Genomic DNA, 72,089 nt, shown 5'->3' on the forward strand with positions numbered 1-72,089 from the left:
GGGAGGGACAGGCAGCTTTACAGGTTGCAACAAACTCCAAAGCCTTGCCCAGAGCTCTCTGGTTGCCCTGGAAGGGAGGTGTAAGCTCAACTGCCAGTCCGGGGTGTCTGGATCTTTCTGTTCAAGGCAGATTTGCCACTACTTGATGCTAGTTGTCAGAGGACTTGACCAGGGTTAAGCAGTGTTAAGGGCAGGGCAGGGGTGGGAGGCAGGCTGGTCCTAAATTTCCAGCTCTGGCAAGCTCTCCCTGCTTGCCTGGGTAGGACGCACACTTTCGAACCAAGTGTTCCTGTGACATCCAGGTGAGCTCCTCTCCTTCTTGGCGACCTTCTCTGGGGATACACTGGTCCCAGGTCTGATACCTGGGAGCACACACACACCTCGGCTCAGTGAGCGGCCATCGTCCAATTAGGAGGATGTTCAGCCTCGCTGGTATCTCATTCTCCAGATCCAGACAATACTCCTGGCTGCAGATCCTGGAAAACTTGGGTTTGATCAAGCTGGAGACTCAACCTGTTAGCACAAGCGGGAAGTCAGGATTCCTGCTGGCTTCCCTGTGCCTCCACGTTCCTGGCCAACGCGTGCACCAGCCCGTTCTCTGCAGACACTGCCAAAGCATTTCCCTTCTGTGCCGCATCTTTGACTCCCATTTAGCTGAGGGTCACAGACAAACTGATATATCGCTTTGGCCTCAATTTCCTCGTCTGTAAAGTGGGTGGCACTTCATCCATCCTTCAGCTTCAAACTAGCACATCCCCTCCTTAAGCTTATGATGCTATAGATTAGATATGGAGTTAGAATCTCTCTCTCTCTTTTTTTTTGATTTTATTTATTTGTTTATTTATTTATTTTTGGCTCTTTTGGGTCTTCGTTGCTGCGTGCGGGCTATCTCTAGTTGCGGTGAGCAGGGGCTACTCTTCGTTGCGGTGCGCGGGCTGCTCATTGCGGTGGTTTCTCTTGTTGCGGAGCATGGGCTCTAGGCACACGGGCTTCAGTAGTTGTGGCACGTGGGCTCAGTAGTTGTGGCTCGTGGGCTCTAGAGCGCAGGCTCAGTAGTTGTGGCACACGGGCTTAGTTGCTCTGCGGCATGTGGGATCTTCCTGGACCAGGGCTTGAACCCGTGTCCCCTGCATTGGCAGGCAGATTCTTAACCACTGTGCCACCAGGGAAGCCCAGATCTTTATTTTAAATACATTTTTTCTCTTTTCTTTTTTTTAAAAATTGAAGTATAGTTGATGTACAATACTATGTAAGTTAGAGGTGTACAACCTAGTGATTCACAATTTTTAAAGCTTATACTCCATTTATAGTTTTAGAAAATATGCGCTATATTCCCTGTGTTGTACAACATATCCTTGTAGCTTATTTTATACATAATAATTTGTACCTCTTAATTCCCTACCCCTATTCTTCCCCTTCCCCTCTTCCCTCTCCCCACTGGTAACCACTAGTTTGTTCTCTATATCTGTGAGTTTGCTTCTCTTTTCTTATATTCACTAGTTTGTTGTGTTTTTTAGATTCCACATATAAGTGATATTATATGGTATTTGTCTTTTTCTGACATATTTCAATAAGCATAATACCCTCCAAGTCCATCCATATTGTTGCAAATGGCAAAATTGCATTCTTTTTTATGGCTGAGTAGTATTCCATTATATATATATATATATATATATATATATATATATATATATATATATATATATATATATATACCACATCTTCTTTACCCAGTCATCTGTTGATGGACACTTAGGTTGCTTCCATGGAGTTATAATCTCTTTGTAAATCCCCTAGAGGTTGGTTGCCCGTAACATTTCCACTTTCTTAACTTTGGAGATTCATGAAGATCTTGAGATACAATCCTTGGGAATGTCAAGGATTTACTGTACATCAAAATATTGATAGTGTGTTATCTCTGGTTGTTGGGATAATGGATGATCTCAAGTGTCTTCTTTGTACCTTTTGTGTGAGTATGCATTACTTGTACACGGAGAAATTATTACCTTTAAATGCTGTCTTGAGAAGGAGAAGTCCAGGCTGTTTGTTAACCTTTTTCTGGAAGATGCTGACGGGGGAGCAGTGATTTTGTGTAGATGCTGGGATCTGATTCTGTGACCTCGGGAAGTTCCTTCCAACACCTGAGTCTGTGCTCAGTGGGCCCAGCCAGCTCCTACCTACCTGCAGGAACCTGTTGCCAGGAATCAGAGACAGAGGAAGCGAGGGAGAAAGAATGGAGAAGGGAGATGAGGAGGAGAAAGAGAGGAGAGTAAAAAGAGAAAACTGCACTGTCACGAAAAGCTCAAAACTTCCCTTTCAACCTTTCCCTTGTAATTAGTTGGTGCAGCTGGAGGGGAAGAGCTCTCGGTGAGTTAGAACTTGTTGGGCCCCAGTCCTCAGGACGTTTAAGACTTGCTCAAGTGTTTGGGGAGAGGTTAATTCTCAGATGGCTCCTCCTCCTTCTCTATCTTTTTATTTTAATTCCCTGCCTGGAGGGGGTTTGTGAATGGTTGGAAACTTTCTAGTGTCCTGGCCAAGAAGCCTTTTCCTCAGGGCTGGCCTGGAGATGCTGGCAAGAACTTGGTTGAAGCAGGTTTCTCTCCACAGTGATTTGCGGGCTGACTTTGCAAAGGTCTTGAGGGGGAGCAGTGGAGGAGGAGGGAGGGTGGCCAGGGTCCAAGAGGGGCAAGTGCAGTCTGCCTCTTTTAAGGACTCTTGTGATTGCATCATTGGGTCCTCTCAGATAAGCCAGGACAATCTCCCCATCTCAAGATTATTGGCTTCCATCTATAAAATCCCTTTTGCCATATAAGGGAATGTACTCACAGGATGCAGGGATAAGGACATGGACATCCTTGGGGGGGTGGGGCATTATTCAGTCTACCACATGGATGGTTTGTGCTTCTAGAACAGTCCTCCTACCTGCCTGTGCATTATACCAGTAAACAAAACTCCCACTTACCAAACACGGACTCTGGGCTTGGAGCTGGACCGAAAGCTCTGTGAGGAGCACCTTGCTAGCTCCTCATAACCCTTTCTGATGCTGGTGCTATTATTTTTATTCTCATTTTATAGTGATGAAACTAAAGCCTGAGATTTCAATGACTTGCACGAGGTCACACAGGGAGTAAGTCAAGGACCTGAGATTTGAACTCAGGTCTGTTTGGTTCCAAGATCATTCTCTTCCACATCCCACTCTCCTGGGTATGATAGCCAGCCCCCTAAGAAAGCCCCCATTGGTCCTTGCTCATTCCCTTATGTAGACACCTCCCACATTGTACCGGGATGAAAGAGACCACCATGAAAGTGAGAGTGTCTGTCTTCTGAGGTTAGGGCATCAAAGTCATTGTAGCCATGCTCTCTCTTGGACACTCGTGCTGGGGAACTAGACGTCATGCCACGAGTGCTCTCAAGCAGCCTCGTGAAGAGGTCCGTATGGTGAGTAACTGAGGCCCCCCGCCACCAGCCTGCACCAAGTTGGCTGCCACATGCCTGAGCCACCTTGGAAGTGGAACCCCCAGCCCCTATCAGGCCCTCAGATGACTGCAGCCCCAGCTGACATCTTGACTGCAACTTCATGAGAGACCCAGAGTTCAAACCTCCCAGCTAGGATACTCTCAGAAACTATGAGAAAATAAATTTTTTTTTTAGCCACTACTTCTTGAAGAAATTTGTTACACAGCTATTTATGACTAATACAAGGCCCAAGTTCTAGAAAGGTGGGCAGGTTTTGCTCTGAGCTCTAGCTATGCAAAGGAGGTGCTGGTCAGACCTTGACCCTCTGAAGCCTATGTTCCATTCCAGCTGGTTAGCGCCTAGCCCTGGAGTGAAGAACCCAACAATTCCAGGATATTCTCCATTCCTGAGCCACTTCCCAAAAAGAACAGAAAGAGTGTTCATCTATTATCCTTCTACTCTAAAACCACCCATGGCTCCCTAGTGCCCATAAATGGTTCTCTCAAGCCTAAACTCCTTAGTCCGGCATTTCACCTCCCAATCTCCCTTATATCACAGCCCTTCTGGTCTCATTTTTCACTGTCCTCAGGCTGCCCCTTCAGGCCTGGCTGGACCAAGGTGTTCACTGCTACAATCTCTTCTTGGTTGCTGGCTTGTATTGCTCTCCCCGCATCAGTTGCAAAGGAATGAACAAATCCAGACTGAGGATCTGTGAGGTACTAGGAGCCAATGAGGGATGCTCTTTATGTGCAGTGTCTCTGTTTGCACAACAAGCCATTTTTACAGAGAAGGAAACTGAGGTGAAATGAACTGCCCAAAGTCCCAGGGGAAGTAAGTGATAGAATCAGTACTGACAGAGTCAGGCCCACTCAGCCCTGTGGCTGTAAGTTCAGTGTTTTTCCACTATACAGTATTGCATCTGACTCACATTTCTACGGAATTTTACAGTTTATAAAGCCCCTGCCTATGATAATCTTTATTGAGTTCCACAACAACCCAGGGTGATAGAGAGAGCAGAAGCTGCTCACCCCATTTCACAGATGATAAACTTCACAGGGGGAAGAGGATTTGTCCTCATGGGGACAAGTATCAGAGCTGTGATTCCAATTTAATCTCTGTCTCCAGACCCACTGCTCTTTCCTCTGCCTTCCCTTTGTGCCTTTCCCTAAACCTACCAGAGATTTTTGCGTATCATTGATACTCAATGCATATTTGTTGGCTGATTGATTAATTTTGTAATGTATTCTTTAGTCAATGGTGCAAAAAGCGGTCGGGTGTCTGGAGAATCATCTGTGATGACTGAGACTGACTTTAAAACAAGAACTTAAAAAGCTCTGGCAGAAAGGTATGAGGGCAGATTCCAGAAGAAGCTTTATGATGGAAAGGTTGAGAGTAGTTACACAATGTTGAACAAAGGAGGTGTGGGATTAATTCTGCTGGGGAATCTCTAAGAATGACCCATCCTTGCCTGGGTCTAAGAAAGTACTGTTTATTTTTAGGGGCAGGGGGATGGACAAAATGAGCCATGGAGGGTCCAGATAGTCCAGCATCCATGAATCTGGTGTGGATGTCATTGTCATCTGAGTCACTGAACCAGAGCGAAGAGGAGGAAGATGGTGTCAAGTTCTTTGTTGGGGACTTCTCATCCTCTGAGCTGTTCTACAAAGAGACTCTTTGAGGACAACTCATACAGGATCAGGTTCCGTGGGCTTGTGAGGACTCACAGGTTGTCCCACCCATGCAGAGTCCTTAGATATCCTGAGATACTGCAGTGGGCTCTCAGTGAGTATCTGCTGAATGATTGCATGAATGTCACATAAATGGATAAATGGATAGCTGTGGCTTTCTCCTGTCTCTCCAGGGTTCTCACAATGTTTCACCCTGTCCTGGACATCCATTCTGGTTCCAACTGTTCTTCCTCTGGCTTCCTTCTGCCCTCTAACCACACTCTAACCAAACCCAGTGGACTCTTGTCTTACCTTCTGTGGACATAATCCAGGACTGGTCACCCCCAGCCTGTAATCATCAGGACCTGGTTTTTTTTTTTTTTTTTTTTTTTAAATAGTAGGGTCGTCTTTCTTTCTTTGCTTTTCTTTTCTTTTTTTATAATATTTATTTATTTAGTTTGGCTGAGCCGGGTCTTAGTTGTGGCACATGGGATCTTCATTGCGGCATGTGGGATCTTTTAGTTGCAGCATGTGGACTTCTTAGTTGTGGCATGCATGTGGGATCTAGTTCCCCGACCAGGGATCGAACCTGGGCATTGGGAACACGTAGTCTTACCCAGTGGACCACCAGGGAAGTCCCTTGACCTGGTTTTTTTAAGCACCTTTGAGTCAGAACCTACTTAGAGTAAGAGATGTGAAGAGACTCAAGTGCAGCCAGAAAGCAACCTTGAGCACCGGGCTGTCTGGGGCTAAGTCTCCCTTTCAGAGTCCACTCTGGGGGGGTGCATGAGTGAGGGGGCCATTCCCCAGATCACAGTGGCCTCCATCTGGGGGCCAGGAGACATGGCTGACTCAGGATCTGCCACACACGAGCCAGCACATATGACCTTGAACAAGTTCTTCCTGCTCTGGGCCCTGGGTTCCTCACTGTGAATAAGGTGGTTGGAATACTTCATTCTGTCATCCACTCAACAGCTGTTTCCTGAGCACCTATTACATGCCAGACTTTGATGACATGGTGGTAAACACAATACAGTTTCTGCAGTCATGGAGCATATATACAGGGGGAGTCAGACAAAAGCCAAAGGAAGCAGCAAGTGACTGGGGAGCAGATGTAATGTTAGATAGATGGGTGTGGGGAAGGTAAGTGCAGCGGGGCGAGTGGGAGGTGACTGATGCGGGCCTGCCTTAGGTAAGGTGGTCATGGGAGGCATTTCCTAAGAGGTGACATTTGAGCAGAGACATGAAGAAAGGAGGGGAAAGGCCAGGCATGTCTCTGAAGGAGTGGATCCTCAGAAAAGGAACAGCAAGTGCAGAGACCTTTGGAGGGAATCTGTTTGGTGTATTTAAGAAGCAGCAAGGACAGGTGGGGACAGAGTGCAAAGAAGTAGGCAGGGGCCAGGCCACATGGTAAGGACCTTGGGTTGTCTCTTGAGTGATTGGGGCAGCCATGGGGCCCTGGGAGCAAGGGACTGACATGCTCTGACGTGGGTGTTAAAATAATAAGTTGATCCCGAGTTATCCAACCTCGGGCTTCTCCCAGTCCCAGGCTAAGTGGATCTGGCTTGGTATGAGAGGAGGAAGGATAGACCCAAAGCGAGGTCCTGCCTGAGAGGCAGACTTCATGAGCTGTGCCAGGACAGACCGAGGGAACCTGCCTGCCCATGCCTCATCCCGTTCTTTCTCCCCAGCTGCAGCCCAGGCCTCGCTGGTGTGCAGGAACACAGAGCTGGCTGACAGATGAACCTGCACCCCGCAAACCATACGCCATGGCGGCTGCTGGGTTGGGGTGTGGGATACTAACTTAAGGATTAGATGTTTAGGGTCTCAACCACTCCCAAATGACGTGTTCTTCCCTCTTTAGAAAAATCCTTCCTCTTCTCCCCCTTCTTCCCTCTAGTTTCCCCCATCTCCATCTTTATTCTTCCAGTCAGTTCCCTTTTCTTCTTTATTTATAACCACCCCCCAAGGACTGAATAGCATCTCCTAGAAGCCGAGGGCTTATTAAGTAAAACCTAATAAGATGGGCTCCCTGACCCATCAAAAAGCTAAGACACTTGCCTTCGGTCTCAAAACTAGAAAGTTGTAGAGTCTGTACTTGAAGTCAGGGAGTATGATTCTGGAATCCTCTAAAACCTCCTAGTAGGTCCCAGGGAATCCCATGTTGTGATAAGACCAAGGATGCGGGTACACCCAAGGCACTCTTGGAAGACAGGGAAGGGAGCGCTGGTCCAGCAGCAGACGGGGGCGGGGCGATCAGGGAAGTCTTCACAGAGAAGCGGGTGTTTGAAATAGGGTTTGAAAGATGAATCGGATTTCGCCAGACAGAGAAAAGATGTATGTGGGAGAACGTGAGGAAAGGCCAAAAGCAAGGAGGCTGGGAAAATCCATGGTGTGTTTGGGGAGTGACTAGTCAATTATCTACATTAAACACCAAAAGAGATTACCTTAGTGGAAAAATCAGACACACTGTTTGTTTGAACAAATCTGGTAGTTTTTGTTTTGTTTTCAAGTAACTGTCACTAAATAAACAGAATAAATACAGATAATTTTCAGGTAATAAATGAGATTAAATATTTATATTATGTTCAGGTCAAAGGGTCAATATAATGAGGGGAGAAGGGAGGAGAAGATTGAGCTCAGGGATAGGGAATTTCCTGTTTAGACAGAATAGTGTCTGGTCAGTTGGTGACATTTGATCCTGAGAGGAAAAAAAAAGAAGTCTGGGAAAACTGGTTGAAAGGATCCGAAACACTCCACTCAACTGGAAAACCATTTCTCAAGTCTCTTACTCCCTTTTCCTAGAAATGGTTCATTTTGTTTAGAGTATTAAGTGAAGAAGGGATTTAAAGAGAAGAAATTCTGATTCATAATAATAATACCACAACTTTCTCCCAAGGAGCTCAGGTTGCTGGAGGGAAATTACATCATTAATTCCTCAGCTCATTCCCACCTCTTTTGCCCCCAAACTATTCCCCCAGCACAGCCTGGAGAGAAAGAGGTAGCCCTGGCACAGCTTCTGTGGCTGGCGTGGTGCTCCAGTGGGATCTGCCGGGATGTGTAAGCCTTGACTTCTAGGACTTGGGTCCCAAGGCTCTGCTGTCTTTGCTCTGTCCACCCCAAGCCTTCAAAAGAACACTTAGATATCTGTCTACTTAACCCCAGTGGGACCTCACCCAACCATGCTAGAAATCAAGCAGTATCCACCTTCTCTAAAAATCTTCAGAGAAGAAAATACCACGACCTTCTTTGAAAGTGTATCTAAGCCCCAGTAGAGCGAGGAAGTGCTTGATACCTAACTCAAATCTCTTCAGCTGTAGTGAGCCCCATTCTTTTGGGTCTTGTTTCCAACTGGCACAGAGAACAGCTATTTTGTCTCCATCACGTCAAAGAACCCCGGAACCTTCCCTTAACTGGTCAATTTTTAAAGTTAATTTGTTAGATCCTCCATCTTGCAAAAGAGAAAGCTAGACTTTTCTAAAGCTGACAGAAGAGAAATTCTTGCATCCCATCTGCTGGTGGAGGTGGATCCACTGAGTCAGCAATTCTTTGGTGAGTAGTCACTGAATGCAGAGTCCTGTCCTGGGTATCACAGAAGATAGCAATCAATTATGACAGCTCTCTGTCGTGAAGGAGCTTTTGGGAGAGGATAAAGCATGTATCCACAAAAAGCTAAACATCAACTTAAGAGTTAAATGTCAATACAAGATAACCATGGACAGTATCGTGAAGGAGAGTATTATTATATTAATTCAAATAATAATAGCTAATATTTATTGACCACTTGTTATGTGCAAGGCCTGTCCTGAGTGTCTTGTATTCATTAACTGATTTCATCCTTACTACTCCCTTCTGAGGTAAGAAGAATTACCTTGTTTTAGAAAGGACAAAACTGAATCATAGAAATTTTGAAAGACTTGCCTAACATCACAGAGTTAGTAAATGGAAGAATCCACATTGTGAACCCAGATTATTTAATAGCAGAGTATGAATGATTAAATTCCAACAGGGAGAAAAAACAATTTTTATCACGATGGGACACTGGGCAGATTCTGATACATGTCTGAGGGAGTCTATGGAGAAGGTGGAAGGGGTTTTGCACATCAAACTCTCTGTGACTGGCAGGGCTACTGTGCTTTCTCCAACTACAGTAGGACCAAAGATTCAATTGTCAATGTATCGTAGTGATACCTGGATGGTTCCCGAGGCAGAGTAGGTGGAGAGAGCTGGGGGTCAGGGGACAGAGGTAGAGGCCTGGATCAGCCTGACTTGTTATGTGTCCTTGGACAAGTCACTTTCCCTGTGGGCTTTGTTCCCATCTGGAAAATGAAAGGGTGTTGGACTCAATCTCTTAGGTCCTGTCTAGCTCTAAATGCTAGCTCTTATGCTTCTTATAGAAACAGATACTATCCGGAACATAAATGGTTCAGCCCAGTCCAGCGCTGGGTACATCTTATGCCAAGTGTTCAAGAAATGGGTGTCAATTTGATTGAGTTTCTTCGGGAGTGTTGGGGGGGGGCACCCCTTGGGGCTGGAGTGAATGGGCAAGACAGATGTCATGGAGAAGATGGAACTGGGGTGCAGAATACGTGGGAGAGGTAGCTGAGGTCACCCTTTCCTGCCCTAGAGATGTGGCTCTATGTGTTTAAGTTATTGCATTGACAATTGTCTTTAATCATTGCATCAGATACGATGTGCTCAGTTGCAAATAACAGAGAATTTCCCTGAAATCTGCTTTACCATGAAGGGGGTGTTTTAGCTTGCATAATCAAAAAGCCTAACTGAGTGGTGGACTTCAAGCATGACTCAGTCAGGGTGCCAGCTCTCTATGGTTCTCTCAGTTCTGCCCTCTAAGTGTTGGCTTTGTCTTCAGGTTACCTTTCTCATGGTTGCAAGATGGCAGCGTACAGCAGCCGTGGCTACGTACTCCTTGTTCTTGTCACCCTCAACCAATAAAGTAGAGTCCTGTGCAGGACTGGTGACATCATTTGTGGGGCCCAGTGTGGAGGAAAATGTGGGCATCTTGCTCAACAATTATTGAGAATTTCAAGAAGGCAAAACCAGAATATTAAACCAATTATGGAACCTTAGTAAGTGCAGAGCACTGTGTGACTGTATAGGTCACATGCACATGAGGTTGGTCTTGGTCCTGTGCTTAGTCTTATTGGGCCAACTTGAACTAATCACTATGATTCCCAGAAGGATCCCATGAGCCAATTGGCTTATTTGGGTTATTGCTCATTCATGGACCAATTCTTTCTCTTTTAATTTAATTTTTGTTTTATATTGGAGTATAGTTGATTTACAATGTTGTGTTAGTTTCAGGTGTACAGCAAAGTGATTCAGCTATACATATACATATATCCATTCTTTTTCAGATTCTTTTTCCATATAGGTTATTACAGAATATTGAGTGGAGTTTCCTGTGCTATACAGTAGGTCCTTGTTGATTATCTATTTTACATATTGTAGTGTGTATCTGCTAATCCCAAACTCTGAATTTATCCCTCCCCTTTTTCCCCTTTGGTAACCATAATTTTGTTTGCTATGTCTGTGGGTCTATTTCTCTTTTGTAAATAAGTTTATTTGTGTCATATTTTAGATTCCACATAAAAGTGATATCATATGGTATTTTCTTTCTCTGTCTGACTTACTTCACTTAGTATGATAATCTCTAGATTATCCATCCATGTTGCTGCAAATGGCATTATTTCATTCTTTTTTATGACTGAGTAATATTCCATTGTATATATGTACCACATCTTCTTTATCCATTCATCTGTCGATGAACATTTAGGTTGCTTCCATGTCTTGGCTATTGTAAATAGTGCTCCAATGAACATTGGGGTGCATGTATCTTTTAAAATTATGGGTTTTTCTCCAGATATATGCCCAGGAGTGGGATTGCTGGATCATATGGTAACTCTATTTTTAGTGTTTTAAGGAACCTCCATACTGTTCTCCATAGTGACTGTATCAATTTACATTCCCACCAACAGTGCAAGAGGGTTCCCTTTTCTCCACACCCTCTCCAGCAATTATTGTTTGTAGACTTTTTGATGATGGCCATTCTGACTGGTGTGAGGTAATACCCCATTGCAGTGTTGTTGTTTTTTTAAAAATTAAATTAAATTAATTTTATTTTTTAGGTAAGAAGTAGATTTTTTAGAGAGAAACACACTCCGCAGACAGAGTGTGGGCCATCTCAGAAGGCGGGCCCAAAATATGGCATGGTTAGTTTTTAACCTCATTGTAGTTTTGATTTGCATTTCTCTAATAATTAGCAATGTTGAGTATCTTTTCATGTGCTTTATGGCCATCTGTTTGTCTTATTTGGAGAAATGTCTATTTAGATCTTTTGCCCATTTTTTGATTGGGTTGTTTGTTTTTTTGATATTGAGCGGCATGAACTGCTTGTATATTTTGGAAATTAATCCCTTGTTGGTCCCTTTGTTTACAAATGTTTCCTCCCATTCTGTAGGTTGTCTTTTCCTTTTGTTTATCATTTCCTTTGCTGTGCAATGTGGACCAATTCTTATGATAATTTGGATGGAATTATCTGATTGGCTTAGACCAATCAGGGCTCATTTTTGGAGTTCAGGTTGGGTCATGCTCCACCCAAACTACAAGTGCTACAAAACAAAGGAGAGGCAGCCACAAATCAACACAGTTATGTATCAGTGGCTCTGTGCATGGTTTCAGAATGGGTGGATCACATAGTATCTTCCCACCAGACAAGCATCTGAAATGAGCTCCCATCTCAAGAAGTAGCCTTGCTGTTTTCTCCTCCCTCCCTCTTGTCCAGAGCAAATCATCCATCCCTCTGGTGAGTGGAGAAGAACATGGATTTCAGGCAGTGTGGAATTAGGGAAAGAACTCTGAATTCGCACTTCTAGGTATCTATCAAAAGGAATGAAATCAGTATCTTGAAGGGATATCCGCACTCCCATGTTCACTGCGGCGTTGTTCACAATAGCCAAGGTATGGAAACAACAACAAGTGTCTGTCAAGAGATGAATGGATAAAGAAAATGAGTATATTTACAATGGAATATTATTCAGCTTTAAAAAAGAAGGAACTTCTGCCATTTGCAATAATGTGGATGAACTTAGAGAACATTATGCTAAATGAAATAAGCCAGACACAGAAAGACAAAGCGTGCATAGTATCACTTATATGTGGAATCTAAAAATGTAGACCTAGAGAAATAGAGAGTAGAATGGTGGTTTCCAGGGGCTGGGGGGTGGGGGAAATGGGGAGATATTGGTCAAGGGGCATGAACTTTCAGTTATGAATAAGTTCTGGGGATCTAATGTATAGCATGGTGACTATAGTTAATAATATTGCATTGTATATTTGAAATTTGCTAAAAGAATAGATCTTAAGTATTCTCACCACACACACACACACACACACACACGCACAAATGCTAACATGTGAAGGGATGGATATGTTAAATAGCTTGATTGTGGTAATCATTACAAAATGTCTACTTACATCAAAACACCACATTGTATACCTTAAATTTTTTTGTTAATCATACCTCAGTAAAATTGGGGAAAAAATGATGATTCTATGTGAGCTACTTGCACGCAGATTTAAGATCAGTGTTATTTCAGTGAATGAATGTGACCACCACACTGTGAAAGTTGTAAATAGTGTTTAAACATACATGTATGAAAGCTGTTTCTAATACTAAGAAAAAAAAGATTGGGATTAACCTCTCCACTTGATTCCTTACTAGGTACGTCATCTTGAACCCATAACCTTATTTCGCTATCACTGTTTTTTTTTTTTCCCCACACCGGGCAGCATATGGAATCTTAGTTCCCTGACCAGGGATCGAACCCGTAGCCCTTCAGTGGAAGCGTGAAGTCTTAACCGCTGGACTGCCAGGGAAGTCCCACTATCACTATTTTCTTGGCTTTGAAGAAAAATAATGCCAGCCTTACCTTCTTCACAGGGCTGTTGTGACAATTGAATGAGAGTGCATAAGTGAAAATGCTTTTCAATCTGGTCAGGATGATATGTATGAAAAGGATTGCTGCTATTTATTCTAAAGTCTGTGGGCTTTAACATCTTGAAGGCTTAACATGCAAGTCTCTTCCAGATTTTAAATAGGAAATAGAAGAATGGCTAGTAGAAAGAAAGATAAATTGGGGAGGGCAATTTGGGAAGGTCATGAAAAGACTCTTGAGCTTTAAAAATTAGGAGAAAGGTGATTGGTATTAGAGCTAGAGAATAGAATTTCTTGTCCAAAACAATAATTTCAGAGGCAAATCATCCTAGTTTCTTACTGATATGTAAAATCACCTCTTGGTCTCCGCCACTGGGTCTCTGCCCCATCATCTCCCCCTCCCATTACCATTTTGCTTTCCTCACCCTCTAGCCTCCGCTCCCCACAAATAATTCTTAAGCTTTTCCTACTACCTCTCCAAACACTCTTCTGGTGCCTTGGCTCCGATATCTTCCAGGCAACTTGGAAGGGATCACCAATCATGGGTCATCAGTCCTTGATAGTTGAGGGTAAAGAGAATGGAATTAAGTTGCAACAGGTTCCCAGGGCCCAGGCCTCTGGTTCATGCCTTCCTCCAACCTGAGATTTCAGCATCCATCATTCTTGACAGTTGCTTGCACGGGGAGGCCTCTTCCAAATCTGTAAATCCCAGGTGCTCCAACAGGGAGGGCAACTTGCCTGCAGCCTATCAACACATCTAGATGTCTATCTTGACATAAACACCTGCAACACTGAAGGCGCATCTGCACATAAATTAGACGTTACCCATCCAACCTAAAGTTGGTTATTCCAGCAGCTCACCCCATTGTGTCCCCCTCTGCCCCACCCCAGCACACCAAAAATGAAACAGCATGATTTCATACTTTCTCACATAAAATGGACAATATCAACGCTTCCACGTTCCCTTGGTTGTCCTGAAACTTTGATTCTTGTAGATGTGGAAACAACTAAAGATGTTGCTTTGCTCATTCTCCTATTTCTAGACAATGTTCCATTCAAATAATCTCAGGAACAGGTTTGTGTGTGATTTTCTTTTGAAATTACCATAGAAGGAGACGTCATAGTGTCCTTTAGTTGCCCATTCCAGTGCTTTGCATTCTGACAGTTTGGTAAAACTTAGTGACTGTGAGGACATATGTATTGGCTGCTCGGCATCCATTTTCTCTTTTTTTCTTTTTTTTTTCTGAAAACACCACCCTAATTTCAAATGGTGGAATTACCCATGGGTGCAGTCTTTGTCTCAGTAAAGTCCTGTCCTGGTCTAACCAAGAGGTGGGTCCATGCCCCAAGCTATGCAGTGGATTTTCTCTCCTGGGACTTAGTTGAGATGAGTGAGCAGGGTAAGCCACACTGGTGGAGCCCATTCCAGAGGGGCTCCTGGCATGCTGGGCTTCTTTCCTGCCCCACACGTGCCCTGACCTACTCTGGACCCAGCCTTTCTAAACCTGGCCGCCAGCTTTTCCTCTGATCTTGTGAGCCACCTATGTTGGCCCCCAAAGTAATCCCTGATCCCCAGGTGAGTTGTTTTTTGTTTGTGTGATTCAGCTTGTTTTTTGTTTGCTTTTTTGTTTTTCTTTGAGTCTGCCGGTGTGAATTCTGTTTTCTCCTAACCAAAGAAACTTACCTAACTTCATAATGCATATACTTTCCCTGGACAAGAATATTCACACTCCTGGCTCCAATATACAATCAATATACTAGAATTAAAAAATCTGATTTTAAGTCCCTGATCCTTTCCCCATTTCCAGATCGATAAATTCACTTTGACTAGGCTTCTCCACCAGGGTGTACATAGCCATGCCTCATATATAAAACCTATAAGTTTCTTCAACAGAGCTTTTCTTTTTTTTTTTGCATGTACCAGATACCAATCACCACGCTAAGTACTATGGACTTAATAGCAGGCCCTTTCCTTAAGGACCCATGGTTTAGTGTGTGGCTTAGAGAAGTAAACACTTCATTCCATATGGTATGCTCAATGCTGTGCAGAGAGAACAAGGGAGGGTCCTAACGCCAGCTAAAGGCTTCAGGAAAGGCTTGCTCAAGGGGATAATATCCGGGTAGAATCTAAAGGTGAATTGGAGTTAGCCAGGTAACTATGGGAATGGGAGTTCGATCTGACTGTCACTGGTTCTCATGGCCTTGTTTACTTGTTTACCCTCCGAAATGCCCTCACTTCCTGCTGGAATGTAAGTAACACCATGAGAGCGGTGAGCTCGTCTGTCGGTTCACTTTCTGTATCCCAGGAAAAGAGCCTGGCACATTGTAGATGCTAAAATAGTTCTACATAAACATGTTCTGAATATGAGGCATCTCCTGAGGTGGGTGCCCGGCCCCTGCTTTCCTCACCTCGTGCTGCACTGGGTGACACTGGGGGACACTTGGGGACACTGGATGCCACCAGTTGTTAGAACATGCTGTGCTGTTCCAGGCTCTGGGCCTTTGCACACGAGGCCTGCGGTGCTGTCTTCCCTCTGCCTGACCGGTCTCTGTCCTTTCACAGCCAAGCATGGCGTTCTCCATCACCTCCCCCTGTACCCTTGTCCTGACCCCACTCTTCCACCTCCCCTCCCCGGCCCCCGCAGGACCCTCTCCAGCCTGCTGTCATGGTGCTTCCTGCCAAGGCTGCTAGATTTAACAAATACAAACACAGGCTGTCTAGTTAAGTTTGAATTTTAGATAAACAACAGTTTTTTTTTTTTAAGTATAAGTATGCCCCACGTAGTATTTGGACATACTTGTACTATAAAATTATTCCTTGTTTATCTGAAATTCAGCTTTCACTGGGCGTCCTGTACTTTATCTGACAACCAGACATTCCGAACTGGGTTTTGGCCACTGATTTTCCTGTTTCTCCCTGTTCGCATCATTGTAAGACATTTCTTCTCCCATCTCTCCACTGAGTCCTGTGACCCACTTGCTGTCCCTCAGGGCCCAGACTGCTACCTGTGAGGTCAGCCTCTTGACCACTCGGTAGAACCGGACAGGGGTCCATGTCACCTGTGGGACATGGACTGCCTCTCTGCAGACCCCCTGCCAGGAGCCCTGGGGCACAGCTGTGTGTGGAGGGCAGATGTAAAAAGGGCCCTTTCTTCTGGTGCATCACTGGGGATGATTTTTCCTTCCTGCTTCCTCCCTTCCGTCACCTCCTCCAAACTCAAGAACTTCAGGAATGAGCAGTAGCTCTGCTGTTGGGATGGGGCTGGTCTAATGACAAGATAACAATGACTGCTGATACTACTAACAGTATTGGGTGTGTCATAGGTTCTGGACACTTTACTGAACGCTTCCTAAAATCATCTCCCCTAATACGCATGAGAACCTTAGGAGGTGGGTTACTTGTATCCCCATTATACAGATTATTATCATCCCCATCATGCAGATGAGGAAACTGAGCTTAGAGAGGTTACTTACGGGATCCAAGTAGTACAGCTGTGAATCAGGGGGTGGGACGGGGGCCAGGCACTCTCAGCCAGAGCCCACGCTTGCCCCGGCTCTACCCTGTCTGCCCCGGCGCTGTGCTAGGACCCGGCTGAGGAATACGGTGGGGCACCTTTGTGCCACCCCCATCCTGCCCATACAGTGGGTTAGCGTTCTCAGGACTATGACTGGATATATATAAATTCTTATTTTTGCCTGATTTCTCTGCTAGCTCACTCTTTATATACCCCATTCTTCCTCCCTCAGTAATGACCTGCCCGGTGCTTTCCCAAGCCCTGCTAAGAAATTTGGGAAGCCTCGCCTGGAATAGACCCTGCCTCCCCAAGCCCCTTGCGGGCCCAGAGCTGTGCTAGGTAGGTGTGCCTTCTGAAGGTGCAGCTTGAGTGGGAGCTCTGGGTACCCTCTCCCTTAGCCCGTCAGCTGTTGGGCAGCTGGGGCCATTCCATCCAGGTGGCTTGAGCTCCTGACCTCACTCTGTGTACCTGGAGCCTTGGGCAGCCATCCAGCTCTCCAGTGCGAATACACCCACTTTTCATGTTTTCGGCCTTTGCTCATTGCCAAGGCCGTTTCTACCTGGAGCTCAGGTGTGACTCTCACATAAATCCTGAGTCCCCTCTCTCCTCCCACCTGCCACTTTACCAGCAAGAGTAATCACAGGATCGCAGTGTTAGCCTTAGATCAGATTTCAGTGAGAGATCATCTGATCTGATTTTCTCATTTTCCAGATGAGGAATTGGAGGCCTAAGAAAGATTAGACAGTTAGTCAAGTTCAGAGTTAGCAGTGATTTGTCTTTTTTGAAAACTGAAGACATGAACCGAGTATCCTGGAGAGCATCGGCGGGTGGGTTTGGGTTATTCCATTGAGAGGCTGTAGCCCCAGTGGATGTGAGCAATGGTAGAGTGGAGTCTCATGGATGTTATGGCTTGGTTATCAACCAGGCTTTGTGTCCTAGGATAATTCAGGACATCTGTCCCTCATGGGATGGACATTTCCAGAGGCGTTTGTTTAGTATCTTTCCAAGGGTCCGTTAATAGAAGAGGATCTTTGGGGAACCAGGGAGATGTGGTCAGATGGAGGTTGGACGGTTGCCAGATGCCAAGAAGGTGGGAAGGATTTGCCCTTGGACAGGGGAGGGGGGTGAGAAAATCCCTGAAGTCCCAACGAAAACCCAGATTCTACAAACTCTGTAAGCTGGGACTCAAACCCAGGCCTGGAGGTGTTTTGTTATTTGCTTATTATTTGTTTTTCAGTTAGGGCATGCTGCCTCTGCCTAGGCCATTAGGGCCATCAAAGGTCACAGTGGCCATCCTTCGACCTCTTCACCCCTGCGAAGCTGACGGAAGTCTATCACGATGAGAAATATTTCCAGGTAGGTAAATTCGTTCTCTCTGGACCCCATGCTTTGGTTTCACATGCTTAAGAGTTAGGAAGTCCTCCCAAATGTTCTCCCTCGGGGTGGCTTTCATTCTTCCCTTCTTTGTAGGTCATTGGTGAAAATGAAAATCATATTAATTAATTTGTTAAACATTTACTGAGCCTTACCGTGTAACACCGTGCTAAACTAAGGGGTTATCGAGATGGACAAGTCAGAGGTCACATGTTCTTTCAGCTGCAACTGTCCACAGGCTGCCAGGCCCGGATGCCAAGTTTCTGATTCAGGGCCCTTGGCACCCCCCTCCTCTCTCACCCAAATACAAGATTCAGTTACAGCCATGGCCCCCTGACAGGGTTTGCTTACATTTGGGGATTACCATCCCCCCAATTCCCTTTTCTCTGGGAACTATTCTTTGGAGCATAGTTACATCCAGGTGTTGGTGGGCAGTGAGGTGACTTCAGAGTCCGAGAGGTTTTCCCCTCCCTCCTCACAATTCCCAGCCGGCTTGCTGATGAGAGATCTCTCTCCTTCCTTTTAGGAATTTGCTGCTCATTAAAATGTAAATCCTTCTAAAGAGAGGTGTCACTTATGCTCTGATCAGTTGCAACTGATGTTTATGTAATTGGTGATGAAATAAGATCTTTTTCTTATTTTCATATAATTATAAAAGTTATTCCTGATCACTGAAGAAAAATGGAAATATATAGAAAATGTGTAAATAAGGAAACAAAAATCACCCATGTTCTTATAACCCAGAGACAACTGTGGTTGAGGTTTTGTTCTAGTTTCTAGCAGGCATATTGCTTAGTTTACTGAGAGGCTAAAAGCAAAATCTCTGAGCAAGGGGCTAAGCCAGTTATTAGCTTTGTGTTCTTAGCACAAATGCTTAGCAAATGACTAAGCTTTTTCTGCCTCAGTTGCCTCATCTGTAAAATAGGGATAATTGTGGTGGCTACTCTATAAGGCTGTTGTGAAGATTTAGTAAGTTGATACGTATAAAGTGCTTAGAGCACTGCCTGGTATATAGTAAGTGCTCAAGAAATGATAATTGTTAGTATTATTATTATGATTGTTGTTATTGTTTTGTAACACACACATAACTAAGCCTCCCTGGGCTGTCTCCGTGGTTCTTGTTCTGTGCTATCTGGAGGCCAATCCCTGTAGTCCTTGGACTCATCCAATTCCAATTCCTAAATCATTACTGAGTGATGTAGATTTTTCTAGAATTTCTTGGGAGATGATGGAGAGGTTTACATCACACTATGCAGGAAATTCTCCCTCTCCCCATGCCCTTTAAACATCTGTGAGCTTTCTCCAAAGTTTTAATCCTGGTGGAAATTGTCCCATCCTCTCTTCTCTGTCTTTCCCAAGAAACTCATCCTCAGCTTCTCCAGCCATCTGGCACTTAAATCCTCCCACCACCGCCTCAAAATCTCATCAGCTTACAAAGCTAGCAGCTGCACTCAGTAGAACCAAAGAGCCAAATCCTGACCAAGCACACCCCCAGGGCTTCATTTTATCTAGCCACGTGTGGGTCAATTTACACACATGTACACACTCAGAGCAATGTGCCTAGGTAGACCCCCGAAACAGGAATCTTTCTTCTTACACCGATTGGTGTCTTGCTTTTTTTTTTTTTTTTTCACTTGCTAATATATTGTGAGCACTTCCTATTACATGATGGCACATCCATGGGGCAAAATATTATATGGTCATTAAAAATATTTTTAGAGGTTCTTTTATGCAGGTTTCTTGTTTTTTTGTTTTTTCTTTTTAATAGGGAGGAGGCTGGAGGCTGCAGGCACTGGAGGTAATAAGAGGCTAACCATGAAGGCTGCCAGAAAGTCAGCTTCTGTGCCCACGCTCACAGCCCTCTAGAAGCTGGCTTATACACACCGGCTTTGCCATCATTATTCCCTTCCTGAATGCTCTCAAGACCATGGATTGTAACATGTTTTTGTAGCTTTCTAGCAACTCCTCTTCCTTCTCCTCTGCTTGTCTTACCTCTTCTACCCACCCTTAAAGATGGGGGCTCCACAGGGTTTTCCCTGGGTCATCTCTCACCTCCTGTCTGTATGTTCCCACAGGCACCTCGCCTATTACAGAGCCTTCAGTCATCATTCACTTACCTAATATCTTTTCCCTCAGCCCCAGATCTCTGCATTGAGTCCTGACCTCTCTGCTTGGCTTTCTCCCAGTCCCCAGTCAACATGTTCAAAGTGGAATTCATCATTTCTGCCCCATGCTTGCTCCCCGTCTGGTTCTCTGTTTCAGTCAATGGCATCCTCTTCACCTACTCCTCAAGCTGGAGGCCATCTGTATGTTGTCTTTCCCCTTTCCTTCCACGTCCAATCATTTTAGTCAGTATTTCATAAAATTTTATGCATTCAATCAAAATTACTATCCTCTATTTCAAAATTGTGTTCATCCCATGTCTTTGATATCAAAATGCTTAGAAAAAAATGAGATGTAGGGGATGGTAGATGGCAGCGGTTTCTGTCTGTTTGTATGTTTTCAGTATCAGTGATGGAGATACTGCTGATTGCTACTGAAACCCAGACTCCTTCCTTTTTCCCAACAGAATCCAGTTTTGTTCAGATTTCCACTCTGTCCCCTGCTTCAGAGGGCAATTCTGATCAGTCTAAGGCAGCATTTCTCAGTGTGTCCATGAGACCCTTCCAGGGGGTCTGGGAGGTCAAAACTATTTTTATTCTAAGCCATTATTTGCCTTTTTCACTCTCATTCTTTTATGAGTATACACTGGATTTTTCCAGAGGCTGTCATGTGATATTGCAACAGATTGAATGCAGAAGCAGATATGAGAACCCAGCTGTCTTCTATTAAACTAGAAATTAAAGAGATTTGCAAAAATGTGGAACACTGCCACACTTCTCACTAAACTTTAACAAGAATGGTTATTTTTTATAACAAGTTATGTTAACATGTAGTGTGTTTATTATTGTTACTTTAAAATAAATTGACAAATAAATATTTTAAAAAATTTCCTGTATTAATTTATAACACAATACACATCAATAGCTATGATCCACCTAAATGAAAGCTCTCTGGTGTCCATTTTTAGAATATTAAAGGGGTCTCAAGTAGAAAAATTTGAAAACCAATGGTCTAATCTGGTGATAGCTATTGCTTATGTAAGTGACCCAAATTAGCCCAATCAGATTATATCATGGAAAGATTTATATTCCATGTCTGGAGCAGAGATTTCTCTGCTTTCTCCTGTTGGATGTGAAAGCTTTTTGTCTCCATTGCCACTGGTAGGATGTCACAATGCTGCTGATGTGACCTTGTATGAAGCCACTCTCTGCTCTTCCAGTGACATAAGAAGATAAATCTCTATACTGCTGGATCCAGTTTGAGTTGGATTCTTCATTATTCACCTCTGAAAGCCCCTTAACTGATATAGCACTTACCAATAATACCAATATCAGTCTACACCCAGTTCTGGTGTGTGTGTGTGTTTTCCAATACTACCAATTAACCAAATTCTGATACTACCTGGAGATGGCGTCACATCCCACAGGTTAAGGGCTCAATCCCACAAAGCCGTCCTCCTTCGCCCACTCCCTGCTCCCACTTCAGATGCCAGTGCGCCTGTGCTTCTGACTGATGGGCTATGGATTGGAGGTTCCAGTGGCTCCTCCTTAGGTTCAACTAATTTGCTAGAGCAGCTCACAGAACTCAGAGAAACATCTTACTTACTAAATCACTGGTTGATTATAAAAAGATATCAGGAGCAGACAAATGGAAAAGATGCACAAGGCAAGGTATGGGGAAATGTCTTGGAGCTTCCATGCCCTTTCCATGGGATCCTCTCCCTGCAGCAATACGTTTTCACCAACCTCAAAGCTCTTTGAACTCTGTCCTTTTGGGTTTATATGGAGGCTTCTTTATGTAGGCATGATTGATTACATCATTGTCCATTGGTGATTGATTCAACTTCCAGCCTCTCTCAATTCCCCTGAGGCCAAGGGGGCGGGACTAAAAGTTCCAACCCTCTAATCATGTGGTTGGTTCTCCAGGCAACCGGTCCCCATCCGTAGGTGCTTTCCAAAAGTCACCTCATTAAGATAACAAAAGACATCTTTATGGCTCTTAACCCTTAGGAAATTTCAAGGGTTTTAGGAGCTCTGTGCCAGAAACATGGACAAAGACCAAATATATATTTCTTATTATAAATCACAGTGTCACAGTTAGAAAATGAGGAGTTGGCATCCCCCCTGTTGGCCCTCAACCTTGGAGGACATTTTACTGTTCTGTATAATCTATAAACCACCATATTAGATGATCCTCAGATCTTTCTCCAAGCCCGAGGAACCACCTAGAAGGAAGAATGGGGCTGAGAAGGATGGGGTAGCAGAGAACTGAAGCTGTGCCACATTGAAGGTTCACCACATATAGATGTTCTAGTTCAGAGTGAGAGACATTAGAAATAGGGTTGCCATGGAAATCATAGACCTGGTGTGTCCTCTGAGAGCCAGACTCCTTGAAGCTACATCCCTTTCCCTTCCATATTCCCTAGCCCCCACTCCTCCCTCCTCTAGCTCTCTTCTTTGTAAACCGAACTGTCAACATCTGCTTGGGTGAACTGACTCATGGTGACAGCTGGGAAAGTTTGCTCCACTGCCTGACGAGGGGTAGATTAAACTTCACAGCCCTGGGACAGAAGAGCATTTTCTACCCTGGATATCCATACCACCAAATTGAGAACAAAGAAGGATGGATGGGGCTAGAGGCACCTGAGGCATTTGTGGCACCTGGGTGACTGTCCCCAGTACTTTCTCCTTCTGTTGGCAGTTGTACTAGTCTCTATTTTGTCACTTTATTCAGGACTTTCAAAGGATCTTGCAGATAAGTTTGGGAGAAATGGGTGGGATGAAAACATGGTAGAGAAATTAGTTCCCATACCTTTGAAAAGAGCATTCTTGCCTGTTTAAAATTAGCTTGGTGTCAAGGGGCAATAATTGATACCTTTCTTAATAGGACGCTCTCTAGCCACAGCAGATATTTCCTGGGAGTGTGGGAATGACTATATGCAAATTTACAGGTACTTCAAAGTGAGTTTGTAGAAAAGCTGGAAAACATTTGTCTGATTTTTATTTTCTTTTTGGTGGGCAGCAAAGTGGGAAAAAAAGCAGGAAAAGAGCTTGCTGGCTTAAAAGGACAAATTGGACTTTTCTCTAATAAACTGCAAGTAGGATACTCAAGGTCTTTCTTGTTAGAAAGAGATCAAAGCTGGATAGAAGCTCCTTGCACTTTTTTGTTAAAATATAAAAAACTGCTACGAAGACACAAAGCACACTAGACTTGGGATAAGCCCTGGGGAGACTTTATGTCCAAGTTAGGATAATCAAAAAGAGTTTAATTTACTCAATTCTGGAATAAAACCAAGGTTGCATTCAGCAATATTTGAAACCAGATAAAGGTCAGCGAATGAGATGCCCAGTTGTGTTTAAATGTTTGCTTCTATTTATTCATGTCTTACGTTGTACTCTAAATCACTCACCTTCCTTTTTTAACTAAAAAAAAGATAATCGTCATGCCTAATCATTTTATCATAGCTCTTAACTTTTAAAAAAGCATAAGGAATGAAAAAAGCATTTCCTAATCTTCAGTATTCTCTTTTTTACTCTCAGGGGTCCTTAAAGCCAAAGAGAGTGTCTGTTAGTGAATTAGAGTAAAACCACAGGATAATTACTTTCTGGGCTACCAACGCAACATGAGTTGATTTCTGTTGTGAGAATGCTGAAAAGTTGCCACAAAATTAAACCAATTAAGATAATAAGGGGAGAAGGAGAAGATTAAATTTATTTCCATCTGATTTAACTTATTAATTTCTCAGGGGAGAAGGATTCCCTGCTGTTGACCTCCAGGTTTTAACCCATGAACCACTTTTGTTCTCAAGATGTACTTGGGATTTAATTCATACCCCAAAGGCTGGGCCTTTTTAGTTGACTCAAATGCCTCTGACCTTTAGGAAGTAGGTTTGAGGAATGAGAGTCAGGGAACAAGTTAGTCAGTCAACAAATTTGTTTGGAGCCCCTACTGGGTGCCAAGCATGTTCTATAGTCTGGCGATTCAGTGTGAACAAGTCAGAACTCCTGACCTCCAAAAGCTTATGCTCTAATGGGGGGAAACAGATATAAACACACAAACAAATAAAGCAATAAAATAATTGATAAGTGTTACAAAGAAGACAGAAGAGGGAAATGTGATAGAAAGTCACTTCCCAGCAGATAGGACAGCAAGTGCAAAGGCCCTAGGGCAGGGTTACACTTGGTGTGTTTGAGAGAAAGAAGTCTTGCATGACTGAGGGCTAGGGGAAGAAAGAATGTAGTGTTATACCCATCTCTTCCTTTACTACTTCATCATGGCCTATGCAGCTAAAACCTTTCAAACTGTTCTCTACCTGGTAAGTGGGGAAGCTTACTATAAAGACAAATGCCTGGGAAGGATTTGTTGAATTTTATGCCAGGTCCTACTGCTGGTGCTAGCCAAAGGGTAGGGAAACTGGTGTCTTCCTTCTCAACAGCTTAGGGAATATAGTTTTCTCACTAGGTTTAGGCCTTCGTTCAACCATAATTACATTGTTAGGGATGGTCAGTTCTAAATAGGTTCTCCCACTTCTAGTTGCCGAAAGTGGAATCCACTCCAGCTAGTACAGGCTGGAAAGGATTTATTAAGAAGTATAGATATAACATGGACCAAGTGGGAGGGCTGAAGAAAAAGATTCTAGGCTGAGCTTCCAGGAATGACTCTCCAAACCACACTGCAGAATTGCACCCCCATGGAAACTGCTGCCTCTTCTGTGGTCAGAAAGCCAGCATAGCCACAGCTGGCTGCTCTTGCCCCCCTGCCTTTGCTCCAGTCTGCTCCAGTTAAATATACATCCCATACTTGTCCTCTCTTTCTTCATAATTTGTTTCCAAATCAAAGTCTTGAACGAGTGTATATGATTAATAAGTCCCAAGTTACATCCCAAACCTTAACTGCTTGGGCAGGAAGGTCAGCTAGAAGCTGGAATGGGAACTGAGGAAGGTAATCTACTGAGCCTGGCACCTCAGCTCAGCTTGGGTTTTGCCATCTGCATTCCAAATTTTGGGGCTCATTCTGGTTACTCCAGCACTTTTCTCTCCTGTACACAAGTCTGGGACAGCTATAAAACCACAAGCAATTTTCCTTTTCAGATCCTGCTTTCAGAGCTGTATGGCCTTAGGCAAGATGTGATCTGGGCTGGGCTGGTTTAACGTGACATGGATTTGGAGGCGCCTGGGGGGAAAAGCTCATCCAAAGGGTAATATTTAGACTCTGAGCCCCAAGAGTGGGTAGGCCATGGTTATTTTTGCTCATTTTTACAGCTGCAGTATCAGCACAGAAGTTGACATGTAGTAGGCACCCAATAAATATTTACTGAGTAAATAAATGAAAGAAAAAAAAATAGGGTGAGGAATGGTTAGGCATTAAATACTAAGCAAATTCATTTGAGTCTATGTGTGTTTAACAAATGCTAATAATGCTGCTATGTGCCAGGCTCCGTTCTAAGTGCTTCACAAATATTAACTCATTTAATTCTCATAACTACTCCATGAGATATGTACTATTATTAATCCCATTTTAAAACTTAGATACAGACAAGTCCTGTTTCTTGCCCAAGGTTGTACAGATAAGAAGCGGTGGGGCTAGGGACTGGGTTGCCCCAAATATCTTCTGTTGTTATAAGACTAATCTATTATTGATTTGGCCTCTATATACAGTCCTACATGCCTACATGTGATAATATGAAAGTAAATGGTTACGATAAGGTGCATATATAGGGTGTGTTGCTGTTAAAACACTGAAATCCACCTGTCCTTATTTTCTCTTTATACTGCCTCCCAGCCCCTTCCAGTCTCCTCCAGGCCATGCCTGCTCTGTTCTCCTTCCCCTTGTCCTTGCCTCATTCCTGTGCCGAGCTGGGTTTCAGTGTGATTTCAGTTCCCAGGAGGGTCAGTGGGCCCTTGGGTCCCCTGCTGAGCGATAGGAGGCTATGCCTGCTTGAATGGATCCCCACACAGTGGTAGGGCCTGGCGTGGAACCCACTGTCCTCTTGGATGAGTCCAGAGTTAGAGACTTCTGACTGCCCGGACTATGGTGGCATTCTAGAGCTCTGCGCTTTCTTCTGGAAATGCTGGGGAGACCACAACACTAGCATAGAGCATCCTGTCCCCCACTGTTCATGGCATCCATGTGCCAACCTCCTCCTTGGCTGGTTTATTTTAGGGTAATGGGTGCCTTGGAAAGACTGAGATGGAGTGTTGTCAAAACTCTTCTGGCCCGGGAGAGTATGGTATTTGCAAATGCTGTGGAGAGCTGGCTCTTTTACAGGGGCAGTGTGGATTATTTGCAGAAAAACCAGATACTCTGCTGGCATTCTTATAGATAACATGGGGCCGTGCGGGAGAGCATCCTCTTTGCCAGCACAAACAACAGTGTTGGGGGAGTGGGGGTAGGGAGGAAGGGTATGCTGTTCAGAGTTTATTCCATCCATCCATCCCCTGCTTCCAAGCAGACAGCTGTTCCCAAGCTTAGATAGACCTCTTGAGGCACCTTCTTTCCACAAAGGCACCTGGCAATGGGGAAGTCCTTCTGATATCTACCTATAGGTCCTTCTGCTTCAGGACTACCTTCTCTGTTTTCCATGGAAGTCTAACCCAATGTGCTTCAGATATTCAGGAAAAGCCACCCATTTTCGCTGCCCCTGACAAAGAATTTCCCACACTGTGGGGAATCAAGGCTCCTTGTGCCCAGGTTGCAAGAGTACCTGTGGCCCTACTGCAGCCCAGTGGGTCCTGAGCCCTTTAGCTCTTGACCTTCCCTTCGGTGAGTCACAGAACTACATATCCTGCTTCGTCTGGTTGGAGCATATTTTTCCCCTTGAATTTTTTTTCTCCTTTTGGTGTTTACATGAACTGGTTGAACCCGTCACGTGGTGAGTCCGTGTTTATATTTGCAGAAGCTCTGCCTGGGGAAGTTCTGTTTGCATAGAGGTCACTCCATCCCTGGGCTTGGCTGCAGCCCCATACTGGGGTTTCAGCAGTAGTAGCTGAGCACACAGCAGGGGCCACCCTCCCCCTTTTCACTTCTCTCTTGGTCCTAGGTTCCAGGATCCTGGTCCCAGTGGCTCTGTTTCTCAAGAAGAGGAAGAGGAGGCAAACTCAGGGGAGAGTGGGGCCATCTCCCTCCCTCCTCACCTTCAACCCAACCCAGTGTTTTCCCAGACGTGTCTGTCTCCTTTCTCAGAGCTTAACTGTCCTTCGTGGTCTTAGAGGTAGACTTGGGTTGATGGAGTAGATGGTAGAATCTAAAGATGGGCTGCTCTGTTTTCAATCTTCCTTCTACTGGCTGATGATGCAGTCAGCATTCTAGGATGGTTGAGACCTTGGATTTTGGAGTCAGGAAGAACTGGGTTGGAATCATGTCTTTGCCAGTTACTAGCTGTGTGGCCTTGGACAATACCTCTAAAGCAATTTCATCATCTTAAATGACTATAATAGTTCTTACTCCTTAAGATTGTTAGGAGGATTAATTTAGGGCATGCATACAAAATGTTTTTAATTATGATGGTGATGATGATAACTATCTTACCAGTTAGAACTGGCAACTTTTCCTCATCCTCATTTTTCTCCTCTATTAGAGCAGTGTTTCCCAAACTTTTTCATTAGTATTCCCCTAAGTAGCCTTTTTAGGCATTGGTTTCCTTATCATTTCCTCTCCTCCGCTGTATACTCTAAATCTGTTCATGTACTCTGACCCTTTGGAGGCTGCAAATCATTGTAATATCTAAGATATTTTTAATCCCCCTAAGAACTAATTTTTACAATGATATATTCCCTAGTTGAGAATGCATGTCTTAGAGAGAGGTTCTGCTGCCTGGGGAATCATACAGGTTATTATTAAAGTCTTTTGATTAGATGTAGAAACACATAAACCCCAGTGTAGCCATTTTGTGGGCATGGCTGTCCACAGGAGAGAGCCACAAAGAAACCAAATGCTTGTCACACAATAATGGGTACTTATTGACCATAAGGGTAGAGCTAGAGATTTTACTCGTTATGGTTTGAATTGTACCCTTTTTTCTCCTCTCCTCCATTTAATATTTGTCTTTGGGACAGCTCTCCCTGGTAGGAGAATTGGAGGATGCATATTCACTCTTGCTTACGGGACTGGAGCCCATTCTCCTATGGTCTTTGAGACTCAGTGATGACCACCACACTGATGTTGACCACATGGCTGCATCTATAGCTATACATGAGAAGTAAAATGTAGGAGTGATTTAGAGAGCTGACACTTCTTTGTACAGAAAGAAGAGGGTTCCTGAAGGAGAGTAGAATTTAGGACACAGAGACTTGAAGAAGTGGGTGTTTAAGGCCATGTGAATGATCTGAGTGCAGAGGGGTCAACTTAGGGGTGAGGCAAAGCTGTCTTTCCAGCTGTGGAAAGAGAGGCCAGCCCTTGCACAACGGAGCCATTACATAGACTGTTACGTGAATGGTGCTCCCAGGAATTGTGCAATATGGCGGACCTGCACAGATGACCTCTTCCGTGTGAAAGCTTAAATGTTAGATGCCTTCCCTTGGGAGCTGAAAGATAGACTCCATGTTCATAGTTCACTCAAAGTCTGACCAGTCTAAATTGACCATTTCCTTTTTAGTTTTCCCTAATTCTTCAACAAAGCAATGTGCATATAACTGCAACATGGAGTGTTAGTCTTGTGGTGGCCAAGAAAAAGGAGAGGGATGTATTGTCCCATCTAGACTTGCCCTGAGTTCTAGTAGAGAATGGATAATGACATCTTGGAAGAGATATGGTTCCAAATCTTTAGGGTGACCAGAGGTGAAGCCTGTGGCAGGGCATCCTGAAAAGATATATACACAAAATAATGTCTGATCCTGCAAATACCTACCTAGGCCAAGCTCTCTTGAGAAGGGATGCAGAGTTGGGGTAACCCCTGAGTTATGATCCTCTGCTGAGGTCTTGCTATATGCCAGACAGGCTGATAAGTGCTTAGATTTAAATTCTTGGTCCACAATGTAGGTGATGATGATACCTATTATTTAGCTTCTAGATTAAAAACATTTTTTTCCAGACTAGGCAATGTTAATCTTGGTCCCTTCTAGCCCTGACATCTTATGGAATCTGCCTGAGAGAATGTTCAGTCAGTTCTGCTTCAATGTGGATGCGCTCATTAGCATCTTTCCTGAAAGGAAGTGTTGCTTATGAGGAAGAGGAGCTTGATGTCCGGGAGGGAAAAAGGCAGAGGAAAGGAAACTTGGAAGCATGGAACACAAATGCTTGCATCTTTGGCTCTGCCTGGAGCAGAAGCGTTCTTAGCTTTTTCTCCAATATCACTATAAGCTTTTAATCTTTCCCATTCCAAATGTTTTTAGGTGTTTGTTCTTTCCTTATTTCTTGGCCAGTTGTCCCTTTCCTGAAAATTTCCCTAGAAACTTGATGTCCTGCCCCTCAACACACTTTGCCACATGCTGCATGGCATCAGACTATGCAGTACATATAAAGGCAGCCCTGATGGGAAATAATCCTCACTTCAAAGTGGGATGCATCTTGGTGCTGTTTGTGGGAGAGGGTGGGAGGGTTTACATGCTGGTGGTGTGAATGTGAACATGGAGTAACACAAAGAACCCTAGGGCTGGATTCAAAACACTGTGGTTGCAGCCCTGACTCTGGCCTAAACTTTGGGGAGGCCGTTTAGGCTGACTTAACCTGGATGCCTTCATCTGCAGAAGGAGGAATCCTTGAGATAAGCTTTGAGGTTTTATCTTTTCCCCAACTATTGGTATGTTATGACGTAAAAATTTTTAGTTGAAAGAATCACCAACTCCTTCTCCCCACAGTGTCTGGGTCTCACTTACCAACCACTTAGGGCTCGCAACAGCACTTTTCCAAATGGGACTCTTAGTGGCTCTGCGAGCTGGAGATGACATTGGTTTTTCTCATTAACTTTGTCTTGAGTTTTATGAGACTGATTCTGTGCTGCTTCGCCGTCCCTCTCCCCCCAATCCCCACCCCTTGCTCATCCTTAGTCAGGAGGGCACTTCCCCATGAGCAGCTGGGTGAGGGGCCTGAGAACTCAGACACCGAAGGCTGAAGCCAATTTAGGAATGGGTCTTCCAAAGAAGGTAGGGGGAGGGCACCAATTGTTAATGGTACCAGTTGGTTCCCAAACCTCCGATGATAATTGCATAACCATGAAAATATTCTTCTCCTTTCTCCCATCCCAGGCTTTTAGGCAACTAGCCTTGGAAGGAAGAACCTCTTTTCTTCCAGACTGTGACCACTCCTATTTTTATTCTTCCTTGAGCTCTGTGGATCATGGCAAAACTGTGCCAGAGCAACCGGTGGCTTTCTCCGTGAGGACCTCACAGAACTGGGGTCTTTTGTCTTTTTGGACCCAGCTGATGACAGCTGACACCTCTCTGGAGACTGGAGAGTGAGGAAGGTCTTGGTCTTAGTGTCCCCTCCCTGCTCTATGGACCAGAGCAGGGAGTTGAGTGGCAGGATGTGTTAACCCTACAAGCTAAGGTTGGGAGTTTCTCTGCTCTGTCCTGCTCCTGCCCCCACATGGATCTTCATCTCTCTGATGGTTATCCCCGCCACAAAGCAATATCTGCCCCATCTAAGAAACACCTCTTTTTCTGTTTAACCAAGACACTTCTCCTGCTCTGACCCTGCATCAAGCCCCTTTCTGGCATCTCTGTCTAAGGAATAAGAAGGTAGAAGCTAAGTACTTGTGAAACAGGATATGGTCGCTCTTGCTAAAAGTTATGTTTGCCAACAAATCTCCAATTCCTGAGGAAAAACAGTATTTTTAGGACTCCCTCAATGCCGCCTATGTGGAACATGCCCAGTCTGGAGAAAATGAGGAGGAGAAGGTGTGGATGCTTAGGAGGTGGGAAGGTGTGGTTCTAGGAAATGAGAATGCATGTGAATTTATTTTACAGAGGAAAATAGGAATTGAAGAAAGGATCCATTAAGAACATCCAAATACTAAACCTTTTGGTAAGAGGAGCCATATTTTGTACCTCTGTTGGCACCTAGAAAGGAGTGACCACAATTCACCCTGGACAGAAAGGTCCAGGGAATTTTAATCCACTTTAGACTATAATTATCTTAATAGTTAACATGATTTCCTTCACAGCTTCAGTTTTCATTGCTTTCCCCTTATTTTATATGGACTGTAAAGCAACTGAGAAGACTGTGCCTTCCATATTGTATTTGGAAGTAGCCTTGCATGAGCTTAAACATGCAAGCCCCAGGATCTCCTTCTGTCTTCTCTGCCCCCTTGTGAACCACCTTGAACCCCTTCAACAACCAGTCCTCAAATTGGGCTGCATCCTATAAGAAGGCTGGATGGAAAGAATGTGTTGCAACATGGAAAACTGCTTATGGTATAATGTTAGGAACATGAAGACATCACAGGACACAAGAAAATGTGAATTGCATGATAGTTATGTATTTTAAAAGATATATAGTGGGAAAAAAGGAAAGAAATATACCCCAAATACTATCCATGATGAAATTATGAGAAGTTTTTTCTTTCTCAGTTTCCAAAAGTTTCAGAATGTATCTTTTGCAGAGTATCTGATGGAGGTTGGGTTGAGTGTATCAGTCATTCAGGTGTCATCTTTCTTGGCCATTGTCTGTCTCCTGGATTTAAAAAAAACTGGGTGGGAACCAGGCATTTTTCCAAATAGAAGATCTATAGAAGGTTTTCTGGTTCAGTACCTATCTCCCTCACCTCTGATTTTTCCCTAAGCAACCTGAACACACACACACACACACACACACAAACACACACACACTCTTACTCCCTTCTACCCCAAGCTACGTGCACAGAAGGCATTGAAGTGTCTCTGGGAGAGGCGTCTGTACAGACACTGTTTCAGGCCAGCCAGCTGGCCTCCAGCTTCTCTCCAGCCACTTGAGATGGTGGGAACTCAGCGGTTGCTGAGTCGGACGTGGGAGAATTGCAGAAACCACCGGTGAATTGCTCCTTTGTTCTCCTCCTAATCTTCTAATCCTGGGGAATAGAGAAAGGAGTTTTCCTGGGACTTGGAGTTCAGCTCTCCAAATCCCTCTGTCTTTGACCCCACCCTGAGGCTTGGGATGGGAGAGGGCAGGTGGAAAGACACAAAGGAGAGGGTGGTGTCAAGGTCGTGAAATATTCAGCAGTCCTCCACCCCCCCGCCCCCCAATCACCTTTCTCAAGGGGCTGGAGTTACACGACCTCGTGTTAGGACCCCTGCCTTTCCTGGGTCTGGGCCCCAGCACAGTCTCAGAAGTTTCCCTGTGACTCCCTTCCTGCTTCACCTGCCCTCTACCCCACAGCCATGCGGTGGCTGAGAGCCAGGGAGCAGGCGCAGGCCTCTCATATGAATGTTTAGATCTAAAATTCTCACTTCCTAGCTAATCACCATTCCAATAATCAATTTATCCCATGGCCTATACACGTGGTAAGTGCTTATTTTCCTGTACTTACCTGGTTAGAGCCCCGGGAAAAGGAAGACAAATTCCTGGTTTAGTTTCTTGTAAAAACCGTTTAGCTTTGCTCAGGTCTGTGGCCTTGGCTGCTGCTTCCTGAAGCTTGGCAGTGACTTTTGTTAATATGTGCGGCCAGCTGCGATGATAACAATAGCTAATGTTTATCGAGTGCTTGACACTGTGTGGAGAGCATTATACATGTTAACTCATTCAGCCCTCCTCTCGGCTCTATGGCAGGTGAGGAAGCTGGGTCACGGAGATAAAGAACTTGCCTGGGATCCCCCAGCTCGAAAGCAGCAAAGGCTCTTCCTGAACATGAGCAGTGCAGCCCCAGAGTCCACGCTTACCCCTGTGCTATTAGGCCTACTGCCGCCCTGACGAGGGAGCGTGGATGCCCCAGGGGGACCCAACCCTGACACCTAGAAAGCAGTCATCACATACGACAGGGAGGAAAGGGGCTTGCTGGCCACACAGACATACACGGGTACCGCCTTGCAAAGGCCACATCTTTCATTTGTGTGTCCCCAGTTACCACCATGGTGCCAGACACATAGTAAGCTTGTTAGGTTGAACTGAACGAATGGCTCGCCCAGCTATTAAATATCTGTCTGAGTCAGGGACGGTGCACTTTACATTCCTGTAGAAGCAGGAGCAGATGTGTCTAATACATGCTGCACAAAAGAAGCCTTTATGGATGAAGCAGAACATGAAGTTGTGTTCGGTTTGCCGTTTTTCTTATGCTTCTCTAATATCCACCCCTTCCTGCCCACCTTCCACACAAACATTCATTGTCCTCTCTTCTGATTGTTCTGGATATTTTCTTGTTCCCACCTGATGGCCGCCTCTACTTCCTCCCTGACCCCAAGGAGGCAGCTTTCCCCAAGATGCTCTCTGGATACCTCTCGAGCAGGAGCTTGGGGAGACTCCGAGACCCTGGGACCGAGGCTGGGGGCCCATTAGGCCTGGGTGCGTTTTTTGCAAGTTGCTTGCCCTCTCTGAACCCAAAGAGGAAGCTGCTACACCTTGAAACGATGGGAAGGGGGCATAGAAAAACGTCCCTAATCTGGATTGTGAAAAGTTCTCTTGAAACCCTTAAAAGAAGCCATGCTCTTGAGGGCTGGGCTGAGTGGGAATGTGGAAGGTCTGTGTTGGTGGATGAACTCGGTGAGCTGCATGGGGACCTTGAAAGCTGGTCACATGGCTTTAAACATCGTTTCTTATTGCATCTGGGCTTCTTTTTGCCCTGTGCCAGCTTGAGCCAAGGGGACCAAGGTTGCAGGCAAATCAGCTCATTCCCAATTTCAGCTGGCATGAAAGCAAACACATTGCCCTTTGAGGGACACCTAGCTCTGCCAACTCCAGGCTCCAGATGCTGGCAATGGCTGTCTAATATGCCTAATGGCTCTGGCATGGACCAGCAAGGCATTCTGGGTATTGACATGGAAATAAATGGGGCAAAATATGTGTGGGAGGGCAGAGGGATGGTCTGCTTGCAGATTTAGGGTGTTCTTTGCCCCAGGGGACTGTCAATCTCTCCCTAATGCAGTGACTTAAGAGTAGGCGGGTGGTGGCGGGGAGAGGAGGGTTCAGAGAAAGAAAATGGAGAAAGAGAATGGGCAGTGGGAAACCAGCTGCCGGGACACAGTGCCAGCTCGTGTTTCAGAGGGCTGCTGGAGGAAGAGCTGGGCCAGGTCTCAGATGAAGCCCCTGGGCTGCCCAGGAGGCCTGCCCCACCGGCCACGTGGACTTTCTCTCCCACCTGGCTGGTGTTCCCTCAATGGGAGCCTTAACTCTTTCCCTCTTTGTAGCTGCCCTCAGCTGCTCCTTTTGGCCCCTGTAAACACAAGGAGCCCTGCTCTGAGGACTCCGATGCTGGTCTCCTGTGTCTCCCTGCTCCCAGGAACTTGGCCCAGCAATCTCCAGCCTTTCCTTAATCTTTTGTCCAGCTTGTTCATCCAGAGTAGTCAACACCCTACCCTTCAGGTGCATGGTCAAGGGATGAATGGATGTTGAGTCTTCTCTAAGCATCCCCAGGAGCCCCCTCCCTGCCCCTGCTGACATAACAAGGCTCCTACTATCTCACTGTCCGCCCCAAATATCACTTTAAAATTGGCCATCTATTAGGCACTGTTTTGGTCAGGCTAGGTGAAATGCTTCAACAGTCTGCACTCAGATCTCAATGGCTTTGCAGGGGATACATTGATTTCTTACTCACATCTTCAGGGCTGGAGGGGTGGATTTGCCTGGGGTGGGGGTGGGAGGACTCTGCTCCATGAAGTCACTCATCCATCCAGTGGCTCTTTTTATCTACAGCTCTGAGTCTTCCATGCATACTCAGAGCCACTGTGTGGCAGGGATGAGGAGGGAGAGACCATGGAGGAGCCCCTGGGAAGTTTTTATGGTCTGGGTCTATAGTTGTGTTCATCACTCCCTCCAGCATGTCAGGCACATGTCGCATCTATTATTTGGGAAGCTGGAAATGTACTGCCCTGGAAGTAAAGACCAATGGCTCAGTGAACAGATAGACGGTCTCTGCCACAAACACCTTGAGTTTAAGAGCATAACCTTTGGCATCAGAATTAAGCTGAATGCTGAGTCCCGCCACTAAGTAGTATGTGCTCAGAACTTTGGAGAAACAATAGATCACTGCAGTTAAGTGAAGAGGTTGGTGTTCAAACTGAGGTCATTTTGACACCAGAGCTATGTGATTTGGGGCTGGTTGCTTACTCTCTCAGGGTCTCCATTTTTTCATCTGTAAAGCGAGGCTAGCAGTACTCACCAGAAGGTTGTACAGATAAAAACATGTTGTACTTAAGCCCTTAGAACAAGGCCCAACCCATAAAGGCTTGATAAATATCACCCGTCACTGTTCCTACTACCTAGTGTCATTATGGTTGTTACTTCATGCTAAATCCTGTGATGGGGGCTGGGGACAAAAAGTTAAGCTAAGTAGAAATTACCCTCAGCCCTTGAGGGTCTCATAGTCTTTTAGGGGAGACAACATGTCAACCAGTAGTTTTAGTATGTGACATTCTTTGTGAAGGGGTGGCTGTGGCACAGAGAGGGGCGAGAACCTCATCTTAGGGTTCAAGGGAATGAAGGTCTCTGAGATGTAGATTGAAGAGAGGAGACATTTTGAGAGATGGAGAGGTGGGGCATGGACACTTGGGACTGGGGCTTAGGACGTGGGCGAGATGGTAAGAACCAAGGCCTAAGGGTGGGAAGGGCCGAGCAGCCCACGTGAGGTGAGGGGCTGGACCATAGCAGCCCCTGGAGGGGTGCTGGGTTGCAGTGCAGGATAAAGTGTAGGTTAGTTGGAGCCAGATCAAGAAAACAAAATGAAATGAAACTTCACTTTGGCCTGTAGACAGTAACGGCCTCCTTGGCAGCCTCTGGCCTTGGCTTGTGTTTGCCCGGAGACCAGCCTCAGCATGTTGTCCCTTTCCAAACCCACAAATCATGCTCCTAAAACAGAAGAGATGCCTGAAGAGGGTATATCCCTTCCCATATAACAAAACTTTCTGAAGTTTAACCATCTCCGCTCTTCCTCTGGTGGCTACCGTATTCTTTTGCTCTCTTTCTATAAAATCTCCTCTTTAGTTTCTATTTTCCTGCCCCAAAGAGGGTCCAAGCCTCCTCCACCCACACAGGACTCCTGCACCTTCTCCTGGGCTCATCTTTCTCTTATGTAGAACAATTCAGTGCTGATTTGCCATCTCATTATGCATACCTACACTTCCCCTCCTTTCTGTAAGACAAGGGTCTTCTTACCCTTACCCAGGAGACAACTAAATGGTATTTTTTTCTCTCTGTCAAACAGATTAATTGACCCCCAACTCCATGGGAGACACTGTGTGTGGTGGTCACTAGGACTGTTTACAGGTATGGGGTAGAGTCACCCTTCCCTCCCCACTTGAATCCAGACGCGGCCAGTGACTCGCTTTGGCCAATTGAATGTGAGTGGAAGAGATGAGTCTCACTTCTTGTTAGAGGCTTTAAAAGCTACTGTGGGATTGCTATTCACCTTCACCTTTGCCCTCTGTCGCTGACACTGATGATGCTTGAGATGATGCAACCCGCCTCAGCTAAGGTTGGCTACTGGAGGGAGGAAAGATGGGGCACTGCAGCAGATCTGCAATATGCATGTGGTATAAAACAAACCTGTGTTGTTTTAAGCCTCTGAGGTTTGGAGGTTATTTGTTACAGAGCATATCCTGCCTGTTCGTCCTGACTGATAAGCCTGGCGATTGGCACTTGGTAGGATCCATCATAGACAGAAGTCCTCGGAGGTTAAAATCCTAGATTGCCAAGTCCATGAAATGCTTTCTCATGAGAAGAATGAAGACTTTGGGGAAGCACCACTGGTACCCCAATAGAGAAGACTCCCTAATATGTGCTCCAGATAACTTTAGGTGTTGCTGTCCGAGGAAATGAGGTGGTGGGGCAGCCAAGGATGGGCTGACCTCCAAAAACCTCAACCTAGAAGTCTTTGCCTTCCTTCTTGTTTTATATCCTGCATTCTTGCACTGTCTGCACAATCTTTCTTTAGCTGTTTAACTTCCCCAAGTGACTTTACTAGGGTGTGAAGCCACCTCTGGAGCAAACGTTATGTAGGTAGATGGTCTGCCCATTTAACTTTTATGTGCTTGGTGGGGAGGTGTTGCTGAGGGGAGGATGGAAATGGGGAACAGTGAGAAAAGGAAACAGAGGAAGAAACCAATGGATAAAGAGAAGCATCTTTTGGGGACAGGTGGTCATATGAGGATGGTACCCAGTGGAGGAGGGGGTATGGGAGCATGATTAACTCAACCTTCAGTGCCCTGAGCTCTCCAAGAGATGGTAAATTATACCCAGTTTGAATCAACCTCAGTGCTTGTTTATTCATTCATGCATTCATTCACTTAAACTAATACCTATTGAGAGTTGCACGCACCATGCATTTGAAGATAATAAAAACATGGTTCCAGGCTTCCAGGAACTCCCAGGCAAATCTGTGATTAAAAAATGGTGAGCTTAAGACTACTGGTATCCACAAGGGAGTGATCATAGAATGGTTAAACAGTAAGGTTCCCAAATTGCTACAGGTCCTGAGGAATGAACAACTGATCCATTTCTAGCCAAGTCTCCAAATAAGAACTTCCCTTTCCCGCCAAAAAGAATTTGGAATGATCCTCCCAGTCTGGCAGCTGAGGATGCTGGGAGTCTGAAGTCTTAATGCCTAGATTAGCTGGAGAGCTGCTGCAGGTCCAAGCTTTTTTGCACAGTTTATTACTAGGGTAGGGTTTGCTTTTTTTAAAAAAATTAAACAAACTGAGCAATTTGAGCTTTAGTAAGTGAGCCCTGGAGATATAGGGTAAGCTGTGGGATGCACAGGTGTGGACAGAGGAGCTGCGAGCACAGCTTGGTGGACAGGCCAAGACTCAATAGTCTGTTCTCTAAAAGTTGAGGCTTTTTACTACATTGATGGGAAGGGAAACTGGCAGATGATACGAGACGCCCACCCCGACCCACAGCCTTGTGGTTGCATTGGATAGGTAATGTTACCTGTTCAGTTAAATGTCAGGAGATCTCATTGTGGAGTTGGGGCTTTGCCTGCCTCATCAAACCCTTTGAGCATCTTCACACAACTCACAAAGCGTTTCAGGTTCAGGTTATTGCTTCCAGGCTGTGAGAACCTTGCCTGACAATCAGACAAGATTCTGGCCTCTAGAGCTGCAACACCACCCAAGGTGCCCTCTTTTGGAGTTCTGTTTTTGTCCAGCTTTTTGGCCCTCTGGGAGGGCCATGTTTGACACAGGAGCTGGTGTGCAAAGTCAGTGGTGGGTCCGAGGAGAGAGTGATTCTCTCTTTTGGTGCTGGAGACTCCATCTCCTCCTAGGGAGGTCAGGGAAGGTCCCCAAGAGGGTGAGGCTTCAAGAAGCTCCCCAAGAAGGTGAGGTACATTTTCTGGATGAATACAGGTGTTTCAGGCAGACAGAACTGTTTTTGAAAAGGCACAGAAGGATGAAACAGCCTGGTGAAGTCAGGAAGTTGTGAGTAGATGATGACTAAAGCGTAGTGCGTTAAGTCTAAAGGCCTATGTTTAATGATTGGCATTGGTTTTAGGGTGAAACTGCCTTATGCTCCACCACCCGCTCATTCCTGCCAACCCAGATTCTATTCCGGTTCAGCATATCTTTAACAAGGCTTTCTTCCTTGGGCCTTTGGTCTTCTGAACTACCTGAATGTTGGTTACAATTGATAGCTTGGCAGATTTTTTTCCTTCCTTAGTGGGACCTAAACTAAATGGTGCATCTTACAATGAATGCACTTTAGATTTGATGAATTATCATTTAGTTGGTTGATGTACTTACATTTACTTCTCCAAATCCATTGAAGCAACACCATCTTCAGGCTTTCATTTCGGTCTCTCTAGTTTCTCTTGGTTTCTTTCTTTTTTCTTATCATAGTTCTCAGCTTACATAGATGTAAGTTAGCTACCTGTCAATAATCATGAAATTAACATGCCTAAGGCTCATTTTATGTTTGATAATCTCTACCTCTGTAATGAATTATAGATTAAGATCAATATGCAACACCTTTTAAGAGGATAGTTTGAGGCAGTGAAAAATTAGAAATGGACTAACAATAAACAACAATAAACAACAATAATACAATACACAACAACAATAAACAACAACAATAAAGGATAGGTTTAATAAATCATGATACACCCATAGGATAGCATGCCATCTACTATAAAAAATTGTGTTGGCAAAGATCTACATAACTGACAGGAGAAATGTTCATGTCTTACTGATATATCAAAAAGCAGGTGAGATATGGTATGATCCTGATTAGGCTGAAATATTTATATACAGATACATACACAAAATATGAGTTTTATTTTCTTTTGTGCTTTTTCTTTACTTTGCAAATTTCTACAGTGAACATGTACTGCTTTTATAATCAAAAAAATCTGTTAAATTCATTACACATATTTGAGAGGTGGGAAATTCTTCACCGTGACTTTTTAGGGTCAGGCAGGACTTCTTTAACTTTTGTTGGAATTTTACAGCCCTAAAAACAGAAACTAAGAGTTTTGCAGACTGTTTCCTGAAGACAGGGCCATTAGGTGTGGCAGGAGGAAAGCCAATGCGGTGCTGAGCTTCATCAAGAAGGATACTGAAACCAGAAGTCATTGCCCTGCCCACCTCATACAGACTGTGATGCCAAAACATGCTACTTGCTGGGTCTCACATAAAAATAGTAGAGAGGCTCACCCCATAATCCAGTTTATGGAAGACATTCTGTCTGCTTTTACAGAAGATTCCCCATACTGAAACTATGGAGGCTGAGGAGTTATATATGGTGCATATTTATGAAGCTCTCCAGGGTTGGAAGAGGACAAACACGAATATGATTTTCAACACCTTATGAGAAAAAGGGAACATCCCTAGCACGAAATGGGTAATTTTAGAAAAGAATTTAAAAGGACGCATACTTTACAGAGCCATTAATACCTTCTATAGAGATGATTACCTTGCAGAGGTGCTCCAGGTGGGTCACAGAAAAGCCTAAGTGAAATTAGTGGAGTAGGACTATGTCCCTAACTTGGTGGCTTCCAGCCTTTTTTTGTACTTGTGGCATCATATTGGAAATACACTTGATGTGATTAAAGACCTCAAGATAGCACTAATGAGCCATTAATGACTACAATGCAGTCATCAACAGCAGTATAATAATGTCTTTCAGTATCTATAAAAGCATCCAGTCTCCTCGTAAATGGCTTGTGTTCTTTTCAGTGCTGTGGTCCTTATGAGTAGAACTCTCTATTACCCTGACACACTCTGTTACATTCTCTCCAGTGGATTTTTATGTGTTCCACTGAACATGGGCTCCTTCCTCAGGGCTTAACCTCTGTCCCTGTTATGGGCTGAATGTGTGTGTCCCCCCAGATTTATATGTTGAAGCCCTAACTCCCAATGTAATGGTAATTTGGAGATGGGACTTTTGGGAGGTCATTAGGTTTAGATGAAGTCGTGGGGCCCCCATGATGGGATTAGTGTCCTTATAAGAAGAGGAAGAGAGATCAGCTCTCTCTCTCTTCCCATGTGCAGGCACCAAGGAAAGGCCATGTGAGCACACAATGAGAAGGCAGCCACCTGCAAGCCAGAAAGAAGGTTCTTACCAGAACCCGACCATACTGGGACCCTGGACTTCTAGCCTCCAGAACTGTGAGAAAATAAATGTCTGTTGTTTAAGCCACTCAGTCTATGGTATTTTGTTACAGCAGCCCAAGCCGACTAAGACAGTCCCCTTACCCACAGCAAGCTGTACTACTTGCTAAACTGAGTCACCCAATATCGTCAGCTCAAAGAACTACATGACCATCACTGCCCTACCAGCGTGTATACTCCAGTGCAGCAAAAATAAATGTCACACTTATTCAGATTCGGTGGTTCACTGGTGAAGGTCAGGCGGATAGTGGTGGACAGCACCACTGTCCCAGCCTGTGATGGTTGGCTCCAGCATATGGTCAGAGAGCTTGTAACACTGGCTACATGTACTTTTGTTCTGACCTAGGATGACACTTCTTATGTCTTTGGTAAACAAATATTTGTAAAATGAATGAATGAGGTATTCTTGGTGTTTCAGAGGTCTCATTGTCTGCACGATATTTCTTTGGTTGTATCTCTGGAAATCTCTGAGGTTTTGACAATTCAACCATTCTTTTTTTCTAGTTCCTATTGCCCAACCCTATGTATAGAATGAGAAAACGGGCCAGGGTGAGGAATGCCACATTCAGGTGAGAGAGGACTTAGTTGAGGGGAGACCATTAATTAGAGGAGTCTTCCTCCTTAGACCAGTTTCTTAGTCTTGGCTGCCAAAGCCTAACTAGTTGGTAAAATAGCGGATCAAATTAAAATTGTGTATGTGTGTTGGGGGTGGTTTGTATGCATGTATTTGCATATTGGTTAGGTTGTATATTGATGTCCTCACAGATGAAGCTCTCAAGGCTAGGTCCTCATAGAATTATGACAATTCTGATAGAGTAGGGAATGTCTCTGTTGTGTGTGCTTGCAGGTGGGTGAGGTTGGAATGTGTGTATAGGTTGAAAAAATTCCTCGTTGATCCTATTTACTCTTCACTTGAGAACGACTCATTTAGGGAATTGTCACCTCATTTTTGCATCCTCATGAAAAGGTTGTTTCAACTTTATTTCTCTGGATTTCCTTCATCCACACTCTGGGCTCATCACTTTCTAGGGTCATTATCAGAGGGAAAAAAGCCCAGCTCATTAATAAGCTGATGCAACACCAAATGCCTGATTTTGCAGAGCAGTGTCTGGCTGTAAGAGAGGCAGGACCCGTGGGTTTCTATTATTGTAATTAAGTGCTAGATCTCAGTGGGCAGACAAGTTCCAAATCCCAAAACTTCTTTGTCTTTTTCATGAGTCAGGATGGGCTGAGGTTCGAGTTTGCTGGATGAACACTCTCAGAGTCTTTGATGCAGAAGATGCTGTCTGGGGAGAGATAGGATAAGGCCCAGAGAGGCCGGGGGTGGTGAGGTCCGGTGGAAAGGGACAACAGGCAACAGGTCTGATGTGGGAAGGGAGAGGCCAATCAGAAAGTGTGTGGATAAACAAGGAGAGACCAGGGGTCTATAAATGACCATGAGAGAAGTCTCGTGTTCTCTCTTCTCCCTCCTCATAAGACAAGGTCTGTTCAGTATCAGGAGTGGTGAACTCTGAGGGTTGAAACCCATGGAGAGGTCACTTGATGTATTAGTTTTATATTTGCTGCTGTAACAAGTTACCACAAACTTGATGGCTTAAAAAATATGATTTTATTATCTTAAAGTTCTGTGATCAGAGGTCTGACACAAGAATCATTGGCCTGCAAAAACCAGAACTGCATTCCTCTCTAGAGGCTTATAGGGGAGAACCTGTTTCCTGGCTTTGTCCAGCTTCTAGAACCCACCAAGTTCCTTGGCTCAGGGTCACCTTCCCCCTCTTCAAAACCAGCAACATTGAATCTTTTGAGGGTCCTTTTCCACAGTCATATCATTCTCTGACTCTCCTGCCTTCCTCTTCTACTTTTAAGGACCCTGTGATTACATTGGCTGCACTTGTATATCATCCAGGGTATTCTTCCATCTCAAGTCAGCTGTTTAGCAACCTTAGTTCCATCTGCAACCTTTATTCCTCCTTGCCATGTAACTCACAGGTTCTGGGGATTAGGGCATGGTCACCTTCGGGAGCCATTCTTCTGCCTTCCATACTCGGTTTTGCTCCTGGTCCACTTTCACCATCCAGTGCAGGCACAGGCTGTGTGTTTTGGTAGCAACACAGCTCCATGAATTAATGTCTCAAAGACACCCTCCTTCTACTTGCAGCTCTACTTCTGCTTACCTTCCAGCCTGGAACACTCCTAGAAGTGCATAAGGAATAGTTTTAGAGAAGAATTTTAAAAGGTGTACTACTAAACATGCAATTACCATAGGACCCAGCAATTGGCATTTACTCCAGAGAAATGAAGGCTTATCTTCACACAAAAATGAATGCTTAGGGACTTGCCTGGTGGTCCAGTGGTTAAAAATCTGCCTTCCAATGCAGGGGACGTGGGTTCGATCCCTGGTCGGGGAACTAAGATCCCACATGCCGTGGGGCAAGTAAGCCCGCGCTCTGCAACTACTGAGCCCACATGCCACAACTAGAGAGAAGCCCATGTGCCACAACGAAGAGCTCGTGTGCTGCAACTAAGACCTGACACAGCCAAATAAATAAATTATATATATATATATATATATATAAAAAGAATGTTTACAGCAACTTTCTTTGTAATAGGAAAAAACTGGAAACAACTCAGATGTTCTTCAACAGGTGAATGGTTAAACAAATTGTGGTCCATCCATATGATGGAAAACTACTCAGCAAGAAAGAGGAAGGAACATTTGATATACATAACTACTTGGATCAATCTCTAGAGAATTATGCAGAATATAAAAAAGCAATCTCAAAAGTTTTCCTACTGTATTACCCCATTTATATAACATTCTTTAAAAAAATTTTTTTTGAAATATAGTTGACTTACAATGTTTTGTCAGTTTCAGGTGTACAGCAAAGTGATTCAGTGATTCGGTCAAAGTGATTCATATTCTTTTTCAGATTCTTTTCCCTTATAGGTTATTACAAAATATTGAGTATAGTTCCCTGTGCTATACAGTAGGTCCTTGTTGGTTATCTATTTTATATATAGTAGTGTGTATATGTTAATCCCAAACTCCTAATTTATCTCTCCCCCCTTTCCCCCTTGGTAACTATGTTTGTTTTCTATGTCTGTGGGTCTATTTCCATTTTGTATATAAGTTTATTTGTATCTTTTTTCTTTTTAGGTTGCACATATAAGTGGTATCATATGATATTTATCTTCCTCTGTGTGGCTTACTTCACTTAGCATGATAATCTCTAGGTCCATGCATGTTGCTGCAAATGGCATTATTTCATGCTTTTTTATGGCTGAGTAATACTTCATTATATATATATATATTCCACATCTTCTTTATCCATTCTTCTGTCGATGGACATTTAGGTTGCTTCCATGTCTTGACTATTGTAAAGAGTGCTGCAATGAACATTGCGGTGCATGTATCTTTTCAAGTTAGAGTTTTCTCTGGATATATGCCCAGGAGTGGCATTTCAGGATCATATGGTAGCTTTATTTTATAAGGAACCTCCATAGTGCTCTCCACAGTGGCTGAACAAATTTACATTCCCATCAACAGTGTAGGAGAGTTCCTTTTTCTCCACACCCTCTCCAGCATTTATTACTTGTAGACTTTTTGATTATGGCCATTCCGATCAGTGTAAGGTGATACTTCATTGTAGTTTTTTTTTTTTTTTTAATATTTATTTATTTGGCTGCATCGGGTCTTAGTTTGCAGCCTTAGCAATCTTTCTCAAGACTGCTTTGGCTATTTGGGGTCTTTTGCATTTTCATACAAATTAAAAAAATTTTTTTTCTAGTTCTGTGAAAAATGCCATTGGTAATTTGATTGATAGGGATTGCATTGAATCTGTAGATTGCCTTGGGTAGTATAGTCATTTTGACAATATTGATTCATCCAATCCAAGAACATGGTATATCTTTCCATCTGTTTGTGTCATCTTTGATTTCTTTCATCAGCGTCTTACAGTTTTTGGAGTACAGGTCTTTTGCCTCCTTAGGTAGGTTTATTCCTAGGTATTTTATTCTTTTTGATGCAAAGGTATATAACATTCTTGAAATAACTGAATTTTAGAAATGGAGAGCAGATTGGTGTTTGCCCGGGGTTAAGGAGGGGGTAGAATGGGAGGAGGTGGGTGTGGTTGTAGAAGGGCAAGACAAGGGACACTTGTAGTGATGGAAATGTTCTATATCTTGACTGTATAAATAGCAGCATCCTAGCTGTGATAGTGTACTATGGTCTTGCAAGATGTAACACTGCAGGACTTAAGTAAATGGCACAGGAAATCTCTCTGTATTATTTCTTATAACTGCACATGAACCTCCTATTTTCTCAAAACTGTAGATTCACGTGCAGTTGTAAGAAACTTTAATTAAAAAAAAAAAAAAGGCTTTTGACTTACAGAGCCAGCAACAGACTTGGAGATGTTGCCGCCTTCCAAGGAGGCACAGGGGAGTTCTAGAAACCTGCACGTGTGCCCTGAGGGCAGTTAGTGGGTTCAGGGCTTTGTCTCTAACTCAGCTTAAGCCACTTTGGAAACATTTTGTATGTTTTTGAATATGGGCAACTAAATCATTCCCTCCAGTGCCAAAAAGTTAGTTTCACACACAGCATCAAGTGTATGGGGTCACTGAGGGTTCCAGACAAGACCGCACATCCCTCGGTGAAGGTCTGTCTGTCTTTCTTTGTCCTCTCTCACACCCTCTCTCTCATGTCTCTCCTTCCACAGGCTTCACGAATCCTGCTGGGCAGAGGGTGCCTGGATGCCGGGTAGTGGGTGACTGGGTGCTGGGTCTTGGTGGGGGAGTTGGAGGGGGAAGGGAGGGGAGGAGGAGGGGAGAGTAAAGGGAGGGCATGGGCCCCCCTTTCTCTCCCCCTCCCCGTTGACCGCACCCAGCCACGTGCAGGCTGTGGTGAGGGAGCCACGGGGGGAGAGCGCTGGGTCAGCAGCACGAGGTGGCTCCTGGCTGGCTCCCGGGGTTGGCTTTGCTCAAGGCAAGAGCTGTCAACTCTGCTCTTTTGAAAATGAGCAACAAAGGGGAAAAGAAAGAAAAGAGAAAGGGAAGTGGGGGAGCCCAGGGTGGGAGTGGGGGAGGCCAGGGCTGGGAGAACAGGTGGGGACTATTTAAACAGAAGGCCTGACTCAGCCGTTTTCTTTCACTGAGTTTCCAAAGGACTGTTTGTTTTAACTCCTCCAGGCGGGTGACAGGAGCGAGGCTGGGGGAGGGGGGGCATCCCCATCCCTGGGGAGGAAGGAGCCTGGGCTTTGTGGGGGAGGGGGAGAGTGGGGGGGTGCAAAGCAGGCAACCTCTGGGCTCACAGCAGCCTGTTCTTCTCCAGGGACCGGGTTGGGGGTTTCATTTTGCTTACTTTCTGGTTTCTGAGTTCCAGGATAACATTTTGCCAAAACTAGGGAAACTTTGGGCCCCTTTGGGCCCTACAGAGGCTGGGGAAGTGGGGCTGAGAAGCTTGAGGAAGAGCTGTGAATTCACCCTGCCCCCGAATGGAGAAGAGAAAATAAATGCCATATGTTAGAGATTCTAAAAATTGATCTAAAGACGTGTAGATGGAAAAAATGACAAAGGGTGAAGAAAACAGAATTCTCAGGCTCTCCTCAGTCTAATTATTGTAAGACACCAGAAAGTTACTTTTCTTTTCCCAGAAGAATGCCTACACTTTCTGAGTATTTGGTTCCATAACTATATTCACGAACAAGGTAGAGCTTGGGACTTGTAATTAGCTCCTGACAAAGCACGCCTCCTGCAGGAAGGCCTCCAGGTTACCTTAAAAGGAGTTACATTTATATTTGGTTTCCTCTAGCTCTCTTTCTCTCAGTGAATTTACCCTGGGCCTGCATGTATAACCCCAGAGATCAGTGACATGGTCTGTAGCCAAGAAGCACAATTTATAAATCCAGGGAGGTGTTTTGTGTGTGTGTGTGTGTGTGTGTAAGCAACCATTCTGAAGGATAATTCCTTTCAAAAGGTTCAGCCTTATTGGGGCACTATTACTGCCTATGACTAAATGAAGCATTTTTCGGATTTGATAGATTTCTCCCTGGGGAGTCAGGTTCGACCTGAACTCCAGCTTGAAATACATTGGGTGGAACACAAAGCTGTACTTCATCCAACAAATGATTAGCATAAAGAAGAGTGTAAACAGGACTCTAGTTCATGGATTTGTTAACCCCCCACGCAGCCTGCAAGACTGCAGCCCAGGTTGATCTTATCAGGTACAGTCCATACTCTCAGTCACCACTCCGGATTGGGATCCTGGCCCCTTCTCTGTCTCCTCCTCTCCCCTCCACCTCCTAGTCCTCCCTGGGGCTGTCTGGAAGTAGCTCAGCAAGGCTTTGCCTGAGCTTGTCCACTCCCACAGGTCAAGGAATCTTGCATTTCCCCCACACAGAACCCAGCGCAGTGTCAGGCATACGTGCTTATTAATAAATGCCGGTTGACTTTGATGATGGTGAGTAAAGGAAGGAGGTGGGTCAGGGGCAGACCTGTAATATTTCACCCGGTTGTTTTGCTTGGCATCAAATCAGATTCAAAAGCCAAAAAAACTCAGAATTTCTACATTTGACCAGATTCCTAATCCATCCAGGGGAATGTTCTCACATCCTGAAGATGTGTAGGAGCTGATTCCTATTCTAATGCTTCTACCTTAGCAGGGAATCAGATGAGAGGGTTAGGATCTGTGCATTATGGGATCTCTGGCGACTTCGGACTCTGAAAATTTAAGAGGTTGGATTAAATGAGAAGTTCTCCTCTTTTTTCATCACTGAGGATCCCATGATTTCTTTTATTGTCACATGACCTCCATATTGTAGAATACTCATGATTAAGAACTTTAAGGATAGTGTTCCATATTCCAAATCTTTAAAATCAAAACCTTAAGTGCTAATTAATGCATAACTGATGTTTACCATATGGAGTTTACTTAGTTTTAGGAAAAAAATTCTGCAATTATTCTAAGTATTGCTGTGCTATGTCCTGTACTAAGCCCTATATACGACCACCTTTAAAATCCAAAAGGAGGGGTTTCAGAGAGCTTCCAGGTTGGTGAAGAAGAATGCCTCCACATGAAACTGTGCTGGGCTCGAAACTCCAAGAGGACTGAAGTTTCTTTGTTCTTGACCTCACCCTATGAATCTCTTCATCTGGCTGTTGGTTCCTGTGCTTTAATATTCTCAGTAATAAACAACTCATCTGCCGTGTGGCTGACAGGGTCTTGGTGCTCTGGCCTGGTGTCAGGCCTGAGCCTCTGAGGTGGGAGAGCCAAGTTCAGGACATTGGACCCCCAGAGACCTCCTGGACCCACATAATATCAATCGGCAAGAGCAATCCCAGAGATCTCCATCTCAATGCTAAGACCCAGCTACACCCAATGGCCTACAAGCTCCAGTGCTGACGCCCCATGCCAAACAACTAGCAAGACAGGAAAACAACCCCACCCACTAGCAGAGGGGCTGCCTAAAATTATACAAAGGTCACAGACACCCCAAAACACACCACCGGATGCAGCCCTGCCCACCAGAAAGACAAGATCCAGCCCCACCCACCAGAACACAGGCTCCAGTCCTCTCCTTTAGGAAGCCTACACAAGCCACAGAACCAAACTTACCCACTGGGGGCAGAAACCAAAAACAACAGGAACTATGAACCTGCAGCCTGCAAAAAGGACACCCCAAACACAGTAAGTTAAGCAAAATGGGAAGACAGAGAAATAAGCAGCAGATGAAGGAGCAAGGTAAAAACCCACCAGACCAAACAAGTGAAGAGGAAATAGGCAGTCTACCTGAAAAAGAATTCAGAGTAATGATAGTAAACATGATCCAAAGTCTTGGAAATAGAATGGAGAAAATATAAGAAACATTTAACAAGGACCTAGAGGAACTAAATCTCAAACAAACAATGATGAACAGCAAAATAAATGAAATTAAAAATTCTCTAGAAGGATTCAATAGCAGAATAAGTGAGGCAGAAGAACAGATAAGTGACCTGGAAGATAAAATAGTGGGAATAACTACTGCAGAGCAGAATAAAGAAAAAAGAATGAAAAGAATTTAGGACAGTCTCAGAGACCTCTGGGACAACACTAAATGCACCAACATTCAAATTATAGGGGTCCCAGAAGAAGAAGAGAAAAAGAAAGTGTCTGAGAAAATATTTGAAGAGATTATAGTTGAAAACTTCCCTAATATGGGAAAGGAAATAGTCAATTAAGTCCAGGAAGTGCAGAAAGTCCCATACAGGATAAATCCAAGGAGAAACATGCCAAGACACATATTAATCAAACTATTAAAAATTAAATACAAAGAAAAAATATTAAAAGCAGCAAAGGAAAAGCAACAAATAACATACAAGGGAATCCCCATAAGGTTAACAGCTGATCCTCCAGCAGAAACTCTGCAAGCCAGAAAGGAGTGGCAGGACATATGTAAGGTGATGAAAGAGAAAAACTTATAACCAAGATTACTCTACCCAGCAAGGATCTCATTCAGATTTGATGGAGAAATTAAAACCTTTACAGACAAGCAAAAGTTAAGAGAATTCAGCACCACCAAACCAGCCTTACAACAAATGCTAAAGGAGCTTCTCTAGGCAGTAAACACAAGAGAAGGAAAAGACCTACAATAACAACCCCAAAACAATTAAGAAAATGGTGATAGGAACATACATATCGATAATTACCATAAATGTAAAAGGATTAAATGCTCCAACCGAAAGACATAGACTGGGTGAATGGATACAAAAACAAGACCCATACATATGCTGTCTACAAGAGACCCACTTCGGACCTAGGGACACATATAGACTGAAAGTGACGGGACGGAAAAAGATACTCTATGCAAATGGAAATCAAAAGAGCTGGAGTAGCAATTCTCATATCAGACAAAATAGACTTTAAAATAAAGACTATTGCAAGAGACAAAGAAGGACACTACATAATGATCAAGGGATCAATCCAAGAAGAAGATATAACAATTGTAAATATTTATGCACCCAAAATAGGAGCACCTCAATACATAAGGCAAATGCTAACAGCCATAAAAGGGGAAATCGACAGTAACACAATCATAATAGGGGATTTTAACACCCCACTATCACAAATGGACAGATATTCCAAAAAGAAAATAAATAAGGAAACACAAGCTTTAAATGACACATTAAACAAGAGGGACTTAATTGATGTTTATAGGACATTCCATCCAAAAACAACAGAATACACTTTCTTCTCAAGTGCTCATAGAAAAATCTCCAGGATAGATCATATCTTGGGTCACAAATCAAGCCTTGGTAAATTTAAGAAAATTGAAATCGTATCAAGTATCTTTTTCGACCACAACACTATGAGACTAGATATCAATTACAGGAAAAAACCTGTAAAAAATACAAACACATGGAGGCTAAACAATACACTACTAAATAACCAAGAGATCACTGAAGAAATCAAAGAGGAAATCAAAAAACCTAGAAACAAATGACAATGAAAACAAGACGACCCAAAACCTATGGGATGCAGCAAAAGCAGTTCTAAGAGGGAAGTTTATAGCAATACAATCCTACCTCAAGAAACAAGAAACATCTCAAATAAACAACCTAACCTTACAACTAAAGCAATTAGAGAAAGAGGAACAAAAAACCCCCAAAGTTAGCAGAAGGAAAGAAATTATAAAGATCAGATCAGAAACAAATGAAAAAGAAATGAAGGAAACAATAGCAGAGATCAATAAAACTAAAAGCTGGTTCCTTGAGAAGATAAACAAAATTGATAAACCACTAGCCAGACTCATCAAGAAAAAAAGGGAGAAGACTCAAATCAACATAATTAAACATGAAAAAGGAGAAGTAACAACTGACACTGCAGAAATACAAAGGATCATGAGGGATTACTACAAGCAGCTATATGCCAATAAAATGGACAACCTGGAAGAAATGGACAAATTCTTAGAAAAGCACAACCTTCCAAGACTGAACCAGGAAGGAATAGAAAATATAAACAGACCAATCACAAGTACTGAAATTGAAACTGTGATTAAAAATCTTCCAACAGGGCTTCCCTGGTGGCGCAGTGGTTGAGAATCTGTCTGCTAATGCAGGGGACACGGGTTCGAGCCCTGGTCTGGGAAGATCCCACATGCCGCGGAGCAACTAGGCCCGTGAGCCACAACTACTGAGCCTGCGCGTCTGGAGCCTGTGCTCTGCAACAAGAGAGGCCACGATAGTGAGAGGCCCGCGCACTGCGATGAAGAGTGGCCCCCGCTTGCCACAACTAGAGAAAGCCCTCGCACAGAAATGAAGACCCAACACAGCCAAAAAAAAAAAAAAAAAAAAAAAAAAAATCTTCCAACAAAGAAAAACCCAGGATCAGATGGCTTCAAAGGTGAATTCTATCAAACATTTAGAGAAGAGCTAACACCTATCCTTCTCAAACTCTTCCAAAATATAGCAGAGGGAGGAACACTCCCAAACTCATTCTACGAGGTCACCATCACCCTGATACCAAAACCAGACAAAGATGTCACAAAAAAAGAAAACTACAGGCCAATATCACTGATGAACATAGATGCAAAAATCCTCAACAAAATACTAGCAAACAAAATCCAACAGCACATTAAAAGGATCATATACCATGATCAACTAGGGTTTATCTCTGGAATGCAAGGATTCTTCAATATACGCAAATCAGTCACTGTGATACACCATATTAACAAATTGAAGAATAAAAACCATATGATAACCTCAATAGATGCAGAAAAAGCTTTTTACAAAATTCAACACCCATTTATGATAAAAAACTCTCCAGAAGTAGGCATAGAGGGAACTTACCTCAACATAATAAAGGCCATATATGACAAACCCACAGCCAACATCGTTCTCAATGGTGAAAAATGGAAACAATTTCCTCTAAGATCAGGAAAAAGACCAGGTTGCCCACTGTCACCACTATTATTCAACACAGTTTTGGAAGTTTTAGCCACAGCAATCAGAGAAGAAAAAGAAATAAAAGGAATCCAAATCAGAAAAGAAGAAGTAAAGCTGTCACTGTTTGGAGATGACATGATACTATGCATAGAGAATCCTAAAGATGCCACCAGAAAACTACTAGAGCTAATCAATGAATTTGGTAAAGTTGCAGGATACAAAATTAATGCACAGAAATCTCTTGCATTCTTATACACTAATGATGAAAAATCTGAAAGAGAAATTAAGGAAACACCCCCATTTACCACTGCAACAAAAAGAATAAAATACCTAGGAATAAACCTACCTAAGGAGACAAAAGACCTGTATGCAGAAAACTATAAGACACTGATGAAAGAAATTAAAGATGACACAAACAGATGGAGAGATATACCATGTTCTCCGGTTGGTAGAATCAACATTGTGAAAATGACTATACTACCCAAAGCAATCTACAGATTCAATGCAATCCCTATCAAACTACCAATAGCATTTTTCACAGAACTAGAATAAAAAATTTCACAATTTGTATGGAAACACAAAAGACCCCGAATAGCCAAATAATCTTGAGAAAGAGAAACGGAGCTGGAGGAATCAGGCTCCCTGACTTCAGACTATACTACAAAGCAACAGTAATCAAGACAGTATGGTACTGACATAAAAACAGAAATATACTTCTATGGAACAGGATAGAAAGCCCAGAGATAAACCCACACGCATATGGTCACCTTATCTTTGATAAAGGAGGCAAGAATATACAATGGAGAAAAGACAGCCACTTCAATAAGTGGTGCTGGGAAAACTGGACAGCTACATGTAAAAGAATGAAATTAGAACACTTCCTAACACCATACACAAAAATAAACTCAAAATGGATTAAAGACCTAAATGTAAGGCCAGACACTATAAAAGTCTTAGAGGAAAACATAGGAAGAACACTTTTTGACATAAATCCCAGCAAGATCCTTTTTGACCCACCTCCTAGAGAAATGGAAATAAAAACAAAATAAACAAATGAGACCTAATGAAACTTCAAAGCTTTTGCACAGCAAAGGAGACCATAAACAAGATGAAAAGGCAACCCTCAGAATGGGAGAAAATATTTGCAAATGAAGCAACTGACAAAGGCTTAATCTCCAAAATAGACAAACAGCTCATGCAGCTTAATATCAAAAAACAAACAATCCAATCCAAAAATGGGTAGAAGACCTAAATAGACATATCTCCAAAGAAGGTATACAGATTGCCAGCAAACACATGAAAGAATGCTCAACATCACTAAGCATTAGAGAAATGCAAATCAAAACTACAATGAGGTATCACCTTACACCTGTCAGAATGACCATCGTCAAAAAATCTACAAACCATAAATGCTGGAGAGGGTGTGGAGAAAAGGGAACCCTCCTTCACTGTTGGTGGGATAGTAAATTGATACAACCACTATGGAGAACAGTATGGAGGTTCCTTAAAAAACTAAAAATAGAACTACCATATTACCCAGCAATCCCACTACTGGGCATATACCCTGAGAAAACCATAATTCAAAAAATACATGTACCACAATGTTCATTGCAGCACTATTTACAATAGCCAGGACATGGAAGCAACCTAGGTGTCCATCAACAGATGAATGGATAAAGATGTGGCACATATATACAATGGAATACTACTTGCCATAAAAGGAAATGAAATTGAGTTATTTGTAGTGAGGTGGATGGACTAGAGTCTGTCATACAGAGTGAAGAAAGTCAGAAAGAGAAAAACAAATACCATATGCAAACACATATATATGGAATCAAAAAAAAAAAAAAGGTTCTGAAGAACCTAGGGGCAGGACAGGAATAAAGACGCAGACATAGAGAATGGACTTGAGGACATGGAGGGGGGAGGGGTAAGCTGGGATGAAGTGAGAGAGTAGCATTGACATATATACACTACCAAATGTAAAATAGATAGCTAGTGGGAAGCAGCCACATAGCACAGGGAGATCAGCTTGGTGCTTTGTGACCACCTAGAGGGGTGGGATAGGGAGGGTAGGAGGGAGACACAAGAGGGAGGGGATATGGGGATATATGTATACATATATCTGATTCACTTTGTTATACAACAGAAACTAACACAACATTGTAAAGCAATTATACTCCAGTAAAGATGTTAAAAAAATAAATGAAATATATGTAACAAAAAAAAATGTAATAACCATTCTCAGTTCACAGTCAGTACAAAAAGGGGCCAAATGCTGGATCTGGTCCAAGAGTTGCAGTTTGCTAACCCCTATGTTACTGTATACCTGTTACACTTCTAAGGATCTATAAATATTAAATCATTCTAGCAATCCAAAAAATAAAAGTAAAAATAAGCCCTATATGCTTGATCTCTTTCATCTTCATCCAAAACACTTTTAGGTAGATATTATTATGTTACCTTTACACCCATGATACCCATTTTATTATTTATCTCTTTTATACTAATGGTCAGAGAAGTTATGTAACTTGCCCAAAGTCACACAATTGGTAGAAAGTGGTGTAGTTGTGATTTGAACCCAGGTGTGTTTTAATCTGACTCCCATTCTTCTCTACCATTAATACTGCCTACTTTCCCCAACACAAAATATTACTACCATGTCATTTAGCTTGTTGGCATTCTTTCAGGTTCAGTTTCTATTTTGCTTTTCAAAATCCAGAAGATAGCCCATGAACCCTCATCATAAGCCTGGTTGCAACTACAAGATCCACCCCAAACACATAGACAAGAGTTAAGTACTAAAATAGAGTTAACTACTAAAGAGTTAAGTAAAGCAAATAAATTGACTTCATCAAAATTAAAAACTTTTGTGTTTCAAAGGACACCATCAAGAAAGTGAAGAGACAACCCATAGAACTGGAGGAAATATTTGCAAATTATATATCTGATAAGGGACTTATATCTAGAATATATTAGAACTCCTACAACTTAATAATAAAAAAGCAACCCAATTAAACCATATGATAATCTCAACAGATGCAGAAAAAGCTTTCGACAAAATTCCACACCCATTTATGATAAAAACCCTCCAGAAAGTGGGCATAGAGGGAACTTACCTCAACATAATAAAGGCCATATATGACAAACCCACAGCCAACATCGTTCTCAATGGTGAAAAACAGAAATCATTTCCTCTAAGATCAGGAACAAGACAAGGTTGCCCACTCTCACCACTATTATTCAACATAGTTTTGGAAGTTTTAGCCACAGCAATCAGAGAAGAAAAAGAAATAAAAGGAATCCAAATCAGAAAAGAAGAAGTAAAGCTGTCACTGTTTGCAGATGACATGATACTATACATAGAGAATCCTAAAGATGCTACCAGAAAACTACTAGAGCTAATCAATGAATTTGGTAAAGTAGCAGGATACAAAATTAATGCAGAGAAATCTCTTACATTCCTATACACTAATGATGGAAAATCTGAAAGAGAAATTAAGGAAACACTCCCATTTACCATTGCAACAAAAAGAATAAAATACCTAGGAATAAACCTACCTAAGGAGACAAAAGACCTGTATGCAGAAAACTACAAGACACTGATGAAAGAAATTAAAGATGATACCAACAGATGGAGAGGTATACCATGTTCTTGGATTAGAAGAATCAATATTGTGAAAATGACTATACTACCCAAAGCAATCTACAGATTCAATGCAATCCCTGTCAAATTACCAATAGCATTTTTTACAGAACTAGAACAAAAAATCTTAAAATTTGTTGGAGACACAAAAGACCCTGAATAGCCAAAGCAGTCAAAATGGAGCTAGAGGGATCAGACTCCCTGACTTCAGACTATACTACAAAGCTACAGTAATCAAGACAATATGGTACTGGCACAAAAACAGAAATATAGATCAATGGAACAAGATAGAAAGCCCAGAGATAAACCCATGCACCTATGGTCAACTAATCTATGACAAAGGAGGCAAGGATATACAATGGAGAAAAGACAGTCTCTTCAATAAGTGGTGCTGGGAAAACTGGACAGCTACATGTAAAAGAATGAAACTAGAACACTCCCTAACACCGTACACAAAAATAAACTCAAAATGGATTAGAGACCTAAATGTAAGACTGGACACTATAAAACTCTTAGAGGAAAACATAGGAAGAACACTCTTTGACATAAATCACAGCAAGGTCTTTTTGGATCCACCTCCTAGAATAATGGAAATAAAAACAAAAGTAAACAAATGGGACCTAATGAAACTTCAAAGCTTTTGCACAGCAAAGGAAACCATAAACTAGATGAAAAGACAAACCTCACAATGGGAGAAAATATTTGCAAACAAATCAACGGACAAAGGATTAATCTCCAAAATATATAAACAGCTCATGCAGCTCAATATTAAAAAAACAAACAACCCAATCCAAAAATGGGCAGAAGACCTAAATAAACATTTCTCCAAAGAAGACATACAGATGGCCAAGAAGCACATGAAAAGCTGCTCAACATCACTAATTATCAGAGAAATGCAAATCAAAACTACAATGAGCTATCACCTCACACCAGTTAGAATGAGCATCATCAGAAAATCTACAAACAGCAAATTCTGGAGATGGTGTGGAGAAAAGGGAACCCTCTTGCACTGTTGGTGGGAATGTAAATTGATACAGCCACTATGGAGAACAGTATGGAGGTTCCTTAAAAACTAAAAATAGAATTACCATATGATCCAGCAATCCCACTACTGGGCATATACCCAGAGGAAACCATAATTCAAAAAGACACATGCACCCCAATGTTCATTGCAGCACTATTTACAATAGCCAAGTCATGGAAGCAACCTAAATGCCCATCCACAGCTGAATGGATAAAGAAGATGTGGTACATATATACAATGGAATATTACTCAGCCATAAAAAGGAATGAAATTGGGTCATTTGTTGAGACGTGGATGGATCTAGAGACTGTCATACAGAGTGAAGTAAGTCAGACAGAGAAAAACAGATATCGTATATTGACGCATATATGTGGAACCTAGAAAAATGGTACAGGTGAACGGGTTTGCAGGGCAGAAATAGAGACACAGATGTAGAGAACAAACGTATGGACACCAAGGGGGGAAAGCCGCGGGGGGGTGGGGGTGGTGGTGTGATGAATTGGGCGATTGGGATTGACATGTATACACTGATGTGTATAAAATTGATGACTAATAAGAACCTGCTGTATAAAAAAATAAATAAAATTAAATTAAAAAATTTAAAAAAACTGGGCAAAGGATCTGAATACACATTTCTCAAAAGAAGATTACACGTATATATATAATATATATATATATATGTTAATAAGTTAATAAGTACTTGAAAATATTTTCAAACTATTTAACCATCAGAGAAATGCAAATCAAAACCACAGTGAAATAGCTCTCCACCTTCATGACTATAATTAAAAACTCAGATAATAATAGTAACAAGTGTTGGTGAGGATGTGGAGAAATCGGTCCTCTCATACATTGCTGATGGGAGTGTGAACTGGTACAGTCTCTGGAAAATAGTCTGGTGGTTCCTCAAAAAGTTGAACATAGACTTAACATTAGACCCAACAATTCCACCTCTGGTATAGACCCAAGAGAACTGAAAACATGTCCACACAAAGACTTGTACATGGATATTCATAGCAGCATTATTCATAATAGCTAAAAAGTGAGAACAACCTAAATGTCCATCAATGGATGAATGGATAAACAAAATGTGGTCTATCCATACCATGGAATATTATTTGGCAAAAAAAAGGGATGAAGTACTGACACATGCTACTACATGACTGAACCTTGAAGATATTATGAGAAGTAAAAGAAGCCAGACAGAAGAGACCACATATTGTAGGATTCCATTTATATGAAAGGTCTGGAGTGGCAGAAAGACTAAAAGTAAATTAGTGATTGCCTAGGGCTGGAGGGTTGGGAAGGAATGGGGAGGTGGGAGGTGATGAAAATGTTTCAAAATTGATAGTGATGATGGTCACACCTTGTGACTAATGAGTGACTGTGAATATGCTAAAAACTATTGAATTGTACATTTTAAATAAATGATCATATGGTATTGTGAGTTAAATTTCAAAAAATAAATAATAAAAAAGGAGTTAAGTGCTAAACTCCCTGCAATGTTGGTGAGGAAAGAGCACTGGAATAGTCAAGTAAAGCTTACTAGGGGAGGTGGGATTCCAACTGGGTCACGAGGAAAAGTAAGATTGATTGTGGAGAAGTGGATTGAGGTCTTTCCAGACTTGGGGGACAGAATCAGCAAAGGCCTGGAGGCAGGGGTGGCCTTGACATGTGTGGGAGGCAATGAGATTGTCTCCCTGCTGGAGAAGAGCATGCCTTGGAGAACTTCTGCTGGAGAATAATGAGCAGTTGCCATGGAACCAACCGAAATGCCCAGAAATCCAAGGTAGGGCGCTTGGACTTGACTCCACAAGCAGAGAGACACCGAAGTTCCTTGAGTAATTTGATGAAAGCAGTATTTTAGGGAACTTCAAAGCTTCATTTGGCAGAGATGTGCAGGTGGAGTAGGAGTGGGGAGAGATTAGAAGCAGGAAAATGGACAGCTTGTTCATGTGAAACTGATGAACAGGGCTGTCATCCCTCCGTGCAGACCCTGCCATCCACCGTATGTGCCAACCACAGAGACTCTCCTGAATCCCAACACTCACACTGCTTTGCAGCTTGGCCCCTTTCCACACACCTTCTTCTACCTGCAAAGCCATGCTTCTTCTCCACTCAGTAAACTCATATTTGACTTGGAGGACCAGCTTGAATGTGCTTGTGTGTCACCCTGGTGGGGAATGAGTGTCAGGAAGGTGTGTCCCTGGAGTAGGGAGAGCCCTGCAGGGCATCAGGGGCAATGCCCTGAGCAGCTCTGCCACGATGGACAGTTCAGTGGTGGTCTGGAGGAGTCAAGGCCATGCCATGCATCAAAGACAGAGGACCAAGTAAACATGGGGCTTGAGACATCGTGGGGAACCTGTGACTAGGACGGCAGAGATGGGGGAAGTTTAGGGTCAGGGGTGCATATCTCAGTCCAGAAATGGCTTTGCAGGGGGTGTGTCCTGGCAGTAGGTGCTGTGAAGGAGCCAAGCTGGGCTGAAAAAAACGTCACTTCCCTGGGCTCTCCTTTCAAGAGACATAGTTGCTCCCTCCTCTCTGCACTTACATTTGTTATGCTACACACTGAAGTGTGGTGTTAGTACTTGCCTATCTCCCTGTGGCTTCAGTTGGACAGTAGACTCCTGGAAGCTGGTGATCTTGCTTTTTCTTCCATGGTGGTTCTGCCCAGATCCCGGTATCCTGCCTGACACATTGTTTTTGCTTAGTAAATGCTCTGTTTGTCCTTTCAATCTATGCTGAGCTCTCCAATTCTCCTCAAGGATTTCAGGAGGAAAACTGATGGCTTTGAGATGACTCTGGCCAATGTCTTGAAGTTCTTGCAGTTCAAATGGTCAGTACCTACTTATTTGATGTTGTTTAATTAGTGACATGAAGATGATGTCTCAGCAGTTGTCTTCTTCCCTGGGTTATCATGACCTTGTTCCAGCTCACCTCCAACAGTGGAATTGCAGGTAAATCACAAGTATTAATACCTCTTTTTTATTTCTATGACTATATTTTCTATGACAGTGGGGGTGGTGGTGTTCTGGGTCATCTACTTCTTTATCTGTTAGAGGTTCCTTTTTAGTCATTGTGCAATGAGCAACCATTGAAATGGAGTCGCATTAAATAATGTGAATTCATATGTATGAAATTAAAAGAGAACAAGAAAGAAACAGTGAGCCAGTTACAACAGTGTATGTGGTGAAGTGAGCCTGAAGTGGGTGCGTCCATCTGCCACCAGCTTCTAGCCTCTGTCCCCGAGCGCCCGCCCCACTGTGAGCAGCTCACCAGGTGAAGGATGGCTCTAGGTTTACACCATGGCCCCTAAACATTGCTCAGCGACCTCACTTGCTGCACATTTCTACCCTGGAATTAAAACAGGCTTTGCTGGACCTACTGAGAGATGGTGTGCACTCCGGGGTGAATGGAATTGGAAGCTCATGTTGGTCTCATGACATCGTTGCTTTAGATGCTGACTTTGGAACCTAATCTCCATGTAAAATGCTTCACGGAGCCACTTCTCAGAACTTCAGCGCCTGCTGCAATGATGACATGAACTAGGTTGAGCCCTGAGGGAGCTCACAGTCTTGTCCTGTCCCTATTCCACTCCCTGGGGCTACTTCTTGTGTCTTTACAGGTGACCAGATGATGCTACCCTGACCTTTCTCTCTTTATAAGTGATCTGACATGGAAGGTTGAGGAGGGGATTGATCTGATCCAGTAAATAATTTGTAACAGATCCAAATATAAACTTTTTTTTTAAATTATATTATTTTATTTATTTATTTTTGGCTGCATTGGATCTTTGTTGCGGTGCGCGGGCTTCTCATTGCCGTGGCTTCTCTTGTTGCAGAGCACAGGCTCTACGCGCCCGGGCTTCAGGAGTTGTGCCTCGCGGGCTCTGGAGCACAGGCTCAGTAGCTGTGGCGCACAGGCTTAGTTGCTCCGAGGCATGTGGGATCTTCCCGGACCAGGGCTCGAACCCGTGTCCCCTGCATCGGCAGGCGGATTCTTAACCACTGCGCCACCAGGGAAGCCCTAAACTTTTGATAGCTCCTATTTTTTTAATTTATGAAGAGGAAAGAGATCCCTGCCCATTCCTGACACTGAAAATGAGGTTTAGTCACCCTCTCGTGATACGATGACCAACACACCAAACCTAACCACAATAGCGGATTTAAGCAATTGCTTTAGATTGTTCCTCATTTACCATCCATCCATCCACCTGCCTATTTATTTTAAATAAAAATGTCCTATACCCTATGGCAAAATTTTATGCAATATAAGAAGGCTGACAGTGACAAGCTAACTCTCCTTTCCTGCTCATCCTATTCCCCCAGTTTCTCGTCCCAATTTTTAGGGTATATTTCCACAAATATTTCTTGTATAAAAAGCATTATATTTGGAGGGGGATGAATTAGGAGGTTGGGATTAACATATACACGCTACTATATATAAAATAGATAACCAACAAGTACCTACTGTATAGCACAGGGAACTACACTCAATATCTTGTAATAACCTATAATGGAAAATAATCTGAAAAAAAATACATGTATATATCTGAATCACTTTGCTGTACACCTGAAACTAATATGCCATTGTAAAACAACTATACTTCAATTAAAAACATTTAAAAAGCATTACATTTAAATCCTTGTATTTTATTTATTTTTTTCTTAAATAATATCATAAAATACATACTGTTTCACCTTGTTCTATTTCACTTAACAGTATATCTTGGATTTTCCCACATCTCTGAAGCTACTTTTCTCTCTCACTCCTTCCTGACGCTTCCTTCTGAGCTCTCACACTGACGTTCAAGTTCTGCTTGTGACCTCTTCAGTTGTGGCAATGTATATGAATAACAACATAGCAAATTTATAGCACTTTACATATATCAACTCATTTAATCCATGCAACGAAATAATCCGCATTTTGTGGATGAGGAAACTGAGGAATAGAGAGGTCACAGCAGGATAGAGAGCAGGAAGAGCTGGGATTTGAAACAGGCAGTCTGGCTCCGGAGTCCCCCCAGCCCAACTTCTATGATATACCTGCCTTGGCCATATATATTTAGCTTTGTTTGCTTTATTGATTTCAATATTTCCTACATTCTCAGATGAGAGGCTTCTTCTTCTGGGTTGGGCTCTGCCCTCCACCCCTGCTAGGGGTGATCAAATTCAAACAGGATCTGGGGATGATAAAACTGGGAGTTGTGAAGCAACACGTACTCCTGGATGGAACGCAAACATTTGCACATAATCTCACCTTCCAGGGATTACCTGATTGGGGAAAAAATCGGGTCACAGCAAGTTCCCAAACACATCTGCTCTGGCTGATGTGTCTTGGGAACTCTATGCAGTGCTCCCTCTACTTTCTCCCAGATAGGTTTTGGAACTCCTGAAGAATGCCTCATGAGTGCTGCACAAATCAGTCCCCTTGACCATCTCCCCTGGAAGCTGCCACTTTCCAGCCGCCTGTCCTGGCTCCCGGCCAGGGTGCCTCTGATTTTGCAAAGGCCACAAGGGGCAGTTACATACCAGATGACTGCCAAAGGGGCTGCCCTGCTGGTGCCTGCCTGTTCTGCAGCAAGAGGAGATAAGTGTCTTCCAAGAGCTCTGAGCAAAGTGCTTGGAGGGGGGCCCTGAGGTGGGGGAGAGCCTTTGGATCTCGGGGTTGGGGACTGCTCACAAGGGGGTGCCTTTGATCTGGAGACTGTGTCAGTGGATGTGGGCAGATGCTATTCTGGGCAAGGAGAACATCACAGACGAGACACACAAATCTGTCATCTGGGACTACTGAGTGGTGCTCTATGCCGAGCCCTGAACTCAGCTGGAGCTGTCCCTAGTTTCCCACTGATTCAAATCCTACCTGACTACACAGGGTGTGCGTGAAGCTCTGCCACCTCCCACTCCAGTCCCTCTTGGACTTCAGTAACATTTATCACCCAGGAGAAATCGACACATATTTATTGAGAGCCAGCTGTTTGCTCAGCACTGCTTTCCATTTGGTGTATATCTTCCCTGGAGCTGGGTGAGGTGGGGTGAGACAGGACCCTTCTTACCTCCTGTGTTGTCTCTCCCTCTCTCCTCATCCCAGGTTGTGAAGGTTTTCTCACTATTCAGCACTCATTGAGGGGTTGGCAGCCATGGCCAGAGCATGGCCTGGAGCTGGGTTTCCTAGAGCTCAGTTTAGATTAGGCGCATGTAGCTGATGAGATAGAGCGTAAAGGGAGGAGGAGATGGGTTGCTGAGTCTGGCAGCATCAAAATCACCTCCATCTCAAGGTCCTGAGCTGCATCCTCTTATGGATGCGTTTGTAAATTACTGGTCAAGTTCTTTGGGGGTTAAAAAAAAAAAACAAAGCAAAGCAAAGAGGAGAGAATATTTTCAGACTGTTCAGGAGAAAAATCAGAGCAGTTAACTTCTCCAAAAAGGCAGGCAAAGTGAAGGTGGGACTAGACAGAGACCCTGACATCGTGGGTCCCAGACTCAAGTTCTCATCCATACATACTGCTACTAATTTGAGCCTGGGGTTTCTTGATGCTGCTTACTTGGAATTTTCCAAAAAGATCTGGGTCTCTCCATACACCAGAGAGAAGGGCTGCTCTCAGGATTTTAAGCTGTATGACTTGAAACTAGGTTAACAACAAAGGAATCCACAACACAGCCACACGAAGAAGGGCCACGCCGTGGAGGTGGGTGGGACTGCCTGCCTTGAGGAAGATGCTCTTAGTTCCTGGATATTTGAGAACAAGAGTCAGTCCTTATTTTCTGAAAAGAAGTGGGGTAGAGATGAAAAGGAACCAGTCCCTCAGAGCAGGAGTTGAGTGTATGAAGGGGTGTTTATTGTTTCTATCCCATAAGCTTTTGAAAATGATGAGAAGAGTTGCAGTACTTTTGGGGATTTGGTGGAGTTCTGGATTGCACTGGAAGTCCATGGAAGCTGAGTGAGAGAAGGAGGGAAGTGGCGCCTAAAAATACTCAGTGGAGGAAGGGCCCATGAGGTCATCTCCCCAGGATACTATGTCCACCCTGGCCAGACTCTGGCTCCCACCCCTTGTCCAGCTCTGAGTACAGTCATCTGAACAGAGCTGGAGCTCAGTAATGAGTGTTGACTGACAGGCAGCTTGAGAGGGACACAGGGAACTTGGAGAGGGTTCGGAGGTGATGAAATGGCTGGAAACTGGAGCTCAGCGGCAAGGTCAAGCTAATGGGACTGGCTCCACCTGGACAGGAGCAGGGCGGGGGTGAGGGCTGGGGAAAGAGGCATTTCTAGCCCCCGAGGGGTCAGGTCCTGGCTCTGCTCCAGCTCTGCAAGGATGGAATCAGAGTCATGTGTGGTTTTGCTTTTGGGGGTGGACCGTGAGTTCCCAATGCATTTGAAACCACACGGCAAGGCAGAGCTGCATTTTTCAGGTTATCTGCACAATTGCCCCCTTCTGTAAATGAGAGTGACTAAGATTTACAGCCACTGCAGCTAACAGGTCCTGAAGCCCTCCCAGCCTGTAAGAATGACTCGTGAGTGGTGTGTTTCAGACAGCTGGCATGGGAGTGGTGGAGACATTCTTGAACAGGTAGGGAGCCTGTCTAGTGCCCATTAATCACCCTCTGCATGAGGTCACCCACTTCTACAATGGACCCTGGATGGGAAGACTGGAGCGAGGCCAAAGTGGGTAGGTAAAGACTCTTCTTCTGGTGGGAGGGAACAAGCTCACACTTATGGAACCCCTACCATTGCCAAGAACTTTACATGGGTTTCCCATTTAATTTTTCAATAATCCTATGAGGGAGAGAGGAGAGGGATTATTCTCCCATTTTATAGATAAGAAGATGAAGGCAGAAAGAAATTAAGCAATTTACCCAAATTTGCATAGTTAATTAGTTGTACAGTTGGGATTTGAATCAGGTCAGGTCTAATTCCAGAGCCCGTCTGCAGCTGGTGAGGGGAATGTGGAGAATGCAGTCAGATTTTCATTTGGCCATGTGCTCTTCACTGGTACCCAGGGAGCATCCTTAGGTCAAGCTTGCTTCTGACTCTCAGGGTCCATGTCTAAATTAAGAGGCCAGTTGAAAGTTTCTCCAGAATCCTTCCCCATCTCTTAGGTCTGGATCTGCTCTAAGTGGAGGGTCCACCTTGGAGCCTCTCTGAAGTCCCTTCCAGGCTGAGAGGAAAGCTGAGTAGGGAGGAGGAGGGATGCAGTTTATGTGTCTGGAAGCAGCGAAAGAGATACAATCCCCAAGCTTGGATTTACAGTGGGTGTCTGGTTGCCTTAGCCTGGAATCTGAACCAAACCATTTTCCATGGGTGAATTAGCTAAACAATCCAGCCTACAAAGGGAGCAGCTCTGATCTGTCAGTTAACAAGCTGAGAGGGGTTGGGGGTGCACGGAGCTAGGAGGCGAGGGAGGAGACTGCTGGCAAGAAATCGACTTTCTCTTGTCTTGCTACCCTGAGTCCAGCCTTTCTGCTTGGGAACCTGGGCGGGAGGCTGGTCTGATCTCCCTGTGGTCTGAACGGTGGGAATTTTTTTTGGTGACAGATTATATTTTCCCTAAGCGGTTTGAATTACACCTGCCCCATTTCATTTAATTAGGGCTGGTGCTGCTGTCTATTGTGTCCAGTGGGCCTTCCTGCATGAATAAATAGTAACATGTTTGTTTCCTTTTGGGTGGGGTATTTTTTTTTTTTTTTAATGATGGGTTGGCAAAGGGGAGAGCATAAGGAGCGGTGATGAAATCATCAAGAAAGAGGATGTTAGAGGGCAAATTCTCATCTCCCTGAGCCTGCAGGGGTGACTCCCCCCCAGTTCTTCTTGGACCCACTTTTACACAATGTATTCAGAACCTCCTCTGTTTTCACTTGTATTCCCCAGCCAGGCTTTCTTTCTCTTTGCAATATGCCTGGGAATCAGGCATTTCCTCCTTTAGTACTACTTGTCTCCCCTGCCCTTCTCGATTTACTGTAATTTTCCATCCAAACTCCTTTCTCTCTCTCAATAGCTCTGTCTACTATGAGATCATTAACAGGGAGCTTGTTGAATAACCAATGGTATGGTCTTACCATGGAATGTTATGAAGCCAGGAAAAAGGATATAAAGATCTCCATATATGTTGACTTGGAACACTTGTCAAGAGACATTACAAAAAAAAAGATGTAAATAGTATGCTCCCTTTGTACAATAAAGGGATGCTTGTATGTGCACATAGATTTCTGGAAATATAGAAAAAAACCATCAGCAGTGGTTGCTTTTAGGGAAGGGGGATAGAGCCTGGATTTGAAGAGAGATCTACTCTTATATTGCATACATTTTTGAGCTATTTGATATTTTTTATTATCATATTATCATGTGCATGTATTAATTTTTATAATAAAGAATTGATTTATAAAAGGAAAACATGAAATATGAAAACATAATACAAAACAATACATATTTTATTACCAGGGGAAGCAGTGATTAAGATCTGGCTTAGAGGATCTAGGTTTGAATCCTAGTCCCACCAAATATTAGATGTATGACTATAAGCAATTTACTCAATCTTTCTAGTTCTCAGTTCCCTCATCTGTAAAATGGGGATAATAATCGCACCTACTCTGTGAGGTTTCAATCTTATAGTTTTCAGGGAAAGCTATTCATTAAATATATTTATAAATGGATTTAAGTTTCAATTTCTTTATACAATTTTCCTTGTAAGTAAATGCACAAATCATTAAAAAAATTGTTAAGATCACGGATCTTGTTTTTCCCTTTAGAAAATGATAGAGCAAGATAATGAAAGCTCTAAATTCCAGGGGGAGTGAGAGCCTTGTTTACCTGGGATGTTCCTAGAGGCTGTGGGGAGGAATCGCAGACAGCTGAACCTTGAGAGGTGAAGAGAATTTCGCTGGGCTGCTTGATGAGGCCATCCTAGTCATGGGCAAAGGTGAGGTCCAAGGGACCGAAGAAAGAATAGAAAATGTTAGTGAAGCAGTGACTAAACCAATTTGACAGGAGCAGAAGTTTCCTCCAGAGGACAATAAATGGAGACAAAGAGGTTGGAACCAGCTTGTTGAGGGCCTTGAAGGCCAAGCCAAGGATCTCGCACTGTGTCCCAGAGGCAATGGGAGGCACTGCAAGTGTGATAAGGGAGTGGTTTAGCTATCTATCGCAATGGAATAAATTATGCCCAAACATAGTGGATAAAACAACCATTTGTTATGCTCACAGAGTGAGATGTATCAGGGATTTGGACTAGGCACAGCAGGAACCATCTGTCCTTGCTTCCTAATGACTGGGGCTTTAGCTAGAAGACGGAAAATTGGTGGTGACTTGATGACTGGGGCTGGAATCATCTGAAGTCTTGTTTACTCATATGTCTGCAGTTGATGCTGGCTGTTGGCTACGTCCCTGGCTGTGTCTGTCTGCCAGAACATGTACTCAAGGCCGCTCCATGTAGGCTGGGCTGCCTTGTAACATGGAGGCTGGGTTCCAAGGATTAGCATCCCAAGAGAGCCAGAAAGCTGTAATACCTTTTCTAACACAGCTTTGAAAGTGATGCAACACCTCTCCACAGATTCTGTCCATCAGGACAGTTTCAAAGTCTTGACCAATTAGTAAGGCAAGGAAAATAGAGCCTATCTCTTGATGGAGGAACAGTGTATGGAACCAAAAATCTTGTTGGGGCCATTTTTGCAAAATACAATCTGCTTTAGAGAGTGACATGGGAAAAGCCATTCATTCAAAACAAATATTTGTAGAGTGTCTGTTATGTCTTAGGTAGCAGGCTAGAAGCCGGGGTTAGAGTGACAAGTAAAAAGACACCTGATTCCAACCTCCTAGAGCTGACAGCTTGGTGGAGGAGGCTGACATTAATCAATTCATCATACCAAAAATTTCAACAGTGTAAATCCTGGAGGGGAAGAGAGGGCTATGAGCTCATGTAACAGAGTGTAGATTTTACAGAGTCAGAGAGGGCAGGAAAGTTTCCCTTAAGGACGTGATGTTAAGGCTGAGAACTGAAGGATGATAGAAGCAGAGTAAGCAGAGTGGGAAGGAAGTAGGTTCTCTGTGCGAAGGTCCCATGGCAGGTGGGAGAAGGCATAAGTGATGACTATTTGTATAGTCCTGATGAGAGAGGACAGTGGCAATGAGAATAAATAGCCATTTATTCTATTGAGAGAGAAATTTTGAAGGAAGAATCAGCCGACTGACTGTATATGCGGAACTTAGGAGAGGTGACGGGTCAAAAGTTTCTACAAATTTCAGGTCAGGATGAGAACGAGGGTGATGCTACCATGAATGAGAGTCAAGAAGTCAGAACAGGGAACAATTTGGAGGCTAAGAAATTGTGTTCAGGTTGAGAGATGTTGAATTTGAGGCAGTAGTAGCATGAAATAACAGAGATAGGGGTAAGGAGTTGGTTTGTCTGAACAGGTAAGGGATGGAGCTACAGATTTTGGAGCTATTGATAGAAAACTGAGGGATGAAACCATAAGCATGAGTTATATTTTCAAGGGAAAGAGAGTAGATTGAGAAGGGCCTGAACTCTGGGGAATGCCCGTGTTTAAAGGGAAAGAGGAGGAAGAAAGCCAAAGAAGGAGATGGTGAGAAAGGTCTGAGACAGAAGAACTGGGGTAGGGAGTCATCTGGAAAGTCAAGGAGGAAAACATCTCAGGAGGAAGGGGTGGTCCATGATGCCACATACAGCAACCAGGGCAAGAAGAGCTAGCACTGAACAAAAGGCCATTTATGCCAGGCTGGGTGGTTTGGTACAGGCTTTTCCCAGGGACAGGAGACAGAAGGAGGCAAGTAGGGTAAGTCAGAGCAGAGATGGTGGTCAGGAAGTGGAGGCAGATGATGGGAGTGGCTTGAAAACTTTGTCAGTAAAAGGAGGGACCAAGCTATGGGGAGAAAGCACAGATAGTCAGGTCAAGGAGGCTGGACAAGATCGAGGAGACCTACTCTCATGAGAGAACAAGAGGAAGGAGCTGGAAGATGCTGGAACAGGAGCTAGGGTGTGTTGGAAGGCAATATCTTCAGGTCTTTGAACCTCTCTTTGTCTAAGGATTCCCTACTTACATTTTAGGGTGGTGACCCCAAAGGGTCATGGTTAGAGACGACCCTGTCAGCTAGAGAGGCGTGAACCCAGTAGAGATTACTTAATGTTTTATTTTATTTTATTTATTTTTAAGAGCATGGAATCTTAGCTTATTATTTTATTAAATCTATCCATTTGTTCTGCTCTGGTCTGAATAAATAGAAGGCCTGTATCCACCCAACCCAAACTCTTCCCTCCTGCCCACCCCCAGTGTCTCCTTTGTTTTTGTTTTGTTTGGTTTTTAAAAAAATTTATTGCAGTATAGTTGATTTACAATGTTGTGTTAGTTTCAGGTGGATTAGTGTTTTTTTAATTTATTTATTTTTGGCTGTGCCAAGTGGCTTGTGGGATCTTAGTTCCCCAACCAGGGAACGAACCCAGGGCCCTGGCAGTGAGAGCACCGAGTCCTAACCACTGGACTGCCAGGGAATTCCATTGACTTAGTGTTTTAAATCCACGCCTGGCCAAGTAACTAATGTCAAATTATAGGTGGAAACCACTCATCTGTATAAAATTTTGCCTCAAGTTTCCCTTACAATTAAAAAAAATTTTTGAATGTTAAAAAGCCCTCCAAAGACCTCTCCTATGCTCCCATCAGGACATTTACAACATCATTTTAAAATGTTTTATTCACATACTCCCCTCTCCTAGTTAGCCCCCATCTCTCCAGGCCAGGGGTTGTGTCTTATTTGTCTTGAATTCACTCATGCTATTCACAAGAAAGTTACAGATTTATTAAAAAAAATTATTCTTACAGAAGAATCTTCATTCAATTCTTTTAGTCAATCGCCATGACTCTGTGCATAATCTCATTGGGAGATGAAGTCAACATCTGTATTTGAGGCTCTGAAGGCTTTGAGACAATGGTCAAATGACCCTCCTACCATGACAGCTTTCCCAGTCATCCCCCAATCCTGCCTGGCCCCCCGCTGAACACTGTGGTATACAAAAGGCACTCGATACATGTGCTGTTTCCTTGGCTTGGACCACACTGTCCATGGACATCTCTCTGGAGTCATCCTTCACCTTTTACAGACCTTTGCTCAAACCTCTTTGGAGCGGCCTTCCCTGATCATTCAATTTTAAATTGCAGCACTCCCCATTCCCCTACACCTCCGACCCCCTTCTCAGCTTTATTTTTCTCCATTGCACTTATTGTCATCCAATATTCTACACATGTTGCTCATTTGTTTTATTGTCTGTTCTTCCCTTCTAGAACGTGGGCTCCATGAAGGCATGGAGTTTTGATCTAGAGGGAAGGTATTTGGCTTGTAGTTTGTATAACAAAGGACCACAAACTGGGTGGCTTACACAACAGAAATTTATTGTCCCCTGGAACTGGAGGTTAGAAGTTTGAAATCAAGGTGTTGGCAGGTTTGGTTCCCAACAAGGCAGTTACACACATACAATCACAGTGACACAGATTCAGCATCCAGGGAAAAGGAACCTTAATTCAGTTCAAGGAGCAAATATCAATCACCAACCAGCAAAGCCTAGAACCTGGGGTTACAGAGATAAGCTAGCAACCTAGTAGAGGAGATGGGCATGTAAATAAAAGTTCAGCGCCACAGGGAAAGTGTCAAATGAGATACAGAGTTTGTCTCTATTCGTTTCTTAGGGCTGCCGTTTACTAAGAACCAGAAATTTATAGTCTCAACATTCTGGAGGCCAGAAGTCTGAAATCAAGGTATTGGTAGGGTAATTCCCTCTCTGATGGCTCTAGAGGAGAATCATTCCTTGTCTCTTCTAGATTTTGGTGTTTGCCAGTAATCTTTGGTGTTCCTTGGCTTGTAGATGGATACATCACTCCAGTCATATGACTGCTTTCTCCCTTGTCTCCACATCGTCTTCCCTCTGTAACTGTCTGTCTCTGTGTCTAAATTTCCCCTTTTTATAAAGAACCCCAGTCATTCTGAATCAGGGCCCACCCTAATGACCTCATTTTGACTTGATTGCTTCTGCAAAGACCACATTTCCAAATAAGGTCACATTCTGAGTACCGGGGATTAGGACATAGCTTGTGGTTTTGTTTTGTTTCGTTTTGTTTTTTTGGTTTTTTTTTGGAGGAGGGATACAATTCAATCCATAACATTGCTCAGTGAGGGAGTGACTACCTCAAGGTGTGTGTATACATTGGGTAGAGGGTTAAGGAAGTTTTCCCAGGGAGATGAAGGTAGAAGGAAAGGCATCCCAGGTAGGCAGAACAGCATGGACAAGAAGACATAAAGATAGAGACTGGGATCCAAGGGAAGAAGGAACTGACCCCTCCTGGAGGTCCTACCTGTTGGGTTCACCCCCATAGCAGGTACTACACAGGTACCATCATTTCATTGACTCCTCACCACGTTGCCATTACTATCCCACTTGACAGATGAAAACTGATGTGTGGACATAGGAAGTAAGTGGCGAATGGTCAAACCACAGTGTGACACCACAGTGGAGATAAGGACTCACACTATGGACCCTACATCCAGGGACTTAACCTTAAAAATGGCACGAAGTAGAAGGGTGCTCTCAGGCCGTGACTCCCAGGTCGAAGAACGTTTGGGGGCAGGAGTGCCTGATATCATTGCACGTGGATGGGAGCCTACTCCATGGGGGCAGACATCACAGGAAGGCCTTGGGCTGACCTCTGCATCTCCAGGGAAGCCAGCTGACCTTCTGGAGGCTTATGGATCCAAGCAGCCACGGAGATGGGGCTGAGTGATCACACCCCATCGCAGAACTCGGCTCAGTCTGCCTCCTTGGGAAGACAACCCTGTTCCTGATGAGAAAGCTAGCTCTTGATTTCCTGTGTCCATGGCCTTCAGGAAAACAGGGAGCAACCAGGAGGTCCTGACTCTCCTGCCTCTGTGCATTTGCCCAGGTGCTCACCCCCACCCACTGCCTCGAAAGTCCTAGTAAATACTCCGTGAACTGCATTGAACAATCTAAGCTCCCACAGATGTAGTGAGAAAATCTCTGCCTTTGGAGGTGGAACACTGTGTTTGAACTTGGGTCCTCCTACTTACTGTGAGATCTTGGCCATGTCAGGTCTGACCCTCAATTTCCTCATCTAGACATCGTCATAATAATACTTAATTCACAGTGTTGTACTGGGTATTGAATAAGATCAAGATGCATTTTCTTAAAAGCTTTTGCACATCAAAGGAAACCATAAACAAGATGAAAAGACAAACCTCAGAATGGGAGAAAATATTTACAAATGAAGCAACTGACAAAGGATTAATCTCCAAAATTTATAAAAATCTCATGCAGCTCAATATGAGAAAAACAAACAACCTAGTCCAATAATGGGCAGAAGACCTAAACAGACATTTCTCCAGAGAAGATATAGAGATTGCCAACAAACACATGAAAGAATGCTCAACATCATTAATCATTAGAGAAATGCAAATCAAAACTACGAGATATCATCTCACACCGGTCAGAATGGCCACCATCAAAAAATCTACAAACAATAAATGCTGGAGAGGGTGTGGAGAAAAGGGAACCCTCTTGCACTGTTGGTGGGAATGTAAATTGATACAGTCACTATGGAGAACAGTATGGAGGTTCCTGAAAAAACTACAAATAGAACTACCATATGACCCAGCAATCCCACTACTGGGCATATACCCTGAGAAAACCACAATTCAAAAAGAGTCATGTACCACAATGTTCATTGCAGCACTATTTACAATAGCCAGGACATGGAAGCAAT

The sequence above is a fragment of the Eubalaena glacialis genome, chromosome 1, assembly GCF_028564815.1.
Source record: "Eubalaena glacialis isolate mEubGla1 chromosome 1, mEubGla1.1.hap2.+ XY, whole genome shotgun sequence".
Classification (NCBI taxonomy): Eukaryota; Metazoa; Chordata; class Mammalia; order Artiodactyla; family Balaenidae; genus Eubalaena; species Eubalaena glacialis.